General features: G+C 44.6%; 1 protein-coding gene across 4 annotated transcripts; it reads left to right on the forward strand.

The window, feature by feature from the left end:
• The first annotated feature begins 23,059 nt into the window (after positions 1–23,059).
• On the forward strand, positions 23,060–41,083 carry LOC125521758 (uncharacterized). Of its 4 annotated transcripts, none has more exons than XM_048686820.2 (4): positions 23,060–23,243; positions 23,403–23,633; positions 37,499–39,501; positions 40,700–41,083. In XM_048686820.2, the coding sequence occupies exons 2-4, from the start codon at positions 23,599–23,601 to the stop codon at positions 40,738–40,740; spliced, it is 2,079 nt and encodes a 692-aa protein (XP_048542777.1). In that variant the 5' UTR covers positions 23,060–23,243; positions 23,403–23,598; the 3' UTR covers positions 40,741–41,083. The 4 variants fall into 4 exon arrangements, with proteins under 4 accessions (XP_048542777.1, XP_048542776.1, XP_048542778.1 ...); XM_048686819.2 differs by having other exon boundaries at positions 23,068–23,271; XM_048686821.2 differs by having other exon boundaries at positions 23,068–23,243; positions 23,468–23,633.
• The last annotated feature ends 31,006 nt before the right edge of the window (positions 41,084–72,089 follow it).

The following is a 72,089-nucleotide window of genomic DNA, read 5'->3' on the forward strand; positions in this document are numbered from 1 at the left end:
CGTCTAGCCGTCCGAGTGGTGAAGCAGGCGGACGGACAGACGAACGTTTTCTCTTTTCTTCTCTTTGTCCTAGCAGACCTCTCTTTTTTTTCAGTCAGCAGGCTAGACACCCGGCCTGACTTTTCTCCAGCCGACTAGCGGGCAGTCGGCCTCTTCTTCTCTTTTTGTCCGGCTCCATGCAGGGAGTCGGACCCTTCTTTTTTCTTTTGCTTCTTGGGCAGCCGGCTTACCTCTTTTTCTTTCTTCTAGCACCCGGTATCTCTTTTCTTCCAGCCGGACGCGGCGTTCTCTTTTTTCAGTCGGCCGTAGCAGCCGGACTCTTCTTCTTTCCCTCCAGCCGGGTCTTTCTTCTTTCTTTCTTGTTCTCAGCCACTGGCTTAACTTTTCTTCTCTCTATTCTTTTTGTCTTTTTCTGCATGAGCAGCAGGAAGGAGCATGACGCAGTGGAAACCAACGGCCGGGTCGCAGCAGAAGCCGGCGCCGGGTTGCGAGGAAGCCGGAAGGCCGGGTCACGGGGAAGCCGGTGCGAGCGAAGTCGGCGGGCCGGGTCACGGGGAATCCGGGCGCGGGAGTCGGTGACCAGGTCGGAGCAGGCCAGGTGTGGGAGTCGGCCAGCTGGGCGCAGCGACCCGGCGGGAAGGCCGGACGCGGCGCAGGCCGAGCCGGCACGGGGCCGGGTTGCGGGGAAGCCTGCAGGCGCCGAGTTGGCGCGCAGGACGGGGCGAGGCCGGCGCAGGTGATCCAAAGCTGGCACGTGGAGGCCGGCGCGGGAGCCAGCAAGCCGGGTTGTGGGAAGCCGGCGCGGGCAGAGCCGGACGGACAGGCGCGTCCTGGCACGGGCCGAGGAGACTCGGCAAGGGCGGAGCTGGCGGCCGACACTGGAGGCCGGCGCAGCACTGTTGCAGGGTAGACGGCGGAGGCGGCGAGCAGGCAAGAGCCGGCCTGGGCCAGCGGGAGGTGGCGAGATGGCGACCTGGCCAGGCGGCCAGGCGGGTGAGGAGGCGGCCCCGGCGCTGGGGCAGCCGGCAGGGCATGGCGGAGCTGGCCGTGGATGGCCGGCCTGGCGCGGCTGCGGCCGGTTGGACCCGGCAAATGCGCACCACACGGAGCAGGGCAGAGACGGACTCGGCGGGGAGGCCGGCCTGCGGCCGAGGCAAAGGCTGGACGCGCAGGAGTGGCCGTGATGCAGGCGCGAGCCGGCGGATGCCAAGCCAGCGAGCAGGTCGCGGGACGGAGGTGCGAGCCGGCCGCAGAGACGCATGGGCGATGTGGTGTAGGCATGGGCGCACATGCATACGAGCGAGATAGAACGCACGTAGTGCCAGCTGGCTTGAAAAATCCATCGAGCTGCTTGGTTGTGTGCTTGCTTGCTAGCTTTGGTTAGTGTATGGGGATAATCTGGCTTGTATCTGGGAATCGTCTGACCGATATACATGTGTTGTACGACTCGCATCTGAGAAGTGTTTGGGTAGTGCATGGCCGTGGTTTGACCATTGTTGACTTGCATCTAGCTAGCTTGCATAGATGGAATATGGAGGAGCGAACGTGCGTTCCGGCCGGAACAAGGCGCAGCGCCGAGGGGGGCATACGCGAGCGGCGCGTGGATGAACGCGGCCGACCGAAGCAAGGCCCGGCGCGGCACGCGTGCGGACGGACGGCCAGCGTTGCGGTGGTGATGACGAAGGCGGCGAGGCCGACGACGAGGACGCGTCGTCCCGCGCGCCCGCTCCGGTGGCGGGTCGAAGTTGAGCCCCCGAGCGCTACCGGAGAGACGGCGCGACGCCGCGGCGGAGATGATGAAGATGGTCCCGCCCGGACTGCGAAACCAGCAGCAGCGCGGTAGCATAGTATCGCCCCATGGTGGGCGCCAAATGTCGTGGTATTCTCACGGGGGGGTGCAAGACGACATATGCCACAAGGTGACTTCGTGTGAGGGCAAGACTGCTGCCGGAATATCCAGGGACAGGTATGCGAGTATCACGCGCTAGTTTACCCAGGTTCGGGGCTCTCCGGAGAGATAACACCCCTACTCCTGCATGTCTGAGTATATGTGGTATATCTGGTACACAGTGCTCCTGGAGCTGTATCTGAGGTTAGTGCCATAGGCATCTGGCCTCGTATATGCATGTGGCATGGTGGCCGTTGCTCTTGGCTGAATGGGTATGCTTGGGCATGCTTGCCCGTAGGAGTGGATGGATGGATTGCTAGCTAGCTAGCTTGTGTGTGTGCGTGAGTGTGTGAGTCCATCCTATGATGGATGGATGGAGCTAACTATATATAGTGTGTAGTGGGCATGGGACATGGCGTTGGTTGTAAGTTACCTTAGGTAGCTTACAAACCAAGCCATGCATGGGGCATGGTGCATGTCATTCTTGTCCCCTGGGGTACTTTATAAATCAGTACCCAGGGGAGACGATACACTGTAGATGACGTTGCGGTATGGTCGTCCCGTCGGTGTCTCGTCAGGCTGCAGTTGACTTTGGGCAGTCGGCCTGGCGGAGGAGTCGCAGCCAGCAGTCGGCCTGGTGGAGTAGTCGGCGGCCAGCAATCGGCCTGGTGGAGGAGTCGGCAGCCAGCAGTCGGCCTAGTGGAGGAGTCGGCAGCCAGCAGTCGGCCTAGTGGAGGAGTCGGCAGCCAGCAGTCGGCCTGGTTGAGCAGTCGGCAGCTAGCAGTCGGCCTGGTGGAGCAGTCGGCAGCTAGCAGTCGGCCTGGTGGAGCAGTCAGCAGCCAGCAGTCGGCCTGGTGGAGCAGTCAGTAACCAGCAGTCAGCCGCCGGCCAGGTAGTTGGACTGAGGGGCTTTGCTAGCCCCGATATCTTGATTTATTGTCTTGCCGTCTTCGGGGTATCCGTGTCCAATTACTCCGACACGCGTACTCAGCGCAAAGTGCCCTGCCAATCCGGTAAGTTTTTTTATATCTCATAGGATGTTTATTTTCCCCCATTTAATCATGTGCGGGATCTAAGCCTCCACGCCATTTAACAGGACTGGGTAGAGACAACGGAGCAGAGATCGATTGCCCTGCCCCCGTGCCTGAAGATCCAGCAGATGCTCTCCTAACGAAGATGCTGGTTCCGGCGCCTTACGAGGTGCCGGTCAAGAAGGCCAAGAAGAACGCCAGGGGACCCGGAAGGGTCCCCGCGCAAGGTTATATCGGACTCATCGTCCGAAAACTCCGAGGCGCACTACTCCCACGAAAACAAGGAGGACGAAGAGGAAAGTTCTCCCCTCCCAGCCGGGGAAGACAAGAAAAGGAAGGTCGCCCCATCTGGGGAGGCCGAAGGGTCCAAGAAGGGAAGGACCCTCCTCCCGGACTGCTCCACGACGGCGGCCTACAGTGATGACGAGTGGTTTCCCAGGGACAAGCCCCTGGCGAAGTTGTAAGTATCCGGATACCATAGTAATTCATGGTATGTTTTATTGCACTGCTTCTCATCACGCCGAACGTGATTATGCAGTCCGTCCCGAGCCCATATCGATGTATCTTCATCGGATGGTTCTTTGGACCCATCGAATGTGAATAGCGATTCACTTCCGACCGCCTCCACCCCTCGCCCTACAGACAACGTAGAGGTGTTGTCTCAAAGGGCACCAAGCCGAGGGGAGGTAGTCCTCGAGGCGCCTCAAGGCGACATTCCGGACCCTGGGCGCAAGGGGAGCTAGACTCCCATGGGCTCCGAATTCGGCCCCCAACCGAACACTATGCCAGAACCTCTAGTGGTTCCGAACTCTGTCAGGCGATCCCTTGTTAAGAGGGGCAAGCTGCCTGTGCCAGTGGCCTCTGTCCATCCAGAGGCACCGGACAACTTGCTGGAAGCGCTTCACGGCACTTCCATCGACGAATAGAACCGCACTATCATGAGTGCGGTGATCGAGAAGGTTCAGTCCGCCAAAAGCAGACTAACTGAAGCCTGTGCCAGCCTCCTAATAGGCTTTCATGTAAGTAATCAAATTATAAGAAAATATTGCCGCATAGACAGTGGCCCCTGATGCTCTATTTGGCGTTCGTGAAGAAAGGCCGAATAGAGGATCAAATAATGACCGCAGGAGTCTAATCAGAATATGTCTATGTGCATATGCAGGCTTCACTGCTGGCCGCTGCCGCACGCACTGCGGAGGTCACTGCACTGAAGCAGGACCTTGAGCGGTCCAAGGAAGAGCTCGACCTTACCAAGAGGCAGCTCGAAGAGAACAAAGGTAAGCGATACCCCGTCTGTATATTTAAAAAGAAATTTGGTTGTAAAATAATAGGATCATCATGAATTTGCCAGGGGCCATGACCGAAGTGGCGACCCTGAAGAAGGCGCTATCCAAGGCCGAAGACAAAGCGGCCAAGGAGCGCATCGAGCGAGAAAAGCAAGAAGCCCGGGTGGGCGAGGTGCAGCAAGAGCTCCAGGCTCTCCCCAAAAACCACGAGTCCTTGGAGCTTGACTCTAAGACGCGAGAGTCGAAGCTTGCGAAGGCCCTCGAAAGCGCCCAAAATGCCTTGGCCGAAGCCCAGAAGGCCCTATAGGATTGAGGCGGTTAAGAATATAGCAGCGGGTAAGGCATTCATTATGCAAAGCAAGCATGTGAAGGAAACTTTCCTTTTACTTACCTGAGTTCGGAGCTCTCCAGGAGCGTTCGCAGATCTTCCCCGCAGTGTGTTGGATGCCACGGATTTCTACCGGGCTGAGGAGGGGAGCTCGACGGAGAAGTTGTTCTGGTCTCAGTATACTGGGACCGAACACCTAATGCCCTTGAGTGACCAGCTAAAGCAACTGGTCGAGCTTCACAAGGCGGCCGAACAAGCCATGAAGTGTCTTATAGTCCTGATGTGGCCTGGCGAGTCCCTTCTTGATAGCTACTTCGATCTCGTGAGGTGGCTTGTAAACGCCTGCCCACGGCTTGAAGTCATAAAGCGTTCCGTCTGCATCAAGGGTGCGCGCAGGGCTTTTTCCCGTGCGAAGGTGCACTGGGCGAAGCTGGACGCCGTAAAGCTGGTGAAGGAGGGGCCGCCAGAAGGCAAGGAGCATCGCCACCCCGAAATGTATTATGACAGTGTCCTGAAGGGTTCCCGCCTTGTGACGGAGGAATGTGCTAAAGATGTAATATTCAAATGAATGTACTCATGTGATCCTATAATGTGAAACGAGTTCATTTGCGCTATGCAATGCTTGTTAATTTAAAATATTACCTTCTGTGCGGCCGTTTATGAAATTTGAGGGTTGGCAAGTCGTCGGCTTCTGCCCCCATGTAACTAGTACTGGGGTGTTCGGGATAAACCTGAACACTCTTTATCCCAATTTTGGGTCCTTCAAAGGAGGTGTTCAGGACAGCGAACCAGGCAATCGGACTATAAAGCTTTATCACCCTCACTTAGCCATAGAAGTCTACAATTTTAAATTTTGGTGAAGCCCCTACTATTCGGAAGGCCGAATTTGGGGCGCTATATACGCCTAAGTCGAGCAAGTAGTGCAATAAGCAAAAAATAGGACTATTTGACATGTCCTATCCAAGGGCAAGCTGCGTATGGGTATTTAAAATAGGTATTTCGAACGTTATCAGAGACCACCTGGGGATTCCCTTGTACGTCAGAGCTTCTTGCTTCCTTGGTATTTTCTTATCGTAGTGCGTCCAGCAATCAGACTACCGAAAAGAGCTTCCAGAGAGTAAGGTCTTGAAAGAGAAAATGATGAAGGTATACGGCTCCTGGGGCGGTTGAGCCGCATTGTGGGACGTACCGTAGTGGTGCCTCCGCCTATGCCCATGGTATTTTTAGTGCGTAGTTATGTACGCGTGGCATGAATTTCGCCACTTGACTGGGACTAGGACGGAGGCCGAATTGCTAGTCGAGCTCAAGACGTGCCTGTCGATCTGCCTGCGGGGTACTCCAGACTCGCTTGGAGGTGTCCGGGGTCTTTTTCGCCGAATTGGCGGTTTGCCTAATAAGGCAGCTTTGCACTTCTGCTGCGAGGGCCGCAGTGTGCTCCTCCGTGCGGAGCGAGCGCTCTGTGTTTCCATTAACTGTTATTACCCCACGAGGTCCTGACATTTTGAGCTTGAGGTATGCGTAATGCGGTACCGCATTGAATCTTGCAAATGCGGTTCGCCTGAGCAGTGCGTGATAGCCACTGCGGAACGGGACGATATCGAAGATTAACTCCTCGCTTCGGAAGTTGTCCGGAGATCCGAAGACCACTTCCAGTGTGATTGAGCCCGTGCAATGGGCCTCTACACCTGGGATGACGCCTTTAAAGGTGGTTTTAGTGGGTTTGATCCTCGAGGGGTCTATACCCATTTTGCGCACTGTATCCTGATAGAGCAGGTTCAGGCTACTGCCGCCGTCCATAAGGACTCGAGTGAGGTGAAATCCATCAATGATGGGGTTGAGGACCAATGCGGCAGAACCGCCATGACGGATACTAGTGGGGTGGTCCCTGCGATCAGTGATCGACAAGAGGACCATGGGTTGAACTTTGGGGCGACTAGCTCCATCGCATAGACGTCCCTTAGTGCACGCTTCCGCTCCTTCTTGGGAATGTGAGTTGCGTATATCATGTTCACCATTTTCACTTGTGGGGGGAACCTCTTCTGTCCTCCCGTGCTCGGTGGCCGGGGCTTCTCCTCGTCGTTGCTATGCAACCCCTTGTCCTTGTTTTCGGCATTCAACTTGTCGGCCTGCTTGAACACCCAACATTCTCTGTTGGTGTGATTGGCTAGCTTGTTGGGGGTGCCGTGAATTTGACACGAGCGATCGAGTATGCGGTCCAAATTGGACGGGCCCGAAGTACTTCTTTTGAATGGCTTTTTCCGCTGACCGGATTTAGAGCCACTGAATCCGGCATTGACTGCCGTATCTTCAGCGGTATCGCCGTTGTTGCGGTGCTTGTGTCTGTTACGACGTGGTCTACCTTTAGTATCTTTGGTATCTGAAGTGCTAGGATTCCTTGATGTGTTGTTGCTATGAGGCAGCCAGCTATCCTCGCCCGCGCAAAAGCGGGTCATGAGTGTCGTGAGGGCTGCCATAGACTCCGGCTCCTCCTGGCCGAGGTGCCTGGCGAGCCACTCGTCACGGATGTTATGCTTGAATGCCGCTAAGGTCTCTGCATCCGGACAGTCGACAATTTGGTTTTTCTTAGTTAGGAACCTGGTCCAGAATTTCCTGGCCGATTCCCCTGGTTGCTAAATTATATGGCTCAAGTCATCAGCATCTGATGGCCGCACATAAGTGCCCTGAAAGTTGTCAAGGAATGCATCTTCCAAATCCTCCCAACTACCGATGGAGTCTGCTGGCAAGCTATTCAGCCAATGCCGAGCTAGTCCTTTGAGTTTTAATGGGAGGTACTTGATGGCATGTAGATCATCACCGCGAGCCATGTGAATGTGGAGGAGGAAATCCTCGATCCATACCGCGGGGTCTATTGTACCATCATATGATTCAATATTTACGGGTTAAAAACCCTCTGGGAAATCGTGATCCATTACTTCATTAGTGAAGCATAGGGGGTGTGCTGCACCTCTGTGCCGGGCTATATCACGACGCAGTTCATAGGAGTCTTGTCTGCTGTATTCGGCCCGGCCGGATTTGCTTTTGGTATATCCGGCGTGACGGTCATCGTCACACGTTGGGGCGTGACCCCGTGATCCGTAGATTGATCTTGTATGCCCTGCTTTGTTTTCCAATACGTCTCGCAGGTCCCTCATGTTGCCCCGGGCCTTGGTGTTTGTGGTTGAACGGTGGCAGGGTGCGGTCTGGACTTCAGGCTAATATGCCTCTCTGTCTCGGCCATGAGGTGGCCGATCAGCCGCATCATACGCTGGTGATGTGGGTTTTAGTGCTTCCTCCTCGAGCCGGGGTAGCAACATGCGCTTTGGGTAACTCTTGGAGGGGCGTTCGAGTTCGTATTCCTCGGCCGCAAGGACTTCGGTCCATCTATCCGCTAGCCGATCTTGATCAGCTCGAAACTATTGTTGCTTTTTCTTCAGGCTATTTGTTGTGGCTATAAGCCAGCGCTTGAAGCGCTCCTTCTTGGCGGGATCCTCAGGCACGATAAATTCTTCGTCGTCGAGGCTCACCTCATCTTTGGAGAGAGGCATGTAATTGGCATCCTTCGTTTCTCCATCTGCTGCCTATTCTGGAGGGCTAGCTTGTTTATCCTCCCGCTCTAAATCTTGCTGGAGGGGATTGTCGTCGTCTTTGGCACTATCCGGAGTGTTATTGTCTCTTGTGCCGGTATCACTACTTTCGCTATGGCGGGACTTAGAGCGGCGCCGCTGATGTCGGTGCTTGGGTTGCTTCTTGGAGGGGTCATCCTCCGCTGTCTTATCGCCATCGCGTTCTTTGGGGGTATCCACCATGTATATATCATATGATGAGGTGGCAGTCCAGCGCCCTGTGGGTGGTGGATCATGTTCGTCTCCTGCATCGTCGTCCATACCGTCGATCTCTTCGGAGTCGAAGTTGAGCATGTCGGTTAAATCGTCGACAGTGGCTACTAAGTGGGTGGTGGGTGGGGAGCGAATTTCTTCGTCGTCCACATCCCATTCTAGCTAGACATAGTTCGGCCAAGGTTCTCCTGACAAGGAGAGAGACCTTAATGAATTTAGTACATCGCCAAAAGGCGAGTGCTGAAAGATATCCGCGGAGGTAAACTCCATGATCGGTGCCCAATCGGATTCGATAGGCACGGACGCAGGTGGCTCGGAGCCCGTGGCCGGGGACGAATCCAATGGTTCAGCAACATGGCTCTCGTAAGGGGTGAAGTCAGTATTCGGCTCTATCGCCACTGAGAGTGCGGCCTCCGTGGCGGGGTCTATCCACCCATCCTCAGATGGCGCAATTTGTTCCAGATTGCGGGCCGGAGTAGTTGCAGGTGTGATCTCTCGAACATAGTCTGACCGCAGAGTTAAGTCATGCTCGTCGTGATTGTGCGGCGCACCTGACATGGGTTCGAATCCGTCGAAGATCAAGTCTCCGCGGATGTCGGTAGTATAGTTCAAGTTTCCGAACCTGACGTGATGGCCAGGGGCGTAGCTCTTGATCTGCTCTAGATGGCCAAGCGAGTTGGCCCGCAGTACTAAGCCGCCGAATACGAAGATCTGTCCGGGGAGGAAAACCTCACCCTGGATCACATCGTTGTTGCTGATCGAAGGAGCCATCAAGCCTTACGGTGAAGGCACAGTGGAAATCTCAATGAAAGCACCAATGTCGGTGTCAAAACCGGCGGATCTCGGGTAGGGGGTCCCGAACTGTGCATCTAAGGCGGATGGTAACAGGAGGCGGGGGACATGATGTTTACCTAGGTTCGGGCCCTCTCGATGGAGGTAATACCCTACTTCCTGCTTGATTGATCTTGATGATATGAGTATTACAAGAGTTGATCTACCACAAGGTCGTAGAGGCTAAACCCTAGAAGCTAGCCTATGGTATGATTTTTGTTGTCCTACGGACTAAACCCTTCGGTTTATATAGACACCGGAGGAGGCTAGGGATACACAGAGTCGGTTACAATGGAGGAGATCTACATATCCATATTGCCAAGCTTGCCTTCCACACCAAGGAGAGTCCCATCCGGACACGGGACGAAGTCTTCAATCTTGTATCTTCATAGTCCAACAGTCCGGCTAAAGTATATAGTCTAGCCGTCCGAGGACCCCCTAATCCAGGACTCCCTCAGTGTGCACCAAAGACGTTGAAACCTTCGGCTTGGTCGTTCATAATTTTCACTCTTTTCCTTCTTTACCTTTGTCGCACTTCTTGCAATGGAACATTGCACATCACTCTCATTTTGATTATTTCCTTTGGGAACCCATTCCTTTGTAATTTCTTCTTTTGCCAATACGTATGATAAGCCGAATGAGCACCCCGGCTATGATTTTGTTTGAACTAATGACAATTCCTGTTTTACCTTGTGCACTTTCAACTTCTTTTCTTCAGATTTGGCACTTTCATTATCGACAATTGATTGCTTCATCTCATTGCCTTTAGTAGCCAATGTTAACACTTTAATTGGCTCTTTATCCTTTAAGATCAAATCTGAATTGGCACTCTTGCGACCATCTTTTTTAACTCGATAGACTTGTTTGATCACCTCTTTCTTCTTTGTGCTCTGGACCGATTCTTTTTTGTTGAAACGGTCTTGAACATATGACTGCTCATTGAACATTGATCTCCTTGGAGCTGCATAATATTGGTGAGATGGTTTATAATAATATGGAGAATGTGCCCTTGTATCATACTTGTCCCATGATGGATATGGATTTACGTAAGCATAGGGAGGCATCCACGACATTGGCATTGGCAGCCCAAAATAAGGATATGAACAAGTTGCATTCAAATTCTCTTCTTGCCAATATCGATCCTTGGATTTGCGCCTAGGGGGTGATCTTGATGCTTCTGAACTACTTGAGCGATAAGCACTTTTCTCTTTACTCTTCTTTTGATATTTATCTAATAATTCAGCGAAGGTTATTTTTGATCTCTTAGCCTTGCGCTTATTTCGGTCTTTGTTTTCTTTTTGTTTGCTTTCATTGATCATAGGATTTGCTTGCTGCCCCCCAGTCCTTGGCGTCTTCACTGTAACTTCAATAGAACTCATGCCTTCAAGAATATTTTTATTGTGGTCTTGAACAACTTCTTTACCTGAAAGCTTGATTTCATCACCTGCAACTTTTACCTTCTCTTTAAATGGATCGGCTTGAAGCAGCCGATGCAAAAAGTTTTTGCCATCAAGACCAATCAGAAATAGACTGGTCATCTCTTGGTGTTTCAACAAATTTCATTCGTCCTTTATCAATGGATGATTTAACTATTTGACGAAACATGTTGCAATCCTTGAAATTATGCTTGGACGAATCATGCAACTTACAATACATTCGTCCCTGGATGGATGGCTTGACATGGTGATCAAGAATTCTAATGTAATTAGTTTTCAGCAACAAATCAAATATTTGATCACACACGCTTGAGTTGAAGGTATACTTCTTGTTTTCTAGCCGATCTTGGTGTACGAACGGCTTTGGAGGTAAGCAAACGAATGGTACAGATTTGGAATATCCCCATTCGGCTATGCATTGTGTTTTCCACTCTATCTTCGATGTCTTTGGATAGGATATTATATTAGCATCGGATTTCTCAAAAGAATTTAACATTGGCTTTAAATTTCTGAAACGAAAATAGTTAGAACACACGTGTCTCAATTGAGACCAAGTGCAAGCCAAGTATGAAACAAGAAAAGCTACCCACTTAGAGATAAGTTATAAGTAAAGAAATGGGGAAGCCTTTGGCTGCAATAATAAGTCACTATCGGTCTTTATGAATGGCACAATAGGTAGACTGATATACTTCGTAACAATTTTGTTGCTAACAAGTAAATTACCCTTCATCATTGGTCTTTCAAAATTACTTATAAGGATTTTCCTAGTAGATGCATCAACAATAAAGTTGTGACCAAATCTGAAAATAGGTAAATCACTTGGTAGACATACCTCTTCATACACGTTGGGAGAGCATGATGGTTGTATCACTTGAATAATACTATGTTCCACTTTTTAATAACTCTCCAATGCCTTGGCATCCTCTTTTTCTTTGATAGATTCGGTACACATACTATTTGATTCAGCTTTTTCAATAACCGAATTTTCTTTGTTACCTGAATCAATACTTTTATCTTTTTGAATTTGCAAGGCTTCTCGCTCTTGTCTAATTTTAGCCCACATCTCAGCTTGGCGAGCTTTGAACCTTTTCATCTCAATTTCCATCCACTCCTCATGAGATTGCCCCCCAATACTTTGAGGCTCTTTCGGCAATGAGGTGCCGAAACTCTGCAATTGTTTAGGTGGTACACTGGATGGTACAGCACTGGGCGACTGCATCATTTGCACAACTCTAGCTTTTACAACAACAAAATCATGAGGCTTCCCGCCTTCTATTAGTTCCTGGCGAATAGAGTTGCACAAATCCCAAGAGAATGTAAGCTTGTTCTCAATTACCCAGTCTGGATATGGTTGCCCCCTGATGCTTTTAGATTCTTTCGATAATGAGATGTTGCCAAAATTCTGTAATTGTGCAGTGGGGACATGATATGCCACGGTAGTAGGTGAAGGCATTTGTGCTCCTGCAGAAGTTTCACCTATTCGGCCATGACTATGAAGGTGCGGGTCCAAATTATGGATATCAACAGTTGCGTATGGTGCCAAAAAATTAGTAGCATGAGGAAAGAACATGCGGTTCCCCCATGTTTGGTTTTGGTAATTAATGACAATCTCTATGGACTAATGGTTTCCTTGAGTTATATTTGAAGGTTTTGCCCATAGGCTTTTCTTGGAGTGCATGTGTTGATTTCAAGGAGAGTTTGTGTCGACCAAGGTGTTATTCAAGGAATTATCCAAAGATTGGTCTTGTGAGAGGTTGATCAAGACTAAGTCAAAGAGTGAATCAAGTTGACCAACCCACAAAGCGTAGAAGATGTACCGAGAGGGATCAAGTGATCCCATGGTATGGTAAGCATTGTCAATTACGCTTCGTGTACTAACCCATGGTCTTCGTGAGGATTCTTTGTGGGGTTAGGTTGCGGTGTGGAAGTTCAAGTGGAGCATCACGAAGAGATCAAATGCTTGAAGCTTGCCGTCCTTTGTGGTGACAATGGACTTGTGAAGATGTGCGGAAGAGTGTCTCACCCATAGTGGAGTATGGGGGAGCAATCAACTAGTCTTCATCAAGTCAACCCAATCAAGAAAGGTGGTCCAACTTGAGGGAGTCAAGATCGTCTTCATCTAGCTCAAGTGGACCATGTGCAAGGCAAAGGTTTGCCCTTGATAGGTTTTCTATTTTACCGGTCTCATGATGGTAGTTGGGAGACTGGGTTATAGGATCGATTGCCGTACTATCAAGGGGGGCTCTCGATGAGTAGCTTGATCGTATCGTTCGCTGAGAGCTCAAACCATTGCATCCTTGCATCATCTTTCTTGGTTCTTGTTTGGTTCTCTTTGAGAGTCTTAGAGCTTTTGGTCATCTTGATGACAAGCTTGAGTTCATCAAAAACGGAGTTCGCTTGCATACTCTATGATGTTTTCGTTGTTGGAGGTTTTGCCGGTTCTTCTCGGTTGGAGGTTTCACTCCCCTATTTGTTGGCATACCTCCCCTGCCTCTTCTTACTATAACCAGTCGCGGTTTTGATGCTACTCGTCGTCTTGTTTCCAACAAGCTTGAGTTTGCTCAATTCGGAGCTCATATGCAGAAGTTATGGCAGTTCTTGTTCTCTCGAGTGTGGTTTTGTCAGGGTCCGTGTTGGAAAGGTTTGGGTGGATTCATCACGTACACGTCTCCTTTTATCCCCTCCTTCTTCCTTGGAGCTTCCTCCGTTTTCCTGCCTCAGTTGACTGGCTGCTTGTGTGGTTGTGGTAGTACCACTCCAGGAGCAACGGTAGTACCGCGCAGGCGCGCGGTAGTACCGCTGGTGCTCACGGTAGTACCGCTCTCCTGGAGCCGTACTACCGCTGCCCACCAGACTAGTGCCGCCCGGTTGCGGTAGTAGGAGCGGATGTAAAAAAATTACATCCGCACCTGTCGCGGTAGTACCGCTTTCGCTGTGCGGTAGTACCGCGCTAGGCGGCCAGGCAGTAGTACCGCCCCTCGGCAGTACTACTGTGTCGAGTTTTTGCTACTTCCGTTCTTTTGCGGAAGTATGCACGGAAGTTCCCTTTCCCCCTATCGGGACTTTTTTCCTCACGGTAGTACCGCGCTATGGGTGCGGTAGTACCGCGTGTGCGGAAGTTCCGTCCCCAGCTCCTGTGCGTCTGTTTATCGGTTCTGTGCTGGGGTTGCGGCAGTACCGTGGGTCAGTACGGTAGTACCGCACAGCTGTGCGGTAGTACCGCTTGGATGCAAGCAGTAGTACCGCGCGCCCTTGCGGTAGTACCGCTGGCCAGGCGCGGTAGTACCGCTGGCCGCGGGCTGGTTGGTGGGTAACGGTTGGATTTTTTCCCCACCTATAAAAGGGGGTCTTCTTCCCCAATGAACCTTACCCTTTGAGCTCGTGTTCTTACCCCATTGTTGACCTTCTTCGAGCTTGCTAACTCTCAATCCCTCCATGGTTTCTTGCTAGTTTTGAGGGAAAAGAGAGAGGAGATCTAGATCCACATTTCCACCAATCACTTTCTCCTCTATGTGAGGGGAACCCCTTGGATCTAGATCTTGGAGTTCTTGGTGTTCTCCTTCTTGTTCTTCCTCTCATTTTCCTCCCTAGCACTAGTTGCTTCCGTGGGATTTGAGAGAGAAGGACTTGGGCACTCTGTGTGCCCTTGCCATTGCATTTGGTGCATCGGTTTGAGTTCTCCACGGTGATACGTGGAAGTGAAGTTTGAGAAGCTTATTACTCTTGGGTGTTTGGGCACCCTAGAGCTTGTTCATCTTGGGTGCCTTGGCGCCCTAGACGGTTGGTGTTGTTCGGAGCTCAATCATTGTGGTGTAAAGCTCCGGGCAAGCGTCGGGGTCTCCAATTAGGTTGTGGAGATCGCCCCGAGCAATTTGACGGGTACCGGTGACCACCCCCAAGGGTTGCCAAAGTGTACGGGTTCGGTGACCGCCCCAAGGGTTGCCATTTGTACGGGTTCGGTGACCGCCCTCAAGGGTCCCTTAGTGGAATCACGGCATCTTGCATTGTGCGAGGGCGTGAGGAGATTACGGTGGCCCTAGTGGCTTCTTGGGGAGCATTGTCCCTCCACACCGCTCCAAACGGAGATTAGCATCCGCAAGGGTGTGAACTTCGGGATACATCATCGTCTCCGCGTGCCTCGGTTATCTCTTACCCGAGCCCTTTACTTATGCACTTTACTTTGTGGTAGCCATATTGTTTCTTGTCATATATCTTGCTATCACCTAAGTAGTTTATCTTGCTTAGCATAAGTTGTTGGTGCACATACGTGAGCCTAGTTGTTTTAGGTTTTGTGCTTGACAAATTAACCGTTAGGTTTATTCCGCATTTGTTCAAGCCTAAACCGTAATTATTTTAAAGCGCCTATTCACCCCCCCCCCCCTCTAGGCGACATCCATGATCTTTCACATGAGGTGTAGCATATGATGTTTGAGGGTAATTGGCCGAATAACTAGTAGTAGCATGGCCAATTCCCCTATCCACCGGCATGTTTGGATCAACATGTTGCAAATTAGTTGTCGATGAATAAAATGATGAAACACTATGTTGCATGCCATTGAAAGTTCCTACATGGGGTGTTTCAACTTGATTAACCGAACTCATCATGTTGTTCATTGGCATCTAGATTTGTGGGGTTGCCGATGCATGGGAGTTGGGATACATATGTGAAGGAAATATGCCCTAAAGGCAATAATAAAGTTGTTATTTATATTTCCTTATATCATGATAAATGTTTATTATTCATGCTAGAATTGTATTAACTGGAAACTTAGTACATGTGTGAATACATAGACAAACAGAGTGTCACTAGTATGCCTCTACTTGACTAGCTCGTTGATCAAAGATGGTTAAGTTTCCTAGCCATTGACATGAGTTGTCATTTGATTAACGGGATCATATCATTAGAGAATGATGTGAATGACTTGACCCATCCGTTAGCTTAGCACTATGATCATTTAGTTTATTTTTATTGCTTTCTTCATGACTTATACATGTTCCTATGACTATGAGATTATGCAAATCCCGAATACCGGAGGAACACTTTGTGTGCTATCAAACGCCACAACGTAACTAGGTGATTGTAAAGATGCTCTACAGGTGTCTCCGATGGTGTTTGTTGGGTTGGCATAGATCGAGATTAGGATTTGTCACTCCGTGTTTCGGAGAGGTATCTCCGGGCCCTCTCGGTAATGCACATCACTATAAGCCTTGCAAGCAATGTGACTAATGAGTTAGTTTCGGGATGATGCATTACGGAATGAGTAAAGAGACTTTCCGGTAACGAGATTGAACTAGGTATTGAGATACCGACGATCGAATCTCGGGCAAGTAACATACCGATGACAAAGGGAACAACGTATGTTGTTATGCGGTTTGACCGATAAAGATCTTCGTAGAATATGTAGGAACCAATATGAGCATCTAGGTTCCGCTATTGGTTATTTACCGGAAGTAAGTCTAGGTCATGTCTACATAGTTCTCGAACCCGTAGGGTCCGCACGCTTAACGTTCGATGACGATCGGTATTATGAGTTTACGTGTTTTGATGTACCTAAGGTTGTTCGGAATCCCGGATGTGATCACGGACATGACGAGGAGTCTCAAAATGGTCGAGACATAAAGATTGATCTATTGGACGATGTTATTCGGACACCGGATGAGTTTCGGGGGTCATCAGATAAATATCGGAGTGCCGGGGGGTTATCGGAACCCCCGGGGAAACTAATGGGCCTCTATGGGCCTTAGTGGGAAGAGAGGAAGAGCCAGGAGGGGCTGGTCGTGCCCCCCCCCCTTGGGTCCGAATTGAACTAGGGGAAGGGGGCGACGCCCCCCTTTCCTTCCCTTCCCCCTCTTCCTTCCTTCCCCCTCTCTCCCTCTTGGTGGATTCCTACTAGGACTTGGAGTCCTAGTAGGATTCCCCTCTTGGGGGCGGCCCTAGGGGCTGGACGGCCTCCCCCTTGCTCCTTTATATACGGGGGCAGGGGGCACCCTAGAACACACAAGTTGACAGTTGTCTTAGCCGTGTGCGGTGCCCCCCTCCACAGATTTGCATCTCGGTCATATCGTTGCAGTGCTTAGGCGAAGCCCTGCGCCGGTAACTTCATCATCACCATCACCACCCTGTCGTGCTGACAAAACTCTCCCTCGACCTCAGCTAGATCTAGAGTTCGTGGGACGTCACCGAGCTGAACGTGTGCAGATCGCGGAGGTGTCGTACCTTCGGTGCTAGGATCGGTCGGATCATGAAGACATACGACTACATTAACCGCGTTGTCATAACTCTTCCGCTTTAGGTCTACGAGGGTACGTAGATAACACTCTCCCCTCTCGTTGCTATGCATCACCTAGATGGATCTTGCGTGTGCGTAGGAATTTTTTTGAAATTACTGCGTTCCCCATCAATATGTTGGATGTTGCTAAAATTATGAAGTTGAAGCATGAAGGTTATTCTGAATCGGCTGTTGCGCATGCATGATTGATAAAACTAGGGCTAGCCGATACATTATGCTCATTAGACGATCTAGCAACAACATATGCATTATTTGCATCTACATAAGTGAATTGGGTATTCATATTACCTTTGTAGATCGCAAACCCTAGATGACGATCTCTTCATAGAAAGAACGGGATGGAGACCGTTCAAAGCTTCGTCCCCAACGGAGTCACCAAAAAGTACGTTCGCACACGAACACGTCACGGTGTACCCTCGACCGGGGGGGGTGATGCACCGCAGCTCACGTCAAAGGAGACCCGCCGGAAGCGCGGTATGCAAGACAATCCGGCGGGCGCTTTTGTAGACCCAAAACCCAACACGCCTGGGAGGGACCCCGTCAGGGCACGGCAGCAGCTATGGGCTGCCCTAGGTCGGCCTGACCGCCCCTAGGGCCTCGAGGGTCGCCGCCCTGCAACAAGAAGAACGAACGAAGAACGAGGAAGAAGAAGAACAAGGGAGAAGGAAAAGTAAAGGTAAAAGATGTAGATAGATTTGTTCGATTGTGTGTTGTTCAATCAGCCGTCACCCCTTAGGTATATAAGAGGCGGCTGGACTTTCCGTGCAAGGAAAAGGCTTGGATTCACGTCCAAAACCCTAGTCAAATTCGGATTGGTTTTGTCCGAACTTTTCAAAACTGTTCGGTTTAAACTGGCTGGACCTTGCAGGTAATTTTTGAGGTGGTAAACGACCTCGGATGGAAACGATCCCAAAAGTAATCTTGACTATTTCGACGAGGCGAACAACTTTCATGTTGAACGGTTTTTGATCAGAGGTCATCTTGAAGGACAAATCGCTCGCGCAAAACAGACTATTATTCGCGCTACCCATCAGACAGGGTGTGGTTGGGCGCGTCACTTTTGGCTCGTGATAGGCCTGTATTCGGATGGCTGTAACTTTTGCATACAAACTTGGATTGGGACGATTTTTATATCAAAATCGACCGTTTCGACGAGGTGAAGACAATTCGTGTAGAAAGATTTTTTATACAATGCCATCTTGGAGGCTTAATTGGCCGAATAAGACCTTGAATACAAAATTTGAGTACTTTGAGTATAGTTTCAGCCCTTGAGATGAGATCGAATAGCGATGGCCCAAACTTCGAAGATGTTCATGTTGATAATACTTTTATGTAGACCACTTCTTCATTTGAGGTCATCTTAATTAAGTTCTTGACCATGTCAAAATTGGGTGTCAACACAAGTGTTTACTACAATACTGGAGCGTCTCACGTTTTATCTGGATGCCTCCATAGTCCTGTTGAGAGCTGGCTAATTTGTCTTCTTTGGTTAGAACATTTGCCCTACTATGTTATTTTACTAAGGCAGACCCTCTGATTGACTGTATCAGTCCGTCCAGTCTCATTTACCAATCTAGTCTAGTTGTTTGGCATGTTATGCGAAACTTGCCAGACCATTCAAGATACTTCCTCCGGTTCTTTTTAGTTTGCATATAAGGTTTGACTGAAGTCAAGCCTTGTAAAGTTTGACCAACTTTATAGAAAAAAGTGCTAACATTCACAATCTAAAATCAATACTACTAGATGTGTCATGATTTAAAGTTTCATATTATATAATTTTAGCATGACAGATGTTGATATTTTTTCATATAAATATGATCAAACTTTGTGAAGTTTGACTTCAAAGAATTCTAATATGCAGAGTAAAAAGGACCAAAGAGAGTATCAATTTTTTCGTTGCCAAATTTATTGGTGTGCTTAGTCTGCTTGTCTGTCAACAACCGACTAAGTTGGCTAATGATTGCATTGTGTCAGAAATCCCTATGCAGTTCATTACGTTTTCTAAGATTCTTTTAAAACATGCCGCATAATGTTCCAGCTAATTAATATGAGATACACAATGACTAACTGCTTGCTTGAGAAAACTATATACTAACCAGTAACACAAAGCACTAATTGTTGAGTTTGCTGGAGAAAACAACGAACCCGACAGGTAGGCCCCACCTGTCGGGCTGTCATGGCGAAGACCAAAAACTTTGAATGACTGATGTGGCAAATAAGATACGGGACCCACCTGTCAATGAGTAAACATTCATCGTCTTCACATCTCTATTTCTACGGGGTATTTTGTCCAACAGCTTCCAGGCGGCCATTAGGGAGCTTTTTCTTTCAAGCATGGCGATGAGCTTGAGCGGCCGTAGTGCGATGATCAGGGGAGCCGTGCTGACGCGAAGCCAACGGCTCGTCGGGCGGCCGGACATGCCCTCCGTGGTGTGCGCGCTAGCACAGGCGCGTCCAGGGGCTCCCTACGCACCACCGCAGCGTGGCCAGCCGCCATGCGCCGTAGTTCCAGTGTACCACAATGTCGCCAGCTGTCGTGCATAGCCTCCCCGCGTAGCGCCGGCAGTGTGTGCTTCGCCATGGACGTCAGGGTCGTCCTTCATGCACCACACCTAGTCGCGTGGGGAAGAGCATCATGCTTCTCTCGATGATAACCCGAGGAGGAGCGCCGCACCTGGCCACTGTACATGAATGGCGGAGCTGTGGAAGAACGGCACGACGGCCAACTGCTCGGGAACGGGGTCTGTAGAAGAACACCATTGGCGCCGCCCGGGCTTCTATGTGACATCATGCTTCAGGGGCTCCTAGTCCACACCCTGCGCGATGCCGAGGGAGGCGGCCACTTCCACAATGTGGCTTGGGGACACAACCTGGGCTCATGGCGTGACGCCCATGAAGGCGACCACTTCGACTTCCACAACACAGTCTGCGAGGATGGCACCGAACACTGCCGACCGCGTGAATGTGTCGCCCGGCGGCGCACACATGCTCCGCCACGGAGAAGAATCAGCCACGGCGGAGCTCGACCGGAGACATGGAAGAAGTAAGGGGTGCTCACAACCTGTTCGTTGAAATGCTCGTGGAGGGAAAGAGGAAGAAATAACAAGAAAAGGTAAAGAAACACTTGAGTCATTGATAGGTGAGACCTTTCTCCAACTCAGCATATTGTCTACATATGTAAGCCGAACATGCAGGCCCTACTTGTCAGCTTGGCTGTTTTTGTGACTAAATCCAAAGCGTCAATCATGGTTTTGGGTACCGCCCGAGAAAAACAGTTACCGGGCGGTTACCGAGCTTCTCGTTGCCCCACGAAAAACGCGTATCCCGAGCAAAAAATTTCGAAATTTTTGAATTTTTACGTTCAGCGTTTACTACAATAGTATTGCAACTCTAGAATATCACCAAACGCAGCTGTGGCGCGGTGGTACAGTTCTACTACCGTCCTCGCGAGGGCGCTGGTTCGATTCCCACCTTTTGCACAACTTTTTTGGTTTATTTTTCAAAATATGTACATGAAAAAAGAGGACGGGAGAGGAATCGACCTCGCGACTTCTTTACTTAGCGCGCACAAGACATTCCACTGGGGTGCTACCAACTCCGTGCACAATATTGGTTCAACTTTTATCTATATCGAACTTAAAACAATTTGAATTCGAAATTCAATTATAAATTTCGTCCGAAATATGTTCGGTATTTCTCGGTAACCATGGTAACCGAGAATCTCGCCCCCCACGAGAAAATTCGTCCATTCGGAATCCAAAACCTTAGCGTCAATACTCCGTGTTATAGATTATGCGCAGAGTTGGTGGTTTTTTGTGCTCTGACACAAATATGGTACCAAGTTGTTATCCAGGCCCCAATTATGGTGGTTTTAGGTAAATAATTCTAAAGCCTCAGATGGCCTGAGCAAACGAGTACTCCAGTATTTTTTATAGGAGTAATTTGAGAGGTAGAGAGAGAGATGAGGTAATGTATTGGCTGGGTTGTGGTCCGCCCGGGAATGATGAGGCAAAGAAGAGAAGGAACAAGAGATTAGGCCCCGGAAAAAATTGGGGTTGATGTTGATTTATATTTGTATTTTCATTTTAAATATCCTTTTTAGTGGCTATTGCATTCAAAATAGAAAATTGCGCGGTCACGGCACATAGCGGTAGACTGCTAGCCATTCATTCCCGTCTAAAGATTAATGCAACATTGTGCAATATAAAAAAACTAGGCATTTTTCTTTGAGAATACACTGCTATCAAATCTGCCAATACGGTACCCGAGATCCCATCAATATTAGATTTTAGTCGGATACTACAAGGGTTTGCATGCATGTGTTGCTATTCTCTCTCTTCTCTCTCTTCCAAAGTAATTCATTCATTTATTTCACCTTTGCTAAATTAAATCATTTATATCTATTAAATCGAAATTCTGTTTTCAAAACTTTTTATATATTTGAACTCTTGTCGCAAAGACCATTAAAACAAGAACGATTATGGATACATTTTAAGTCGGGTTTAAAATTCATGAAACATATTTCACATAAATCATATGTATTTCAATTTCACATTTTTGAAGGAAAAAACACATTTCACTCTTTCAAATAAACTATTACTCTTACACATTTTGCAATAATCAGTTTGACAATATGACATTTCGGTTTCATATTGTTTTCACTATCAGAACCTACATTTCACTTCTCACTGGCTTGTTTCACAAAAAATCATATTTATTTTAATTCCACATTTTTGGGATAACATATTTCACTCTTTTGAAATAAACTATTACACATTTTCAAATAATCAGTTTCATAACTTGACATTTCAGTTTCATATTATTTTTAATTTTAGAACCCACATTTCACTTATCACTTGCTTGTTTCACAAAAACCACATCTATTTCAATTTCACATTTCTAAAAAAACATATTTCACTCATTTGAAATCGACTGTTACACATTTACAGATAATCAATTTCACAGGTTGACATTCAGTTTCATATTATTGTCATTTCCAAAACCCACATTTCACTTTTCACTGCTAGTTTCACAAAAATCACATATATTTTAGTTCCACAATTTTCAAATAACATATTTCACTCTTTGGAAAAAATCGTTACACATTTCCAAGTAAGCAGTTCCACAAGTTAAAATTTCAATTTTATATTGTTTTCATTTTCAGAAGCCACATTTTACTTTCCATTGGCTTGTTTCACCAAATCAAATCTATTTGAATTGCACATTTTTAAAATAACATATGCAATAGGTTTGTTTCACATATGGAATATATGAAATGTTGAAATTTAAACATGTTTGATAATCTATCCAAGATTGATCTTGTTCTAAAGGTCTCGGCGTCAGGAGTTCATATATATACATATACATATACATATATATATATATATATATATTAGAAACAAAATTCTAGTTTAAAAAATACTCTCTCCGTCCCAAAATAAGTGACTCGAGTTTGTACTAACTTTGTACTAAAGTTAATACAAAGTTGAGTCACTTATTTTGGGACGGAGGGAGTATGAATGAAAGCTTTGACAAGGTAAAATTGGATTTAGGCCTCTTTTGGTTTGTAGGAATCTCATAGGATTTCTATAGGATAGGATTTACATAGGAAAATTTCCTTTGAAGTTCTTTGGTTTGTAGGAATGGATTCCTATTCTTATGTAGGATAGGAATCAATCCTTCATATTTTTGAAGGAAAAAAAAACATTAGGTAAGATTCAATGGAAAAATTCTTATCATATGCATCAAATGCATCAAATGACATCAAATGACATCTTTGGTTTTCCTATTCCTGTAACATTTTTATCCTATGAACCAAAGGAGGCCTTACTGTGTAGGAGAGTGGAACTGATATTTCCTGTAAAGAACGGTGACAGAGGGAGAAAGATGCATGGAGGTGCTCGTGGTAGGACCAGATGATGATTTAAATCATTTGACTATATTAAAATACAAACAACTGAGAAATCAATACAAAGACTATACATGCAGGTGGGCCATAGGTTAGCACAAATCTCAGAACTAGAATGCGGTGCTAGATCTACCGGTATCATGCGTTGACGCGCAAAATGACTTTGCGCTATTACTTTCTGCTTCAAGACAATGTTGCCATAGCTATACAAAACGTGGCACACAACGAAGGGCCAATGTAACGAACCAATGAAGGTGCCACACGAGTGACTCCCATAACCACTCAAAGTTCTGCTCATCCCTCGCCCTCTCCGTCGGGATAACAGTGGCCACCGGCGCCCACCTACCCCTCGCTGGCGCCACCGCACCCGCACTAGAACATCTCCCACGCAGCGGAGAAGGTATCGCAGGTGTGTATTTACGTGGGTCTCAACCCAGGTATGGTCGCTGCAGATAAGATACTATACCCTTGGAATTGAAGCAACCTTTTCATTTTTTTTAATTTTTTTGGGATAATTGGAGCATCTTTCCTACCTTTACGTCATTCCTTCCTTCCAATGAGAGGATAGGATTCTTGCCTGCAATTGGAGCAGTTTTCCTACTTTTCCTTATTCGACACCCCTTTATGCGTGAGGCCTCCCCTGTCGCGAGCAGCGTGATAGTTCTATCACAGCGGCTTCCTCAAGCAGAGAAGTCAAGGAGTACCAAATATCAAGCCTGAGAGGGGAAGATAGACAGAAAAACAGAGCAACGGGCGTGCAAGCCATGAACACTAGCGTTGGATCGCCCGCGGATACGAGGTAACTCAGAAACTGCTTGATTTTCACTTATCAATATCACGGAGCATCGAACCTTACACCAGAGTATCCTGTTTTCTTCCTGCTTGGTCTACTCTAGACTAGATGATGTGTGTGTGTGTGCGCGCAATTTGTTAGGCTAATTGTTATTCGCTAAAACCATGCAGTAAGAATTAGTAGCATGTTCGTCACTTGGAGGCACGTGAGATGTGTCGGTGGCATGCGCCATAGTTGGCTTCTTCGGTGTGGAATGAGGTGTAAAGATACACGTGACCTGAAACATTAATCTGCCACAGATCCAGACTTGGCATCGGAGCACAAAGCGTATACTTCTTTTTTAACCGTAAACACGCACCTCCGATGTTTGTGGAACTGACAATATGTTAGGAAATTAAGCAAATTTTGATTATGTTTAATTCGGATTAGCATCATCAGAAGGATACTGTTGTGGCAAATCGCATAGTGACACACTAGAACTTTTAGCGGATACTCATATGGACCAAAGTCACGTGTCAAGACAGAGAAGATCAGAGCATATATACGAGTTCATCAAAAACTCCGTGCAGCAACTTCGTCGGCCATGGTGTTGAAGATGAGGTGATCATCACACACAAAGTAGTGGAAGCAGACGATCGGTTATCAAGGATGTAGTCAAATTTGAGCGATCAGCTGCATCAGGACGTCCCCAAAAACCTTACTCAGTGCGGGCTCTTAATGAACGAGGATCCGGAGGTCTTCTTTCCCGAACAGCTATGCATGCAGTCGCCGTAGAAGCAACGCAACACAAGGAACTTGGCTGGTGTGTGTGTGTGTGTGTGTGTGTGTGTGTTCTGTCTAATGTTGTGTTTGTAAGAAATCTCTAGAAGTAGAATCTATCCACAAAGAGCTCAAGTATTCACATACACACCTAGAGCCACCTTAATAGTGCACTGCCCAGCAAAACTTTTGTTCTTCCAACATGGCGCATAACATTAGGCTGAACCTGAACTCAATTCATGAAACATGACGCGCATGCTTGGGTGGTGTGGCGTGAAGTGGGTGACTGAGCGCAGACGTTAACGTTATTGCTCTAACAGCTCACCTTCTATATTGTGTAACTCTTTCTCAACCAGCATCATGAGACTAAACTTACACACTTGCAAATATCTCCTTTTAATTGACGATAACCCCCCCCCCCCCCCCCCCCACACACACACACACACACACTGGCGGAGCCAGGATTGGCCGACGCCCCAGGCGAGAAACTAAGGGTCAAAAAATAACCACCCCCCCCCCCCCCCCCTCCTAAAAATACAGTTTCAAAGCATATAAAAGTCAGGCAGGGGCGACGACGGCGACGCGTCTTCGGTTCGCTTCTGTGGTAGTAGTCGTTGCTAGGTAGTATATGAACCGGGATGTAATTTTTATTATATCTGGTGTTCATTTTATAAATTTCCCAAAAAAAGTATAAATTTTGAATTGCAAATCGGTGCATTCAGGCATTTTTTTAACTTAGCTGATTTAATAACAAATGCAAAATGTGAATTACTAAACCGGATTTGACATTTATGTTCTCTGCAGAACTACAAAACTAAGGAATACAATATGAAAAGGGAAAAGCATTAAGAATTAATAATCTTTTCTCAATCAAGCATCAAACAGTGGCAACTAGCAAGAGAAATTTCCCGCAAAAGAAAACTAGCAAGAAAAATTGGGATTTGGAAACAGTGGCTACCAAGAAAAATCTCTTCAGCAACTAGCCTAACACGGGCTACGCACGCTACGTCAAAACATCTTCGGTCATAAAAGACTCTCGTACGCTACGTACCAGCAGCACAGGCCCTTCTGCCTTTCTTGTTTTCGTTCACTTTTTGGTTATTGGGCTGGCTAATTGCCCAGCAACAGGGGTATGAAGTGGGCTGCGCCCCAGGCCAGCTTTTTTCTCTCTAGACATATAGGCTGGGAAATTTGTCACGCCCCAGGCCACTGCCTGGGGCCCAGATCCGCCCATGCCCCCCCCCCCCCCCCCCCCCCGAGACAGCTTACAACTTTGAACGTGTTATTTTTGCTATGTTAGTGTTTTTCATGGTTGCTAAAAACATACTTTTGATTTCCTGGTAGTTCATTGTTTTGGCATAAGTGTGCGGTGTCATTCCAGATATTTAAAGGGAATGAGGTATAAGATATAGTGGAACGAGGCCCATAAAATCTAACGGTCCCTCCATCAAATCTCATAGGCACATTGGATTGCATTTTGTTTCAATTGTATTATTTAATATGTCCGCAGTTTAGTGAAGATCGATTAAGGTTGACCTCCAGCAAGAGAAGCGGCCACCATTATCCACAACTGAACAACGAACAATGCCTTGAATTGTCAGTCTTGAGCTGACAAATTTCACTGAATGTCGTTACCAGTACATGAGTGCCAAGGCTGCCCCGCTGGTGGAACACATATGTCAAACTTCCCACCTTTCATGAGCTTACTAGATATTACCAGATCTTATAGACTTTGACCGGAAATTTAACTAATATAGGCGTGTAGAACACCGTCTTTACTTCCACAAGCAAAAATAAGACATTAAGAATAATTAGTATGACATATAGTATCAGTGAGAGAAGTGCACATTTGCTGAAGTGAGTTTATTAAATGTTCTCTCTAACAGCAGAGGTTTATTTTACCAAGTACTAATTCATTAGGTTTCCAGTCACATGTGTTGGGTTTTCCCTTCCACAAGTGTTGTCTGTCTCAAATCCATCTCCTTTGATGCATTATTTATCATATTCCTTAATAGACCTTTTGTAAAAGGATTTGCTAGATTTTTAGCTGTTGAAACATAATTTAACGCCATTACTCAGAGTTTTTCAATTTCTTGACATATTTTAATATTCTCTTTACGTGTCATGAACTCATCGTATTATCATTTGGACTACTCACTTTAGCAAATATAGTTTGATTTTTCATAGTTCGTGAGGATAGATGGTATGGGTTTTCCAAGCCCAGGCAAGTCCACTAGGAATTCACGAAGCCATTTTACTTCAAAAGTATTCGTATCTAATGTTGTGACGTCTTCTTCCATTATTCAGCTCGTTAGCTTGCAAGACTTCCATGATATAGCACCACAACCAAGAGTGAATATATATACACTTGTTGTCTTTATACCATCAACACCACATATCCAACTTGAGTCACTATACCCTTCAAGTACTCTTGGATACCCTGTGTAGTGGATGCCATAGCTCATGGTGCCTTTTACATAACGCATTACTCTCTCGGCAGCATGCTAATGATCATTCCCGGACTATAAAGAAAACGGTTTAGTTTGCTCATAGAAAACGAGATGTCAGGCCTCGTGACTCTTGCTGAATTGTTCGGCGAACCAATTATTTGAGAAAATCTCAATTGATTTCTAGTGGTTTTGACTCTTTCGAAGCAACATACAAAGATTATAAGCTGTTGCAAAAGTTTTGAATGGGAATACCCAAATCTGCTCAACACCTTTTCCACATAATGTGATTACACAAGGGTAATCACATTGTTTTCAATTCTCAACAACTTGTTGTTCAACATAACATTAGCTTCTCCACTATCTTTCATCTCAAGACATTGAGATAAGAAAGTTTTGATCTCTTCAATGACTTAGAGCGTGACCCCAATAATTAATATGTTATCAACACACAAGCATAAGATCACTCCCTCGCCCCACCATAGCATTAGTAGACAGATTTGTCGAAAACAAAACCTATGAAGTCAAGGTTTCGTCAAACTTCTTATGCAATTGCGTTGGTTCTTGTTTTGGAACAAACAAAAAATTTAACAACTTACAAGACCTCCTTTCCTGACCCGGCACTACAAATTCATCTGGTTGTTCCATATAAATTTTCTCGTCCAACTCCCCAACTAGGAAAGTTCTCTTAATGTCCATTTGGTGAATGAGAATGTCATGTGAGGTAGCCATGGATAATGGTATTTGAATTGTGGCTAGTCTAGCCACAAGTGAGTAAGTATCAAAGAAACCCTCACCTTGGTATGGGTATAAACCTTGAAAACAAGCCTTGCCTTGTGCTTTTTAATTAGTAGTACCATCAGATCTGTAATTTATTTGAATACACATTTACGTCTACTCTAAAGTGCAAGGCCAATTGGTGATCTGTCAAGTTCCATTAGCTAAGATAGCACCAATCTCTCTCTAAAGTGCTTCCGTCGAGTAGTCTACTCTCAAAGATGCTTCACCTTTTGAACTGGTAGTGGGATACATCATTAAGAAAATACTTTGAAGTTGTTTGTCTTTTTCTCCTTGGAGGAGCTTGATTGTTATCCTCATCAGAACATTCATCGCTGGAATGTTCAGAATCTTTCATTGGATTGAATGATTTAGGATCAGATTGTTGACTTGACATGCTAGGCATATCTCTTGTAGGAAAAATATCCTCTAATAAAGTTGCATCTTTAGACTCAAAGATGCTACCAAATTTCAGGTAAAGTACTCTACATTTCACCGCTAAAAATCTATAACCAATACTATGTGCAGTATATCCATTAATGACACAACAAATGGTTTTGGTGCAAGTTTGTGTTTCTTTAGAACCGCCACAATAACTTTTGCCAAGCAACCCTATGTACGCAAGTAGGAGCCTTAACCTTTTTTTACCATCGTTCAAACTAGTAGAGTGGCCCATGCAAATGCACATGCAATGTTATCAATCTTTATCATATATTTTAGTATTAGGCTATTAGAACAAAATCTAATTAATCATAAATTCATCTTAATTGTGTGAAAACTATAATATATGGGTCATTAATAAGTTTAATTTGAAAATAACAATATTTTATATAGTTTTTTGGATGGTTTTAGGAAGATAGCCTATAATTTCCCTTAACTTTTGGAAGTAAAGAACCAATTAGGATAAAGATTTATATTGATCACCAATGAGTAGTTGAACCAATATATTCCACCTTTCATTCATCACCCACTATCCATTTTTATTTCCTATCCCATCTTCATATTGTTGAATCTCTTTCATCACTTGAGCTCTGCTTCTTTAATGCCTCCATGTTACTGCACAACTGGAGAGAAACAATTGACTTAGTATATAATAAAAATACAACATTTATTACATTTTGCAGTAGGAATTGGCGGATATGCATCTTATCACCATGGAAAACTAAGAGCGTTAGTGTCTTCATTTGAAAATTATGTTAAGAATACTAATTGTATCTCATACATAGATGATTCGTTAGGCATGGGCAAGGTCTCCAGTATCCAAATTTGACCTTTTTTTGCACATGTATTAGTGAAATAAAAACATGCGGTATGGTTTTATCTGGCAAACTTATTGCTAACATTTCCACCTCATGAACCTAAATATTACTCCCTTTGAAAATTGAGGACATTTTTAATACTTAAAATATGTATTATTTCATATTCATTAGAAATGAAAAGTGTTATTCCCTATGTATCCATACTAAATGTCAAAATTTTCGCTACAATGCATGTGTGCGTGTCCTAGAATATATAATTGTGGGTAATTTGCTTAGTTTTGTCTGTCAGTGTCTCCAAGACAAATTTGCCAAAGTTTCTTGATCATAGAGAGTTGTTTTATACAATGGCGAAAAGAGTTTCCCCCGTTTTCTAATATAAAACAACCAACACCAATCACAGAACAAGTGCTTTGGCAGAGAACACATCAAGCCCAAAAGAAAAGAGAAAAAGAAAAAGAAACTAATGCCCAAAACGACAGCTCAACGAAGCGTGGATGACCTGCCGCCGATGCGCCCATCAGAATCGTCCACCACACTCCTAGACTCCAAACCGCCGCGTAATAAGCAGCACCGCCAAGAAGGAATGGGACGACGACGCTGCTGCCCGGACAAGTCCTAGGGTTTCCCCCGGCACACGAAGGGGAGTGGGGGATGGGTACCTCCGACACCCTTCAGGAGCCGGATGAACCGGCAGGGATTTCTCCCGCACCCAAAACGCCACTACCCAACCGATCCGAAGCCTTCCAAACAACTTGACACCCACCAACATGCGCCACCACGATCTTGATGCCACCCACATCTTCTCATTGAGTTCACCATCACGAGGCCTAGAGGACGGAGAGAGGGAGCGTCAGGAAGCGGGGGCGACATCACCGAAGCCGCACGGGAGGGAACCACCAACACCGCCAACGCGCCAGAGGCCAGTGCCTCCAGCACCGTCATGAGAGCCGCCCGGGCACGGCAGCAGAGGCATGCCAGGCCTCCCGCGGGCTCGGTCGGGCCCTGAACGGGCCCACAAAGCCTCCACCGCCATGCTGCAGCACATCGGCGCTAGCGCCGCCGCCACCCACCAGCTCGACGCGGCACCTCCGCCTCCAGGGAGCCACGCCACCGACACTTCCTGCCGTCTGCCCGCCCAGACCCAGATGAGGCCCAAAGGGGCTTGAATCTGGGCCGAGCGGGCGCCGCCAGCTCACGCTGTCGCGCTGCAGAGCCCCCGTGCCCACGGCCAGTCACCCCACCGCCTCATCGAACCGCCGCTGCCTGGGAGCACCCCTCGGATCCGTGCAGCCCCATGCTGGAGCATCCTTTTGGGGGAAAGGCCGGGGGACGCCATCGGCGCTGCCCGGGCCTGACCCAGCGACGGCTACTGGAGAGAGGGATTGGGGGAGGGGTCAGGTGTGCGGCCAGTCACCCGTGGGGGGTGACGAGATCGCGAGAGGCTGAGGGGGTTTATTCTATCAGTTTTTTATTCAATAGAGACGGATTGGCATAATGTTATTCCTTGGTAAAGTTGTGGCATTTATGTCAAATTTTAATTAATTGTAATATTTTGCCAAAAATAAGTCTCTTGTAAGCATGCCCTTAATTAGTTGCATATATTCGTTTTGGATTGACTGGTTCAGATTTTATGCTTTTGAATGAAGCATCTGTGAATTTAATGTTGATTGCCAAAAAATGATACAACTTTGTTTCGATAAAAAATAAAACATATATTTAGTTCATTTGACGGCTCATGTTAAAAAAGTACGCCGATAGGGGAGAACTATCTTATGCTTTCCACTTATATGATTATAGAAAGGTCCGGATTACCAAAGATATGGCAAGGCAAAGGATAATTTGAAAAATTCACTGCCTATAGTTGCAATGAATATTTTTATTGTAATTCTACAATATTCCAGATTGTCACATAGTCGATAAATAATGCGGCTAGATAACAAACGAAGGAAGATATCTTTACTACAATTATAGCACTTGATTATCGTTCTTTGTACACATAAACTCTAGGGTGAATCTAGTAATTAGAAAATCATATACACATAGATTTTGGTGACATGTAGTTACTACTATGTCGACTTTAATGTAAGGATTGGATGCAAATTTATTGATGTCTTCCTTTAACTTTTCTCATATTTATCACATTTTCTCATTGTATCCTTAATTTAGAATGAATACTCACAAACTAACCCCTATGTGTTGGATTATAAGGTGTCACATACAAAAATCAAGAATCGTGTGTCGTACTTACAATGGGAATTATTCCTTCCTTTGGCATCTAGACTAATAATTTATGATCTATGTGACACTCTAGAATATTGGAGAATTAGAGTCAGCGTAATTCACTACAAACCATATATGGAATATTTTGTAAATTAACCTCCCCCACCATTTCTTCGATAAACCAACAGTGTCTGACATGGCGTTAAGCAAGTGAGATAGAGTTTCATTTTTCCTTCCAACAATCCAATTGTATTTAAAGGAATTAAGAGATGCCCTCTCATGGATTATGCCATGTTCAATGCAAAAAAAATTAAATTCCTTAGAAAAGTACTATCCACCATAATTAGACCGAATCATTTTGATTTTTCTTTCAAGCTGATTCCCAACTTTTAGAATTTATTGATTTTGAAGTAGTCTAGAGCCTCATTTTTCATTTTCAAAAGACATAACAATATCTAGTGGAATCACTAGTGAAAGTCATGAAGTATTTCTTTCACCTTTTGTCAACACATCATTCATCTCACACATATCTAAATGTACCAACTCTAATGGTGCCCTTGTGAGGCTTTTGAGGTTGCTTAAATTGCACACATGCTTGGCAATTAGATCCTTTGGCTAAGGTGAATTTTGGAACTAAACTCATACTAACTAGCCATGTGATATAAGTATATAACCAAAATTTATGTGACAAAATTATGAATGCGAAACATTAATCTAATCGGCGCTAGTGCATACATGGTTCACAACTTTATTACAAAGGTCCTCTAAAGAGTGATGAAACAAACCTCCACATTCACAGCCCTTTCCAACAAAAGGATCCATACATAGACAATGTCTCAGGGTGCCTGATAAGAGGTAAACAAGGATTGTTTTTAACATACACATGACTATTAGCACTAGTGTCAACCCACCAATCGGTAGATTGACATACTGAAAAAATATTTGGTAAATTACCATATCTAGATGTTATCCTTTCGGTATTGCCAATGATCATCTTGATAGATTTTGAACCTTATCCAACATCATTTTCTGGCCATGGCGGTCCGTACATTGAGGAGCTTAATGACACGTCTCACCGCAAACCTAGCTATGATCTTTCTCCTTGTTCTTGTTGTGCCCCTTTTGGGCCTTCTTCCTCTTGAAGTTGTCAGTGTTGGAGATTTTGTTCTTTCCCGTGAAATTGTGGGCATTTTTTTGCATCCCATTAGCAGTGGAACGTCCATATACTCCTTTAGATTGGGTGACCTTTGCCCTTGCCTTCTCTTCAACATCCAAAGATCCAATGAGACTTCAATATAGGCCTCTTGCATCTGGTGTTTCCAAGAGTGGAAAAGTTCCTCCATGTAGGAGGAAACATAGAAACAATGCTCCCGACAACAAAATTGTTGAATAACATACATTTAGGGAGCTCGAATTCTTTTTTACATCCACTACAGCTCAAGGGCTTGTCCAACCAAGGACTTGTTCTTAACCATTATGTAGTCATTAAACTCCTCTATAGTATTATAGTTCACCACCAAGATCGGTGATGCCGAAACTCGATTCAAGTGCATCCCACGTTTATTTGGCATCCTTCATATGAAATATGCATCAACCAACCTGTTACCCAGCACACTTATGACGACACCAACAAAGGTTACAGTGGCCTTCGAGAATGTATTGTCTTTATTCAAGAGTAAGCAGTCCCCTCGTAGTGCCAGCCGAAACCCAGCACACGTTGATAGCGGTGAGACACATGATGGTTTTGGTCTACCACCTTTTGAAATGAGCACGTGCAAACATGCTCGGTTTCATAGCAGCAGCAAAATCAGCCAACAAAAATTACCTAAAACACATAATGTTTTTGAATTGTTAGGAAATTAAGCAATTTTTGGTTAAGCTTAATCAAGATTCACAACAAGGTTATTGACATAGAAAATTGAATACGGCAGACTAGGAACATCTAGCTGATACTCGTATGGTCAAGAGAGAGAAGATTAGAGCATATGGGTTCACCGAAAACTCTGGTGGAGCAACTTCATCGCCTATGGTGTTGAAGTTAATTGATCATCCGCCACAGAGAAAGTGGTGACAGCAGATGATCACCCCTCGCCCATTGCAGGTTCTCAAGAGAAACAGTTTCAGAGGCCTCCTCTCGCGTGCAGAAGCAGTGCAACACAAGGAACTTGACTGGTGTTTGTGTTCTGTCTACTGTTGTGTCTGCTTTTGTAGCCCCTCTCCTATGTATATATTTACTCCACATAGACAAGATGGGTGGAGAATGAAGAGATGAAGATGACACACGATGGAAGAAATCTCTCCAGGCAAAACTTGCCTTAGTAGTGTGCTGTCAAGCAAAAAAATAGTTATACCAATAAGACGCATAACAATAGCCGAAACCTGATCCGGAGTTGATTCATGACACATGCCCGTTGCGTAGTGGGTGTGGAGTGAATTGGCGCACGTCATTTATCTCTTTACTCATGTTAATAAAAAGTAGTAGAACAATTCATATTATATATTGATGATGCCACTCGTGCTCAACTAACAAGATGGTACTGAACTTACCCACCTACCATGCAAGTTAAATGCGCATTTGAGATTTGAGAGTTATAACTAGGCAGAGACCCATAAAATCTATCACGGTAGTACATCATAAAAGGTATACGCCACATGATTCAACAAATTATCATTTGGATCCTACAGTAAGCTTGTCTGTTGTATATATCTCAATGGATAGTTATCCTTGATGCTTTCGAATCAGAAACTTAGTTAATCGAGGGTAGCTTGGATGGTTTGGTTGAACCAGGTCACCATGGTTCAAGTCTTAGTGGCTTAAAGTTCGCACCAGTGCTTGCATTTTTTGGATTTATTTCAGCCTTCCCAGTGTTGTTCATTCTGTGGGAAAAGACATTTATGTTGATTATAAGGTGACGGGTGACTTTGTCAATCACAAAATTTGTCGGCTTGTTTCTTTAGGTGCTCATAAGGATAGGCTATGTGTGCATTCCCTAACATCTGGTTTGGTTGGGGATAATTAGGGGGAATGGGAATTGAAGGGGTACGAGACTTTAAATCTATTGTTTGGTTGGAGGAATTGGGAATTTATAAGGGAATAGTTATGGGACTTGAGACTCCAACTCTCACCGTTTATTAACAGGGGAGGAGGTGGTAGTTGGGAGGCAATTGTTTTAGTGAGTTAATCTAACCGTTCATCATAACTTGTTTTAACTTCCTTTGTCTAGTCCCTCGTCAATTCCCACGAACCAAACAAGGAATTAAAGTTTGTCCTTAATTCTCACACATAATTCCTATCGTGCATCAAACAGAAGATTGGGAATAAAACGACTCATCCCATGTCTAATCTCAATACAAATCCTTATTCTAAACTCCCATCCCCCTTCCTAAATATTGCCAAACACACTGTAAGAGTGATTGTGCATACATGTATAAGAGTCTTGAGTTAATATATGAAACTCTAGGCATGTCGGCGGTCTCTAAAATCATTTTGGAGATAAAACTATAAGATACCCCGTGCATGATATTTGAGTATTTTGACATTATATTTGGATGAATAATATGAGAACTAAAACTAAGAACATATAAGATTTCTTGTATTTAATTATTGATGAGGCGGATCTTTTTTCATGCATGTTTGCATATTGAGTTTGGTCTTTTGCATGCATATTTACATGATAAGGTGACATGCATGAATGTTAAAATAAATAAATTAATATGGACTAGGGGCCGCCCGGGGGTGCGAAAGGCGGGTCCTTTTCGCTCGTATCTTTGGTTGGGGCAACGAGGGGGCTCAGGTGAGATGGTGTCAAGGTCTTGGATGCCGGGGTGGCGGCCCTGGTGGTGGTTCCACGGTGCTCATGGGCAGAGCCCGTGGCTCGGTGCTACCCAGTTGCCACGGCCGTGTGGGCGTGGTGGCTGGTGTGTGGCATGCAGTTGTGGTGAGTGTGGCCGGGTGAAAACCTGATCTATCTTCGGACGGACTGGCGGCGATGAATTTCGTTCCCTTCTTGAAAGTGTCATCGCGGCTCTCATTGCCTGTCGTGTTGCTCTAGGGGGAACCCTGATTCTCAGATCGGGGGATGATGGCGCTCCGGTGTCGTATCATTCCTGAAGGCGCCGCCTTGGAGCCCACAGTTCATCATATGTGGCTTCACTTAGTATGTAGAGTAGAACTAGGGGCCCTTAGTATGTAGAGTATGACATCCGTGAAGAGTTATCAACCAAGATTAGAGTTTTAAATAACCAGTTATAGCTCTGCTATAGCGGTTTGAGAAGGGTGCTGTCAAATGGTGTTCATGTAATTGTTGTCCGGTGAAGTTATTAAATAGCCGGTTATAGCCTCGCTTTAGCTGATTTGGAGAACCCGACACTATTTGGCATAGTCTGCTATTTAAAACTATGATGGTGATATCAATGGTTTTGAAGTGCTCCTGTTATAAATGGTAATCGGGAGTACTCTAACTGAATGGGCAAACTGTAAAAAAATCATAAATACTTGATAGAGCCTTTCCAAATAATATCTATGAGGTATAGATCTCACAATGCAACCGGATCAACCATGTAGCCTCACCGATGGTATTAGATAACGATAGTAGCCAGTGATAAAAATTCATGTAAAAAAACATGTTGTGCTATCTTACGTGTTTTCTAGTTCGTATATAGTCCCTATTGAAATACCTAAAAAGACTTAATTATATTTAAAACGGAGAGAGTATTTTTTTCCAAACCTACGTGCAATCTGCAGAGAATGCCGAAGACCAAGCAGATAAGCATTGTAAATTTGTATACCTTTTTTTTAAGCTGTAAATTTGTATACCTGGTTGTCACAAAACCCTAGTTTGCTTCGCGGTCGATCACGAATGTCGCTGTTGCTGCTTATGCCACGCATAGAAAGCGGAGCTAGATCGTAGGCTTGGCCTTGCCGCTGCTACCGTTGTCACACGTTCAGAGAGGATTTCGAGGTAGCGGCGACCAGACCGATCACCGATCAGCCAAGGCGCTGCCATGATAGAGGAGCAAAGAAAGATGAAAAGAAGCCTGATCTGATGCATCATGCGTCGCACCTACATTTTCTGAGGGAATGCGTTGCACCTGCCTGGCTGCCTAGAGTCCTATCAAACCAAAAGATCGCTAAATTTTCAGAAACAGAATCATCATTTTTTTCGGAAACAGAATCATCGCTAGTTACTCGGCTTCTTCGTTACGATGATAGTTGCTCGTATTACCACTTGGGCCAATCCCAACAGCATCATCTTTTTTCTAGCGCGCGTGCAGGTTAAGCTTCTACATAGCAGTCCGTATCGGGGGCCCCTTCGTAGTCGGGGGCCCTGGGCGGCCGCCCCTCTCGCCCCCCCTCAGGGCCGGCCCTGGCTAGACGGCTAGGTATATAACTAAGAGAGAGGATGTAGGACCCCCTATGTAAAATTAATGTATATAACTAAGCATAATTTAGACGGCTAGGTATATAGCTCTTTGAGCTGTATGGTGTGCCCGTTAACTATAAGGGATCAAGAACACCAGTGATGTCAAAAATAGGGCCGCACCCTAACGTTCTCAACTTATAAGTTTTTCTTTACTAGTGTATGGTGTTTTTTCTTGAAAAGGAGGATATCCCCGGCCATTGCATCAACACGATATATACAATCATATATTATTAGTAATGCAAAATCCAGCAACCGAACAACATTGCCATAGAAATAAAGCAAAAAAAATATATGAGGCCGCATGCCTCGCGATAGTGATTCCACCAGATAGCCACTAACCCTTTGTTACAAGACACCTTCAAATGAAAAATACACGACTACTCGGTCACGCTTTCAAGAAGGAATCGTCGCACGTGCGTCGATAATGACGAGTCCACCACAAGGTTGAACTCTAGATTCTCATTCCCAAAGCCAAGTTTCAATCCACCACGTTCACCAAAGACATGACACAGGCACGCGTCGACATAACCCAATCAGAGATCTTGTTTTTCCACTGGAGTGCATAAACTCATCGTTCAAGCCGTTTGTACCATCCGCCCTTATCCGGCTACCGACTTCTCGATAGCCAGATATCTCTGAAGAAGACAACGGAAGACAAAGACGTCCCATACCACTTGCCTCCCACTACTAGTGTATGGTGTGCCCGTCAACTACAAGGCATCCGTACCAACTTTGCCAATCTTAAGATCTACAAGCTCAGACTTTCAAAGGTGTTCATAGGGATAAGGTATGCGTGCATCTAGGGATGCATGAGTGTACGTGTGTACATGCTTTGTATTGTGTTTCTTAAGAAATGTAATAAGGCAGGTGTCCTTCATTCTCTTCTAATCAATTATTGATCGGTGTATACATAAATTTATTTCATTCTCAGATACGTGCCAGATTGCAAATTAGTATTGAGTGTGGAATTGATTATCTTTTATCAGGAACAATACGTCGATCATCTCATTGCCCGGTGCCCAGCAGCTATGGAACCAGTGGGAGATCCAATGCCTGGTGCTGGCGAGCTTCTCCTTGCAAGTCTTCCTCCTCTTTTTCCCAGGAGTTCGAAAGCGCCGCAGGTCCAGCGTCCTCAGCTTGCTGCTGTGGGTTGCGTACCTGCTGGCAGACTACGTCGCAACCTTCACCCTCGGCCGCCTGGCGCTCCACCTCAATGACCCACGCCACCAGCTCCTGCTCTTCTGGACTCCCTTCCTGCTCCTCCACCTTGGCGGACAGGAGACGATCACGGCATTCTCCAAGGAGGACAGCTTGCTGTGGAAGCGTCACCTCCTGAGCCTCGGCTCGCAGGTCCTGCTGGCCGTCTACATCGTCACCAAGTCATGGCACGTCGTCAGCACCAAGCAGCTTATGGCACCCATGGTGCTGATGTTCATTGCCGGGACAATCAAATACGCGGAGAGGATATGGGCGCTCATGGTCGCAGGCATCTCCATCACGCCCGGGAGCAGCTCCATGTCGGACTATGTGCTCAACGTAGAGAGTAGTGTCCTTGATGATGCAGAGTCCTATTTCCAGAGGCTCCATGATCTTTTATCAAGTGAAAGCCAGGACAAGATAGATTACGAGGGCCTCGTGGAGGTGGCTGGGAAGGGGATGCGGATATGGTTGAATTTCTTGACGGACATGGCTCCTTTCTTGATGTGGAACAAAGGTGACACAATTGACCGCGCCATCAGGAAGTTGAGAGGCCTGAGGAAGCCAGAGCTCCGGCACCAGATCGCCTACAAGTTGGCCGAGATCCAGCTCTCACTAGTCTATGACTTCATGTACACCAAGTATGGGGTGCTCCAGTACCACCTCAACCTCGTCTACAGTGGGATTGAGCGGCTCGTCACGTTTGGTGCAACCTCCGCGGCGCTGGTGCTGTTCCTGAAGGCTGACCTGGATGGGCAATTCGCCTACGACGTGAGAGCCGATGTCAAGGTATCCTACGTGCTGTTAGCCGGTGCAGTCGCACTGGATTTGACCTCCATTTTCATGGTCATCTCGTCATACTGGCCGTACCTGCCAGGCCGAAGCCCCTTTGTGAAGATTGGATTCCCTGGTAAGAGGGCAATGTTCAATCTGACCAAGCTTGTCCATCCACTGGGGAAGGGGTTGTGGTCAGGGCAGATGGCGCAGTATAACCTGATTAGTGAGTGCATCAACGAGAAGCAAGCTAATCTGTTCGTATGGGTTTTGCGCAAGGTTGGCCTTGTGTCTGACGTCAAGCACATAAAAGTCTCTCCTGATCTCAAGGAGTTCCTCTTTGGGAAGCTGCTGGATATAGGGGCCACTAAACACGTGCACCATTACTGGAAATGGGACTGCAGCACGTTCCGCGGCCAATGGGCACGGTCGACACTGGAGGAGACAGCGGAAGGAAGGTCGATAGATCAGTCCATCCTCAACCTGGAGGGCGGAACTATCGCGAGTGCCGTCCTCATGTGGCATATGATCACCGAGATGTGCTTCTATAATACCACCGACGACCACTGCTCCTCCACCCTTCACAGGGACATGAGTAGGCAGTTGTCAAACTACGTCATGTACCTCGTCGGCAAGTGTGGCGTCAAGAACGGAAGCGATGGACGTTTCGAGTACGGTAAGCTCCGGCGCGACGTGAGCAAAGCTCTCGCTCACAAACGTTTCTCCGGGGGGCGCCTGGAGCAGAAGAAGGTCATCCTGTACGCCTACGAGGGGCGTGGGGTTTTCACCTCCCGTGCCAGTGCTGCCGCCAAGGAGCTGCTCAAGATCACAAGCTCAGCTGAAAGATGGGAGTTCATAGCTACCGTGTGGACTGAGATGCTTTGCTTCCTTGCACAGAACTGCGAGGCGGCATTCCACATCAAGAATCTGAGCACTGGTGGTGAGTTCGTCACGCACGTCAGGATCTTATCGATTATTCTGGGCATTCCTTTTCTCCGAGAGGCATGGCAAGCTCAAGGTAATTAATGAAACTTCCTAATTAAGGGCCTTTACAAATTATTGAAGATATTACTTTTCTTCTTGCGAAAACTTCTAGGCTTTATTATTTGGGGAATTTTGGTTTCTGTCACTTTATAAATGATGTTACTGTGGATTCTCTGGTAAAAAATCTTGTATGCTAGCACATACAAAATGGGTGTATCTAGGTCTCAGTCGATTGAGACTTAACCAAGTCTTAATCAAGTGATATACTCACGCTGTCCCGAAATAAGTGTATCAACTTTGTACTATATAAGAAGAAGAAAAACTGAAAATGTTTTTTTTGTATGAATCTTCATGCAAGATCAAAGGAATATAGCATGAACTGAAACATAAGGAAGTCTTAGTCGACTGAACCTTAGCAAAACTGATACAAAATATAGCAAACGTTATCGTTTCATTCTTTGCACACTGAATTGTACCTGAAATTTTACATGCAGGTCAGTTCGTGCCTAATCAAATTATTTAGATATTCCACAACAGTTCTAAATTTAGGCCTTTTCAGTATCAAAGCATTGGGGTAGTTTGACAGGGATGTAAACCGGGTCCCTAAGTTTGAGATGTACTGGAAATAAAGTGGTCAACCTTGATGACAACAGTACGGAAAATACGTCTAGATACATCCATTTCAGCAACAAGTAATATGAATCGGAGGGAGTACTATTCAAAAAGGTGTACTTTTAGGTGCCTAGCGTAATACAATTTTAAAGTAGCCTAAACTTATGCCTGCTTTCTATGCTGGTATGATAGCTCAATCCCTTTTTGGAACATATAAATTAAAAAAAATGCAACAATTGCGGTGTGAACGACGCAGATTGTTCCAAATGGCTAATTATTTATTTAGAAGTAATAAGTTCAATGCTTTCAGACTTCACAATATGATTGGACAGTTACAAATCAATTAGTGATATATCTATAGATCAAATTAAACTAGAGTTTCAATGAAGTGTTTCGTGAGTGAGATTGAATAAGATTCACATATTTCCATGGTTTAATGATGTGATCATTGGTTGGTATGAATTTTGAGCCCTTTTTTACAAGATATATTGAGTTTAAGAGTTCCGTTTTGGTTCACCTTTTTAACTGTATTTATGCATGCTTACATCTTAAATTATTTAGTTTTAAATTTTTGGTATTATCTTTGGAAATACTCACCCCTCCTAAATGTCATAAATCAGCTAGGGATGACACGGAGTATTCTGATTTCGTAATGTTTTAAATCAAATAACTTGGAGGATCCCAACTTCAACCCTTTGGAAGATGTTGATTATGTTGAGACCGATTTTGCTGACAAAGAAGAAGTACAATTCATGTGCTGGTTATGGAGCTTGTCGGACATTTTAACAAAAAAATGAATTCTTTATTCCTACCTATTCTGTTATGAAACTAAGATGATAGCCTTATGCTATGCGAAACTTGTATTTCATAAGCTACTGATGTGTAAACATGTGCATTTCATGACTGCGGATGATGTTGTAAGAGTAAGAGACCTTGTAATTTTTTTTGCTGTTAAAGTGTGTATGTGAACTTACTACCTAACTAGCATGCTGGCCTTCGCAATTGTCCGTACTGCGCCAAAACTGTTAAATATTTATGTTTATGCTATGAAACGAAATATCCTCTAATTTACCACCATTTCAACCACACAATGGTTTAGACATGGACGAATTTCTAAAGTTGTAACTTTAGCTACATTTTATATAGGATTATGTTGGCAAACTAATAAAAATAATTATGAATTTCACAAAAAAATAAGGGCGCAAATATCCAGCTGACGTTCACCCTGGTGGAGGCTTGCTGATTGGTTTCCTCTTGGAGGCTCGATCGACCGAACGATCTTGTTCGTTGGAAGAAAAATCCCATGCTGAAAACATTAGTAGAAAAAGGGTCAAATGTTCAGCTCATTAGTCCCGGTTTGTATTTGAGCCGGCACTAATGTGACCATTAGTGTCGGTTCCAACGGCTAGGCGGGCCGCTCTCATTAGTACCGGTTTGTGCCGAACTTTTAGCACCGGTTCGTGCCACGAGCCGGTACTAAAGAGAGTGGTGGCAGAATGTTGTCAGTCTGGGCCCCTTCAGCACCTTCAGTACGGGTTCGTGCCTCGAACCGATACTAAAGGTCGTCCTATATAAACCTTTCGTCCACCCGCGCTATGTTCTTCCCCCTTTCCCCCCTCCTCTCTGTTCTTCCCTTCTTCCTTGAGCTCATCACACATTTTTCCCAAACTTTGTAAAGATTTGAAGGCCCCCATTCATTCAAATGATCACAAAGGTTAGCAACTTTGTCCTTTCATCTCTCATTGCTGGATTACCTCTTGCAATGGTTTATATAGTGATTAATTTGTGGGTTTTAGTAATTTGGGAGGAATTATATGTGGTAGTATTTGATTTATATGCAATTTAAGTCAAAATAACACTTAGTTTGCATATATAGGTGTGGTTTACTTAGTGCCTTCTAAATCTCCGTCGTAACCACCGTCGGTCGCCCGCACCGTCCCGTCACCAGCACCACCTTGTGGTGAGCCTCTTGTTCTTATCTTTTTTATATAAAAAATTCATGTTTGTGTGATTTGGATATATAGTTACTCGTATAATTATCTTACCCGTATGTTGTTTGTTATACATAGTGCCATGGTTTTGATATCCCTCCCCGTCGGCCCTCGTCCGTGTTATGATTCAGATGTGGTATATTCTCTTTTAAAACTATTTGTTGCATTTCGTGTTTATGAGAAATTATGCCCATCAAGTTGACATAGATATTTTTATCTAGGAGGTATGTGAACCGGAAATTCCAACTGACCCTCACTACAAGAAATATGTCAACTAGTGACCTTCTGTCAGTGACCCTAGAAGAATTGGTCATAGATCTATGACCATTTGAGACCAATTGGTCAAAAGCTGTTTGGGGGGCTCCAAACTCTAAATTATAACGACCATTTTGGTAAAAAAGCTCGTAATTTCCTTACACGAAATGGTCATAAAGCAGATAGCACTGGTCCGCTGTCTTATTTCTAGCCGATCATGACCAATATAGATGGTCATAACCTTGTAAATTGTGGTGGGTTGCTATAACTAGGCACCACCTCATCAGTTTTGCTTATGTGTCATGTCCATGTGGCAATTTTTGCCCTAGGTTGTGAAGCAACCTATATTTCTGTCATTCCCAAAAAAATGTCATAAATTCTGTGGGTCATATGTTTGTCAAATATGTAAAAAAACCTTCCTTGCCTAGTTCAAAAATAATTCAACAATATTCATTTTCCTATTCTGTTCAAAACAACACTTTGTGAAGGAAGTACCACTTTGGCATGTCCAAATAGTATCCATTTTCTACAGTGCTTTCCTATGCCCAAATAACTATCCTCCACCAAATGCCAGCTCAATCCATTCATTATTTTGAGCCCAGCTTCAACATTCGTATTTATATCCAGTGTGGTACTTTGCAAAGCAACTACCATCTAGGCTCCTCCTCTTGAGCTGAAAATTTGTGAATACGATCTTCTTAGTCACTGATCATCCTCCGCCAAAACTCACGCCCATTAGTCATGTACATTTCCCGTACCGCTAATCAAACACTTGGCTACTAATTCATGTTTCCGCATCGATTGGTCTCCTCGTGAGAATCTTATGTTGTAATTTTCTTCCTAGCACATACCTGGGGAGTGACCAACCCACTAGACATGCTTAGTCCGCCTAGAAAACAGGTCAACGCCACGGTCACGCAGTGACCACGCGGCGGGCATGCGAGTTTACGCGCTCTAGAGTTGGGGCCCTCGGCCACCGCCAAAACCTCGACGTATCGCCACCAAACCATGTATTTATGATTAAATAGGTACTTATGTAACTAGAAATGATTTTTGGAAAAAATAAATAGCAAATATGAGGCAGCCGCAGTTCAAATTTGACCCGCTTCCAACTGAATCGGCGGAAACTTGTCTTTTTCACGAGAGGTGGATCAAAACTTTTTACACCCAACCATTTTGTCAATTGTGCATTAAATATGTCCTAGTATTTTAGAAAATTGATTTGGTCCAATTTTGCAACAATTATTTGGGAGGTCCTTCACAAAAAACCCTCCTTTTAGGCACTTGAAAAATGGAAAATGGTTTTTTCATCCAAAGAAAATGAAAATTTCCTTAGGCAACATTTTTTGCCATTCCAATATGCACCCTTGTGCACAATATGAGATCATTTGAACAAACTACACCATGAATGTGGCCATAAGATTGATCATTTGGCTTGAAAGCCATTGATCTCTACACGTGATAGCTCGTTTCTGAGAACACTTTTTTTTAAAATAATTGTCGTATTACAAGTTTGTTATTTTCCCTGGGAACATGGCCACATATAATGACACAATGCGAAGGTTTCCCAATTTTTTGATTTTTTTTGATTTTTTTATGCCCGTTTCAAAATGTGGTCAAAACGGCGGGAATGACCGTTCCTAGCTAGTGGTTGAATCTTGGATTTTTTTGGTTTTTCTCTGATTAAATAGATACTTATGTACCTAGAAATGATTTTTGGAAAAAATTAAGAGCAAACTACATGGCAGCTACAGTTCAAATTTGACCCGCTTCCAACTAAATCGGCGGAAATTTGTCTTTTTCACGAGAGGTGCATCAAAACTTTTTACACCCAACCATTTGGTCAATTGTGCATTAAATATGGCCTAGTATTTTAGAAAAATTATTTGGTCCAATTTTGCAACAATTATTTGAGAGGTCTTTCACAAAAAAACTCCTTTTGGGCACTCGAAAAATGGAAAATGGTTTTTTCGTCCAAAGAAAATGAAAAATTCCTTAGGCAAGATTGTTTTTCATTCCAATATGCACCCTTTTGCACAATATGAGATCATTTGAACAAACTATGCCATGAATGTGGCCATAAGATTGATCATTTGGCTTGAAAGCCATTGATCTCCACACGTGATAGCTCGTTTCTGAGAACAATTTTTAAAAATAATTTCCGTATTACAAGTTTATTATTTTTTCTGGGAACTTGGCCACATATAATGACACAATGCGAAGGTTTCCCAATTTTTGAATTTTTTTTTGAAATTTTTATGCCCGTTTCAAAATGCGGTCAAAACGGCGAGAATGACCGTTCCTAGCTAGTTGTTGAATCTTGGATTTTTTTGGTATTTCTCTGATTAAATAGATACTTATGTACCTAGAAATGATTTTTGAAAAAAATAAAGAGAAAACTACAAGGCAGCTACAGTACAAATTTGACCCGCTTCCAACTGAATCGGCGGAAATTTGTCTTTTTCATGAGAGGTGGATCAAAACTTTTTACACCCAACCATTTGGTCAATTGTCCATTAAATATGTCCTAGTATTTTAGAAAATTGATTTGGTCCAATTTTGCAACAATTATTTGGTAGGTCGTTCACAAAAAAACCTCATTTGGGGCACTCGAAAAATGGAAAATAATTTTTTTGTCCAAAGAAATTGAAAATTTCCTTAGGCAACATTGTTTGCAATTCCAATATGCACCCTTGTGCACAATATGAGATCATTTGAACAAACTATGCCATGAATGTGGCCATAAGATTGATCATTTGGCTTGAAAGCTATAGATCTCCACACGTGATAGCTCGTTTCTGAGAACACTTTTTTTTAAATAATTGTCGTATTACAAGTTTTGTTATTTTTGCTGGGAACTTGGCCACATATAATGACACAATGCGAAGGTTTTCCAATTTTTTGATTTTTTTGAAATTTTTATGCCCGTTTCAAAATGCGGTGAAAACGGCGAGAATGACCGTTCCTAGCTAGTTGTTGAATCTTGGAATTTATTTGGTGTTTCTCTGATTAAATAGATGCTTATGTACCTAGAAATGATTTTTTGAAAAAAATAGAGAGCAAACTACAAGGCAGCTACAGTTCAAATTTGACCCGCTTCCAGCTGAATCGGCGGAAATTTGTCTTTTTCACGAGATGTGGATAAATTTTTTTTACACCCAACCATTTGGTCAATTGTGCATTAAATATGTCCTGTATTTTAGAAAATTGATTTGGTCCAATTTTGCAACAATTATTTGGTAGGTCGTTCACAAAAAAACCTCATTTGGGGCACTCGAAAAATGGAAAATAATTTTTTTATCCAAAGAAATTGAAAATTTCCTTAGGCAACATTGTTTGCAATTCCAATATGCACCCTTTTGCACAATATGAGATCATTTGAACAAACTATGCCATGAATGTGGCCATAAGATTGATCATTTGGCTTGAAAGCCATAGATCTCCACACGTGATAGCTCGTTTCTGAGAACACTTTTTTTTAAATAATTGTCGTATTACAAGTTTTGTTATTTTCCCTGGGAACTTGGCCACATATAATGACACAATGCGAAGGTTTCCCAATTTTTTGATTTTTTTGATTTTTTTATGCCCGTTTCAAAATGCGATCAAAACGGCGGGAATGACCGTTCCTAGCTAGTGGTTGAATATTGGATTTTTTTGGTGTTTCTCTGATTAAATAGATACTTATGTACCTAGAAATGATTTTTGGAAAAAATAAAGAGCAAACTACATGGCAGCTATAGTTCAAATTTGACCCGCTTCCAACTGAATCGGCGGAAATTTGTCTTTTTCACGAGAGGTGGATAAAAACTTTTTACACCCAACCATTTGGTCAATTGTGCATTAAATATGGCCTAGTATTTTAGAAAAATTATTTGGTCCAATTTTCAACAATTATTTGGGAGGTCTTCCACAAAAAAACTCGTTTTGGGCACACGAAAAATGGAAAATGATATTTCCGTCCAAAGAAAATGAAAACTTCCTTAGGCACGATTGTTTGCCATTCCAATATGCACCCTTTTGCACAATATGAGATCATTTGAACAAACTATACCATGAATGTGGCCATAAGATAGATCATTTGGCTTGAAAGCCATTGATCTCCACACGTGATAGCTCGTTTCTAAGAACACTTTTTAAAAATAATTTCTGTATTACAAGTTTATTATTTTTTCTAGGAACTTGGCCACATATAATGACACAATGCGAAGGTTTCCCAATTTTTTGAATTTTTTTCAAATTTTTATGCCCGTTTCAAAATGCGTTCAAAACGGCGAGAATGACCGTTCCTAGCTAGTTGTTGAATCTTGGGATTTTTTTGGTATTTCTCTGATTAAATAGATACTTATGTACCTAGAAATGATTTTTGAAAAAAAATAAAGAGCAAACTACAAGGCAACTACAGTTCAAATTTGACCCGCTTCCAGCTGAATTGGCGGAAATTTGTCTTTTTCATGAGAGGTGGATCAAAACTTTTACACCCAACCATTTGGTCAATTGTCCATTAAATATGTCCTAGTATTTTAGAAAATTGATTTGGTCCAATTTTGCAACAATTATTTGGTAGGTCGTTCACAAAAAAACCTCATTTCGGGCACTCAAAAAATGGAAAATAATTTTTTCGTCCAAAGAAATTGAAAATTTCCTTAGGCAACATTGGTTGCCATTCCAATATGCACCCTTATGCACAATATGAGATCATTTCAACAAACTATGCCATGAATGTGGCCATAAGATTAATCATTTGACTTGAAAAGCCATGAATCTTCACACATGATAGCTCATTTCTGGGAACACTTTTTTAAAAGAATTGCCATATTACAAGTTTATTATTTTTGCTGGTAACTTGGTCACATATAATGACACAATGCGAAGGTTTTCCAATTGTTTGATTTTTTTGAAATTTTTATGCCCGTTTCAAAATGCGGTCAAAACGGCGCGAATGACCGTTCCTAGCTAGTTGTTGAATCTTGGAATTTTTTTGGTGTTTCTCTGATTAGATAGATACTTATGTACCTAGAAATGATTTTTGAAAAAAAAATAAAGAGTAAACTACAAGGCAGCTACAGTTCAAATTTGACCTGCTTCCAGCTGAATCGACGGAAATTTGTCTTTTTCACGAGAGGTGGATCAAAATTTTTTACACCCAACCATTTGGTCAATTGTGCATTAAATATGTCCTAGTATTTTAGAAAATTGATTTGGTCCAATTTTGCAACAATTATTTGGTAGGTCGTTCACAAAAAAACCTCATTTGGGGCACTCGAAAAATGGAAAATAATTTTTTCGTCCAAAGAAATTGAAAATTTCCATAGGCAACATTGTTTGCAATTCCAATATGCACCCTTGTGCACAATATGATATCATTTGAACAAACTATGCCATGAATGTGGACATAAGATTGATCATTTGACTTGAAAGCCATTGATCTCCACACGTGATAGCTCGTTTCTGAGAACACTTTGTTTTAAAATAATTGTCGTATTACAAGTTTATTATTTTTCCTGGTAACTTGGTCACATATAATGACACAGTGCGAAGGTTTTCCAATTTTTTATTTTTTTGAATTTTTTATGCCCGTTTCAAATTGCGGTCAAAACGGCGGGAATGACCGTTCCTAGCTAGTGGTTGAATCTTCGAATTTTTTTATGTTTCTCTGATTAAATAGATACTTATGTACCAAAAACCGATTTTTGGAAAAAATTAAATAACAAACTATAAGGTAGATGCAGTTCAAATTTGACCCGTTTCCAGCTGGATCGGCGAAATTTTTTATTTTTCATGAGAGGTGAATCAAAACTTTTGACACCCAAGTATTTGGTCAATTATACTTTAAGTATGTTCTAATATTTTAGAAAATTGATTTAGTCTTATTTTGCAACAAATATATTGTAGGTCCTTCACAAAAAAACTCATTTTCGGCACTTGAAAAATGGAAAATGAATTTTTAATCAACCATGACCAATTTTTTAGTCAACTACGACCAATTTAAATGGTCAAGACATCGTACTCGTGTGCTGCATTTTGATTGGTCTGTGGGCGTTTCATGCGGATCGTGGATCGAACACCGTCGGATGCTCGCGGATCCAACGGTAGTCCTCACCCCAAGCCCACCTAAGCCAAAACCTTAGTCCTCGTGGACATTTTCCATCCACCCCCGCCTCCTTTCTTTCTCCCTCCCTCCCGCGACCTCCTCTCCCCCGATCCCATCGGCCGGTGCGACCTCTGCTCCACCAGCCCCGCCAGCGACCTCAGACCCCAACGCCGGCGCGCGGCAGATCCAACCCAGCAGCCACCCATTCTCCCCCGTCTCCTCCTCCCATCAGATCCATCGCCGCCGCCACCTCCTCATATCCTCCTCCCTTCAGATCCATCCACTCGCTGCCGCCCCTTCTCCCCCGTCTCCTCCTCCCATCAGATCCATCACCGCCGCCACCTCCTCTTCTCCTCCTCCCTTCAGATACATCCACCCACTACCGCCCCTTCTCCCCCAGACCAAGCAGCCTCCTCTCCTCACGCAACGGAGACAACAACGCCGGCGCCCAGCGACAACAGCGTCGCGGCTGGCTTGCTCGCCAGCGTGCGCGTGCGTGCTTCGATGCACGGTGCTCCGTCGAGCTGGCCGGACCATGGCGTGCGCGTTGCTTGCCTAGGGTTTCCGGTGGCAGCGCTGCACGCCGTGTCTCCGGCCACCAGGACGGCGACGGCACGAATCTCGAAGACCTCTCGGCCTCTCCCGGCCTCAAACGCTCACCCGTAGCCCTCCCCGTGGCTAGGGCGGCGGCACCTCCATCGTCAGCACGGCTCCGGGGACATTGGCGGCTCCTCCCCGACATCTGTCGCGCCCCCACACGCGGCTCAACCCCTGGATGGTACTATTCTGCCCGGTGGCCATGGGGTACTCGAGCTCCATCCCCTCCTATCTCTCTCTCTCTCTAATTTCTGCTCTGTTCTTTCACTGTAGGTATGTAGGAGGAAGTTGTAGATAGACAGGACGACAAGGATGGATGGCGCCTGAGGAGGGGGGGCTCGACCATGGCTGCTGCTCGGGATGCATCAGCCATGGATCTTATTCTCTGGCCGTAGGCGAGCTCGTCCCCTCCTCCTCTCCGCTTGATTGATTTGCTAGTACTAGGATTGGCCATTGCTTCTCTGGTGTTAGAATTTGGCACTGAATTTGAAAGTGCCCTAACTTGTTTGTTCTAACTAAATTCAGTTAGAACAAGTTAAGCTTCAGACTGCATATAAGAAAAGAATAAAAACAAACTCCTAAATTCAGTTAGAACAAGTTGAGTACTTGGAGTATATTCAGCGCCCTTGCTTGTTTGTTCTGACTAAATTCCATTGCCTCGCATGACCATGGGCGGAGGATGGAGCAGATCTTGAGGGCGTTCCAGGGTCTCGAGGGCTCCCACGTCTGGCCCTTCCAGGTCAAGCCTCGCTTTGCTGTTTGTTTCTCCTGTAGTGTACATTATATTACTTGGTTTGCTGTTTGCAACGTTGCCTGCGTGCTACTGTCTAGTTTGCTGCTGCTTTTCGTGCTTCACTGAATTTCAAGATTGGGTTGTGTTTTCTGAATTTTCGTGCTTGTTATGATGCAGTATGTTTCAACGGGAGCATCGGCGGAGAGGGTCAGGGAGTGGGTCTCAGAGCTGGCTCATCCACTTGGAGGTATCCACGTTGCTAAATCTTGGTGCAACTTATCATCAGATTTTCTTTGAAACTTGGCGTTGATTGGTCTGAAGATGAAACTATAGTACTATCCACATGACATGCAACAGCCACTTATATCAAACAGTGGAACAGTGCTGCTGTCCTGAATGGAACGACATGATATTCAGCATCGTTGAGAAATCGTTTGTGTACTGTCGTGTGTATAGCAGGGTTCAATTAGATACTTGGAATTAATGTCTGTGTACATATATAACCGATTGCATTCTGTATATACGCTTAGATGATTGTTTGGCTCTATATAATTGTTGACATGAATATCTTCACTTTCCAAACAAGTATAGGATTGTGCTTATGCATACAGATTATCCTAACAAAACTTAAAGTAAAAATTGAAGCATGAAATAAGCAATAAGTGGCTGATTTTTATCTGCATGTTAAGCGGAAAGTTGCAGCCAAGGCTTATATATTACGAAATATTGTCTCACATTTGAGATTCTACCATTGTTAGGGACATTGTAGTGTGATCATTAGTGTACTGATTAAAGATGTCCCTTGTAGTGTTATCTGCATGATTTTTTGCTTGAAGATGTACTGATTCATTAGTCAAGCAGAGACAAAAGTCATCTTTTGTGTCTATTAAGTCACGTAAAAATCACATAACTTTTTCAGTGCCTAACATTATATTTAAGCTATACTTTGTTGTAAGTTCTTGCTTATATTAGTGTCATTCATTTCTGTTCTAATTACTGTGGAGCCGAGAATGAACATTTTTCTCTCTTTTTAGACTGCTAGATTGTACAAGTTGAATAATCTGCTCTAGTTTAAACAAGTTGGGATCCATCAATACAATAGTACTTAGTTTGCGTTTCATCTTGCTTGTAATAAATATCCTCACTTCTAATTTACCTCAAGTTTACCGTCTGCCGGAAGTTTCAAATTAGAAGAAGTTTCAAATTCTTATGTTGGTTTATGTTCTGTTTGTAGGTTATGAGATATGCTGCTGGAGAGATGCCGTTAGCAAACTAGAAGGGATGCAACCAAATCCAATCGGAAGCATGGCCTTCTTGTAGGTTTGCACATAAGTGGAAGTTGTAATGTATAAGTAGTCGCTAGAGCTGTGATGGTGATCTTTCTTTTGACTGGCTGTCGTTTGTTATAGATGACAATCTTTTAGTTGCTGCTTCAAATGATGTAACTGCAACAAATGATGTATGATTGTACAGTGAAACAAATGTTGCTTTGATAGCAAAATTGAAAAAAAAACAGAATTGTTTCTCTATTGTCTAGTCCTTTGAATTAGTGGGCTGGAAATATTGATGGGCTGGAAGAGGCCTTAACCCAAACAATATTGGACAAAAAATGAAAGGGAAAGCGTCTTAAAAATTTAAAAAATTAAATGAACCGCAAAAAGACCGAGGCCCAGAAAAATGGAAGAAGCTCAGAAAAGAAAAGGGGCCAAATTGTTGGGCCAGGGCCATGTACCTAGCGAAATTAACAAAAAATATATATATTAAAAAGGCTGAATTAATGGGCTCGGCCCATCTAAAGCACCGAAATGGACCGGGCTGATTCTAAGTAATGACCTTTTCAATTGGTCGCAATTTTGCCATGTCAGATTGCCACGTCGGATCCGACGTGGCCTGGGCAGACAGCCAGTGACCAAAACAAAATGTCATGGGTTCAAAGATCTTCTGTTTTGGTCGTAAACGTCTACGACCTTCTCACACAGAAGGTCGTTAATTTTAGTTTACGACCGCCAGCTTTTGACCTTCTGTTTTTGGTCATAAAAAGGTCGTAAATGAAAAATAATGACCCTTCAGTGACCAATAGTCAAGGTCACAAGTTGACACATTTCTTGTAGTGCCTATTGTCGAGAGGTTAAATTTAGTTGAAAGAGAAAACGAGTATTTGAAAGAAAAATTGAAAAGAATTGACGGGGAAGATGGAATTGGAGTTTCATGTTGTCGATGTTGTCGATTATCACAAGATCGAGATCGAGAAAATGCGCTTGAAGATTAGAAAGATTACAAAATATCCCATTGATAGTGAAGCTTGGTATCATTATGTTGTTGGATCAATTGTTACCTTAGTTGCGATCTTGATCGCATTTGTTGTTGCATTTAAATGCTTTAGCTAGAGATTTATTTGTTTGTTGCATTTAAGTGTTGTATGAACTTGTATTAATTTGGTCTTTTCGGTGTTGTGTAATGAAGATTCGCCAACAATGGATGTACGATGACCGATGCTCTCCCGTGTTCATTAATAGCGTGCATACTTTTCTTCTTGCGGCTGAGGCAAACAAGCGGGAGGATGATTTTATGCCTTGTCCATGTGCTGCCTGTAAGAATGATCACAATTACTCTAACTCAAGAACCATTCACATCCACCTGTTTGAGTCCTGTTTCATGCCCCACTATAATGTTTGGACCAAGCACGGAGAAAGAGGGGTTATGATGGAAGATAATGAAGTGTTGGAAATATGCCCTAGAGGCAATAATAAAATGGTTATTATTGTATTTCCTTGTTCATGATAATTGTCTATTGTTCACGCTATAATTGTATTAACTGGAAACCGTAATACATGTGTGAATACATAGACCACAACATGTCCCTAGTAAGCCTCTAGTTGACTAGCTCGTTGATCAATAGATGGTTATGGTTTCCTGACCATGGACATTGGATGTCATTGTTAACGGGATCACTCCTATGTCCCCCAGCGCCCCCTTTTGCCTCTTTTCGTGTGCGGGTGTTAAACTGTCTCGGAATGGACCGAGGTTTGCCAAGCGGCCTTGGTATACCACCGGTAGACCGCCTGTCAAGTTTCGTGCCATTTGGAGGTCGTTTGATGCTCCAACGGTTAACCGGGTAACCGCAAAGGCCTCTGTGGTGTTGCAGCCCAACACCCCTCCAAGACAGCCGAATAACCCATCTAAGTCACCTCCATGCTCTTGGTCGTTCGATCACGATCGTGTGGGCGAAAACTACACTCCATTTGGAGTCTCCTAGCTCCCTCTACCTATAAAAATACCCCCACCCCTCCGAAATCCCACATCAAACCCTAGCCTTCTTCCACCCCGCGCCGCCGGACACGTCTGGTCCGGCCGGACAAATATCCCGCCACCGCCTTCGTCCAATCGAGGCGCGCCACGTCGCCACCCGGGCCGCTCCTCCATCACGCCTCCACCGCGGGCCCGCCTGGCCCGTGGCTGGCCTTCCCGCGCCGCCGAACGGGCCCATGCCCCGCCGCCCACCCGCCGCGCCGGCCGCCGCGTGGCGCCCCTCGCCGTCCCGCCGCCCCCGCGGCCGAATTCGGCGCCCCTCGCCGCCCTCACCTTCTCCGGTCGCCGTCCGCTCGGATCCGGCGAGATCCGCCGCCGCTTTGAAATCCGTGCAAACCCTAGGTTGACCCAAAATATCTCCAAGTCTTTTAATGTTTGCATTTTATTTCCATATTCATCGCATCATAACTCTTCATCTGTAGCTCCGTTTCGTGCGTGTAATACATCGAGATGTTCGTATTGATGTGCTCTTCATTTCTTTCCATTGTGCCATGTTCATTAGTGTCCATCTTGATGCCCGAATCATCGTTGCAAGAGTGCTATATAATGTTGTCTGTAGTAGTTTATCAGAACATGCTCATTTGTCATTTTTGCATCTTTTTGTGTGATTTTCTTTTGAGCATCAAGTCTACGTGTGTTATGAACTAAAACATGCCATCTTTGCTGTGGTGCAATCCACTCTTCATGATATGCCACGTGTTTATTGTTACAAGCTTGCAAAGTAGCCTCCGTGATATTGCTGATTTCAGGGACTTAAAATTTCTCTAAGTCATTGCTCTGCTGTTATTTTCATGCCATGTATTCATGTTGCTACAGTGAGATCCGTGCCTCTTTTGTGTATGTTCAGTAAGGATGTTTTGGACATAGGTTGTTCTCTGTCCATCAATGCCTCTGTTTGCATTTATAGAGTGCTCTAGCATGTCTTAATCTTGCTCTACTTTGGCTATAAAATGTTCCTGGCAGATTGTTTACATGTTATTCAATTTTTCCAAGGTTGTTGTTAGTAATCCAAGCATGCTATGAACTTGCTCTTGCCATTCTTAGCTTCATGAACATGCCTTCTTGCTGATGCTATGCTTATCTTCTCATTCTATGCCTTGTGTTGAGTGCATCGAGGTCGCAAAGTTGCCTTCATGTTGCTGTTTATTCCATGCTCTGTTTTTCTGCTAAGTCTGAACCTGGTAATAAAACTTGCTATGTTTATATGGGTGCCATCATATCTTTTGTGCCTTTTTGACTCATGGTCATTAAGGGACTTTTGTTCTATGCATTGATTATATTTATGCCATGCCTTTGGTTGCCATGATAAGTTCATGTAGCATGCTGTTTGATAGCTCTTAACATTGCAACCTGATGTTATTTCTGCCATGTCCTGTGAATTCTGCCAAGTCTGTGAACCTGTTATTATTTGCAATCTTGCCATGTCCTTTTGAGCATGTTCTAGTGATTTCTGGAGATAGCTCACTGTTCATGTTTTGTAATGCCTTACCTGTACATCATGTCCATGCCTTTTGTTTTCATGTTGAGATCCTGTAGCATCTTATTTTGATGCTTGCTAGATGCCTAGTTGCTGTTTTGGACAGCTCGTCCTTTAAACTTGTATGGACTATATGTGTTGAACCGTTGCTCCGTTTTGAGTGTGCTCTATATGAAACTTGCTTAGTTTTGCATGTAGCTTCATATTACCTTGTTGCATCCATGTTTCAAATGTGTTTGCTTGATGTTTGAATGCATTTTGCATCAATGCCATGTTTGATTTGTTTTGCTCATATCTTCTAGGCCGTAGCTCCGAATCAAATGAACTTTATATGTAAATTGACTAGAATTTCGTGTAGATCATCGTGGTGCATATTAAATTGCTATTTAACAACTTGAACATAAGGTTTATTCAGTTCTGGACCAATTTCGAAAATTGCATATGGGGACTTACCGGAATTGTTCTATGTTGTTTCTGGCCTCATTTAAACTTGCTTTGATGTGTTGTTCTTGTATGCATCATCTCTTGCCATGAGTAGCTTCATGTAGCCTTGTCATGCATCATACTTGGTTGAGCATCATGCCTTGTTCATGTGTGGTGTGTTTACCGTGTTGTGTGCTTCTTCTTGATAGTTCCCGTTTCGTTGCGATCGTGAGGATTCGTTCGTCTACGCCTGGTTCATATTCGTGGCTTCATTTTCTTCATGGGCTCGTTCTTCTTCCTTGCGGGATTTTAGGCAAGATGACTGTCACCTTGGATCTCATTACTATCATTGCTATGCTAGTTGCTTCGTTCTATCGCTATGCTGCGTTACCTACCACTTGCTGCTCAAGCCTCCCAAATTGCCATGAACCTCTAACCTTTGTCACCCTTCCTAGCAAACCGTTGTTTGGCTATGTTACCACTTTTGCTCAGCCCCTCTTATAGCGTTGCTAGTTGCAGGTGAAGATGAAGTTTCCTCCATGTTGGATTATGTTTATGTTGGGATATCACAATATCTCTTATATTATTAATGCATCTATATACTAGGTAAAGGGTGGAAGGCTCGGCCTTATGCCTCGTGTTTTGTTCCACTCTTGCCGCCCTAGTTTCTGTCATATCGGTGTTATGTTCGTCGATTTTGCGTCCCTAACGCGGTTGGGTGACTTATGGGACCCCCTTGACAGTTCGCTTTGAATAAAACTCCTCCAGCAAGGCCCAACATTGGTTTTACCATTTGCCTACCACCTATACATTTCCCTTGGGAGTAGCTAACCCGAGGGTCATCTTTATTCAGCCCCCCCGGGCCGATGCTTGTCTAAGTGTTGGTCCGAACTAGAGTCCTTTGCAGCGCCACCTCGGGGAAACTTGAGGGCTGGTTTTAGTTGTACGGTGTGCTCATCCGGTGTTTCCCTGAGAACGAGATATGTGCAGCTCCTATCGGGATTGTCGGCGCATCGGGCGGTCTTGCTAGACTTGTTTTACCATTGTCGAAATGTCTTGTAAACCGGGATTCCGAGGCTCATCGGGTCTTCCCGGGAGAAGGAATATCCTTCGTTGATCGCAAGAGCTTATCATGGGCTAAGTTGGGACACCCCTGCAGGGTTTGAACTTTCGAAAGCCGTGCCCACGGTTATGTGGCAGATGGGAATTTGTTAATGTCCGGTTGTAGTAAACTTGAAGTAAACTCTTCTAAAATACACCAACCGTGTGCATAACCATGAGTGTCTCTTTTCGGGGTTGATCGAGTGGAGAACACGGTTTCTGGGTTATGTTTCACGTAAGTAGGTGTTCATGATCACTTCTTGATCATTACTAGTTGACGTCCGTTTGCTTTGCTTCTCTTCTCGCTCTTATTTGCGTAAGCTAGCCACCGTACATGCTTAGTCGCTGCTGCAACCTCACCACCTTACCCTTCCTTGCCCATTAAGCTTTGCTAGTCTTGATACCCATGGTAATGGGATTGCTGAGTCCTCGTGGCTCACAGATTACTGCACCAACAGTTGCAGGTACATGTTGTGTGATGATCATGACGCGAGAGCGATGTTACTTGTTTTGGAGTTCTTCTTCTTCTTCTTCGTCGATCTTGGGTTTAGGTTCCTGGTCGGCAGCCTGGGCTAGCAGGGTGGATGTTGTTGGACTTTCTGTTTATGTTTCATCCGTAGTCGGATGTTGATCTTGTATATGATGTATTGTTGTATTCATCTGACATTGTATGTCTTGGTTGTATCCCCACTATTATGTAATGTTGATGTAATGATATCCACCTTGCAAAAGCGTCTTCAAGATGCGCTTCTATCCTTGGTGGGACCTTCGAGTTCCTTTAGGATAGGGTCGCATCTTGGGCGTGACAAGTCGGTATCAGAGCCTCGACCGACCTTAGGAGCCCCCTTGATTGATCGTGTAGTTTGGCCGATGTCGAGTCTAGAACAAAACTTTTTCGGAGTCTAGTTATATCGGAGAGTAGGATTTCTTTTTACTCCTCTGCCCCTTCGTCGCTTTGGTGAGAAATCTTGACGTAGGTGTTTTGAACTACTCCTCTTCCCCTTCAAATTTTTCTTTAGGATCACGCGTTTAGTTTTCGTTCGTTGTCCTTCCTCTTTTGTCAGGTGCATTTTTTTGTCAAGTTGATTCGACCCTCTTTGTCTTTTGGAAGATCAATCCTGAGCTCTTTTCAATCGACGTTGTTTTTCCCCATCCGAAGTTGTCTTTCTTTTTCCCACCCGCCCACCCTTATTTCTTCTCTGAACCAGAGTCCGAAATCGAGTATCCATCCTATTCGTGCGAAGCCTTTGGATTCTCTCCTCAATTATTTCAACCGGTGCTTTCTCTTCAAGTTGTTCGTTTGTTCCTCGTTCCAAGTTGCCTTTGTTTTTTTTCCCGCCCTCCCACCCCTTTTATTCCAGAGTCTGAGCCTCTATTTGAGCATCAATTTCATTTGTGCGGAGTATCTTCAGTCTTTCCTCAATCATTTCAACCGCTGAATTCTCGCCTAGTTAATCATTGGTCGTCTCATTTTCTTTCCGGTGGATCCAATTCAAGTTTTTTGGTGTTGATCGTATTCTTTTCCTCGACTGAAGTGTTTTCCCCTTGCTCGTTCCTCCTCTCGCCATTCTTTTATCCCGGAGTGTTGAAGGCATCTCAGAAGATTCGTGTTCGCATTCAATTATTTCGAGGTTGTCACCTCATTCAAGTCTTTCAGTTGTTCCGGTGCATCATTTCTCATTCGACAATCCTTTCCAACGGTGCTTCTTTTTAGTGGGCCCATAACCCACAGGTCTTTTCCCAGGATCTTACCTGACTCTTCTGATTTTCCAGAGTTATTCTAAAATTCTTGTTGAAGTTTGACGTAAGTATGAATTTCATCAGTCAGATGCCTTCTCCAAGATCGCTTCCAAATGCTTTTATGTTCGGGTCAATCTTTTCTCTTTTCATTCTCCTGGAGTATCTCAACAATTTTACTGGTGTTCCTCGTCGTCATTCTCAACATGTGAAGACCGAAGAAGAGTTTCCCTTAAATTTTGTCCGTTCTCTCGGAGATTCGCGGTGCTAGCTCGATGTTACCCTATCAAATTGTTTCAAGTCATGCAAATTCTTTTCATCTATCTGGAGTATTTCAGGAGTTGCGTTCTTTATCGATCATCCGGAGGTCATCCTTTCGGCATATTTCTTCGTTCTAAGCTTTTGAATTCGTTCTCCAATTATTCTATGTTCATGCCTTCGTTCGTCTCAATATTCTTCCGGTGCTTCGTTCAAGTATAATCCAAGCAGTTCGCGATCTCTTCGTTCACTTGTCTCTGGATTCCCTCAAGCATCTTCGTGCTTGTTCTAATTCTTCCCAATGATTCATTCCTTTTTCGTTATTCAATTTTGAATTCTTATGGTGGTTCGTTGAAGATTCCTTTTCTGTTCTCATCATATCAATTCATTTGTTCTTTTCAATCCGACCGGTGGCTCAAGAAGACTTTCTCAAATTTTCACGATACATCCCCCCGTAATCTTTTCTAACGCGGATAAGTGGTATGCAATCCATTGCTTCTCATCAATTTAATTGGTGGAGGATAAGCATAACATAATTCTTATTCTTCTTTCATCAAGTTGATTAATTCCTTCCTTCGGAGATTGTTCATGTTGAATAATTTCTCGGTTCTAAGTTGTTCCTCTTTTCTTTCCTGGAGTTCAAAGCTTCCTCGGCCATCTTGTTAGAATCCCCATCAGAATCATCGCAAGGCTTTAATCTTATTTCTTTTCATCCTTCAATTCTATCTCAAAATACTTTTGTTACCGGAGTTCTTCACGGTGGTTCGTAATGATTTAATTCATTCTTCAAGTGTTCATCAAGATTCTTTTGGAGGAGCTCAAGTATCTTTCCTTCTTGCATCTCTAAGTGCAAATAATTCTCCGTATTATTTTGAAGTGGAGTTTTGCATTTCTTCCTTCCCTCTCATCTATTCAATCTTGTCCGCTTGTGGTCGGTTATCACCTAATAATATTGAGATGTTATCCATAAGTCCACAACAAGCAATTCTTTGTTGTTGATTTTCTCAACAACTTTGTTCAATCTTTTCTCGCAAGGATGCTTTTCAAATTCATTTGTCGAAGAAGTTGTCATCTTCTTCCCCGTTCTTCTCATTCCAATTTGTCAAGTCTTCCAGAGGCATTGTGTTATTCCTCTCGTCAAGTATCATTCCATCTTCTCAAGTTCACAGTCTATTATTTCCTTGTTCAGCCGAAGTGCTGCATAAATTCCTTTGTTTTTATTCCTTTTCTATCTTGTCCTAACCGGAATGGTTTCAAATTCAGTCTTATTCTTTGAGCGTTTACTTCTTGTCATATTCATTGTTCCTCTCTTCTACCAGAGTGCTCTCGACTTTGTTCATTTTCCCTCTTGCGTTCTTATTTCACCTCATCCCTCTTTCCCCCGTCTCGTTCCTAAGATCTTGGGACGAGATCTCTTGTTAGTAGAGGAGAGTTGTAACGCCCCAGATCTGATGCGCCAAGTGTCCGCCAGTTATTCGCCGCCGTTGCCATGTTAGCTTCTTGCGTGTTGCATCTTTGCCATGTCATCATGTGCATCTCATTTTGCATACGTGTTCGTCTCATGCATCCGAGCATTTTCCCCGTTGCCGTTTTGCAATCTGGCACTCCTATGTCCCCTGGCGCCCCCTTTTGCCTCATTTCGTGTGCGGGTGTTAAACTGTCTCGGAATGGACCGAAGTTTGACAAGCGGCCTTGGTATACCACCGGTAGACCGTCTGTCAAGTTTCGTGCCATTCAGAGGTCGTTTGATGCTCCAACGGTTAACCGGGTAACCGCAAAGGCCTCTGTGGTGTTGCAGCCCAACACCCCTCCAAGACAGCCCAATGACCCATCTAAGTCACCTCCATGCTCTCGGTCGTTCGATCACGATCGTGCGGGCGAAAACTACACTCCATTTGGAGTCTCCTAGCTCCCTCTACCTATAAAAATACCTCCCCCTCCGAAATCCCGGATCAAACCCTAGCCTTCTTCCACCCCGCGCCGCCGGACACGTCCGATCCAGCCGGACAAATATCTCACCGCCACCTTTGTCCAATCGAGGCGCGCCACGTCGCCACTCGGGCCGCTCCTCCACCACGCCTCCACCGCGGGCCCGCCTGGCCCGTGGCCGGCCCTCCCGTGCCGCTGAACGAGCCCGTGCCCTGCGGCCCTGCCGCCCGCTCGCCGCCCGCCGCGCCACCGCGCCGGCCACGGCCGTGAGCTCCGCACCTCTACCCCGCCGGCCGGCGCCTCCCCGCACCCACGCGCGCCTCACCGACTTGGGCCGCGGCGCCCCTCGCCGTCCCGCCGCCCCCGCGGCCGGATCCGGCGCCCCTCGCCGCCCCTCACCTTCTCCGGCCGCCGTCCTCGCGGATCCGGCGAGATCCGCCGCGGCATTGAAATCCGTGCAAACCCTAGGTTGACCCGAAATATCTCCAAGTCTTTTAATGTTTGCATTTTATTGCCATATTCATCGCATCATAACTCTTCATCTGTAGCTCCGTTTCGTGCGTGTAATATATCGAAATGTTTGTCTTGATGTGCTCTTCATTTAGTTCCATTGTGCCATGTTCATTAGTGTCCATCTTGATTCCCTAATCATCGTTGCAACAGTGCTATATAATGTTGTCTGCTGTAGTTTATCAGAACATGCTCATTTGTCATTTTTGCATCTTTTTGTGTGATTTTCTTTTGAGCATGAAGTCTACATGTGTTATGAACTACAACATGCCATCTTTGCTGTGGTGCAATCCACTCTTCATGATATGCCAGGTGTTGATTGTTACAAGCTTGCAAAGTAGCCTCCGTGATGTTGCTGATTTCAGGGACTTAGAATTTCTCTAAGTCATTGCTCTGCTGTTATTTTCATGCGATGTATTCATGTTGCTACAGTGAGATCCATGCCTCTTTTGTGTATGTTCAGTAAGGATGTTTTGGACATATGGTTGTGCTCTATCCATCAATGCCTCTGTTTGCATTTATAGAGTGCTCTAGCATGTCTTAATCTTGCTCTACTTTTGCTATAAATGTTCCTGGCAGATTGTTTACATGTTATTCAATTTTGCCAAGGTTGTTGTTAGTAATCCAAGCATGCTATGAACTTGCTCTTGCCATTCTTAGCTTCATGAACATGCCTTCTTGCTGATGCTATGCCTATCTTGTCATTCAATGCCTTGTGTTGAGTGCATCAAGCTCACAAAGTTGCCTTCATGTTGCTGTTTATGCCATGCTCTGTTTTTTTGCTAAGTCTGAACCTGGTAATAAAACTTGCTATGTTTACATGGGTGCCATCATATCTTCTCTGCCTTTTTGACTCATGGTCATTAAGGGACTTTTGTTCTATGCATTGATTAGATATATGCCATGCCTTTGGTTGCCATGATAAGTTCATGTAGCATGCTGTTTGATAGCTCTTAACATTGCAACCTGATGTTATTTCTGCCATGTCCTGTGAATTTTGCCAAGTCTGTGAACCTGTTATTATTTGCAATCTTGCCATGTCCTTTTGAGCATGTTCTAGTGATTTCTGGAGATAGCTCAGTGTTCATGTTTTGTAATGCTTTACCTGTACATCATGTCCATGCCTTTTGTTTTCATGTTGAGATCCTATAGCATGTTGTTTTGATGCTTGCTAGATGCCTAGTTGCTGTTTTGGACAGCTTGTCCTTTAAACTTGTATGGTGTGTATGTGTTGAACCGTTGCTCCGTGTTGAGTGTGCTCTATATGAAAGTTGCTTAGTTTTGCATGTAGCTTCATATTACCTTGTTGCATCCATGTTTCGAATGTGTTTGCTTGATGTTTGAATGCATTTTGCATCAATGCCATGTTTGACTAGTTTTGCTCATATCTTCTAGGCCATAGCTCTGAATCAAATGAACTTTATATGTAACTTGACTAGAATTTCGTGTAGATCATCGTGGTGCATATTCATAAGGTTTATTCAGTTCTGGACCAATTTCGAAAATTGCATATGGGGACTTACCAGAATTGTTCTATGTTGTTTCCGGCCTCAACTTGCTTTGATGTGTTGTTCTTGTATGCATCATCTCTTGCCATGAGTAGCTTCATGTAGCCTTGTCATGCATCATACTTGGTTGAGCATCATGCCTTGTTCATGTGTGGTGTGTTTACCGTGTTGTGTGCTTCCCGTTTTGTTGCGATCATGAGGATTCGTTCGTCTACGCTTGGTTCATCTTCGTGGCTTCATCTTCTTCATGGACTCGTTCTTCTTCCTTGCGGGATTTCAGGCAAGATGACCGTCACCTTGGATCTCATTACTATCATTGCTATGCTAGTTGCTTCGTTTTATCGCTATGCTGCGTTACCTACCACTTGCTGCTCAAGCCTCCCAAATTGTCATGAACCTCTAACCTTTGTCACCCTTCCTAGCAAACCGTTGTTTGGCTATGTTACCGCTTTTGCTCAGCCCCTCTTATAGCGTTGCTAGTTGCAGGTGAAGATGAAGTTTCCTCCATGTTGGATTATGTTTATATTGGGATATCACAATATCTCTTATATTATTAATGCATCTATATACTTGGTAAAGGGTGGAAGGCTTGGCCTTATGCCTGCTGTTTTGTTCCACTCTTGCCGCCTTAGTTTCTGTCATATTGGTGTTATGTTCCCGGATTTTGCGTCCCTAACGCAGTTGGGTAATTTATGGGACCGCCTTGATAGTTCGCTTTGAATAAAACTCCTCCAGCAAGGCCCAACATTGGTTTTACCATTTGCCTACCACCTATACCTTTCCCTTGGGAGTAGCTAACCCGAGGGTCATCTTTATTCAGCCCCCCCGGGCCGATGCTTGTCTAAGTGTTGGTCCGAACTAGAGTCCTTTGCAGCGCCACCTCGGGGAAACTTGAGGGCTGGTTTTAGTTGTACGGTGTGCTCATCCGGTGTTTCCCTGAGAACGAGATATGTGCAGCTCCTATCGGGATTGTCGGCGCATCGGGCGGTCTTGCTAGACTTGTTTTACCATTGTCGAAATGTCTTGTAAACCGGGATTCCGAGGCTCATCGGGTCTTCCCGGGAGAAGGAATATCCTTCGTTGATCGCAAGAGCTTATCATGGGCTAAGTTGGGACACCCCTGCAGGGTTTGAACTTTCGAAAGCCGTGCCCACGGTTATGTGGCAGATGGGAATTTGTTAATGTCCGGTTGTAGTAAACTTGAAGTAAACTCTTCTAAAATACACCAACCGTGTGCATAACCATGAGTGTCTCTTTTCGGGGTTGATCGAGTGGAGAACACGGTTTCTGGGTTATGTTTCACGTAAGTAGGTGTTCATGATCACTTCTTGATCATTACTAGTTGACGTCCGTTTGCTTTGCTTCTCTTCTCGCTCTTATTTGCGTAAGCTAGCCACCGTACATGCTTAGTCGCTGCTGCAACCTCACCACCTTACCCTTCCTTGCCCATTAAGCTTTGCTAGTCTTGATACCCATGGTAATGGGATTGCTGAGTCCTCGTGGCTCACAGATTACTGCACCAACAGTTGCAGGTACATGTTGTGTGATGATCATGACGCGAGAGCGATGTTACTTGTTTTGGAGTTCTTCTTCTTCTTCTTCTTCGTCGATCTTGGGTTTAGGTTCCTGGTCGGCAGCCTGGGCTAGCAGGGTGGATGTTGTTGGACTTTCTGTTTATGTTTCATCCGTAGTCGGATGTTGATCTTGTATATGATGTATTGTTGTATTCATCTGACATTGTATGTCTTGGTTGTATCCCCACTATTATGTAATGTTGATGTAATGATATCCACCTTGCAAAAGCGTCTTCAAGATGCGCTTCTATCCTTGGTGGGACCTTCGAGTTCCTTTAGGATAGGGTCGCATCTTGGGCGTGACATTAGCGAAGCCCTGCAGGAATACCACAAGCTCCACCACCACGCTGTCGTGCTGCCGGAGTTCTCCCTCAACTTCTCCTCTCCCCTTGCTGGATCAAGAAGGAGGAGACGTCCCCGGGCTGTATGTGTGTTGAACGCGGAGGCGCCGTTCGTTCGGCGCTAGATCGGATCTTCCACAATTTGAATCACCGCGAGTACGACTCCATCCACCACGTTCTTGTAACGCCTCCGCTTAGCGATCTTCAAGGGTATGAAGATGCACGCCCTCTCTCTCGTTGCTAGCATCTCCTAGATTGATCTATGTGACACGTAGGAAATTTTTGAATTATTACTACGTTCCCCAACATGAAGAAGAAGAGGACGACGATTGCTATCCTGGCCATGTGTTCCTTGAATATGATGATACAACAATGGGGGAAGAAGCTGAGCCGGCAATGTGGGAAGAAGTTGAAGAAGAGGCATCAAATGAGCCCGCTGATGATCTAGGTTGGGCCATTGCCGCTGATGAGAAGAAAAAGTTGCAGCGCATGTTAGAGGATCACAAGAAATTGTTTCACCCGAATTACGAAGCTGACAAGAAAAAGTTGGGCACCATACTTGAATTACTGCAATGGAAGGCAGAGAATGGTGTATCTGACAAGGGATTTGGAAAGTTGTTGGTAATGATAAAGAATATACTTCCAAAGGACAATGAATTGCTCGAGAGTACGTACGAAGCAAAGAAGGTTGTCTGCCCTCTAGGGTTAGAGGTGCAGAAGATACATGCATGCCTTAATGACTGCATCCTCTACCACGGCGAGTACGAGGATTTGAATGCATGCCCAGTATGTGGTGCATTGCGCTATAAGATCAGTCGCGATGACCCTGGTGATGTCGAGGGCGAGTGCCCTAGGAAAAAGATTCCTCCCAAGGTGATGTGGAATGCTCCTATAATACCATGGTTGAAACGTTTGTTCCAAAAGAAAGAGCATGCCAAGGAGATGCAATGGCACAGAGAAGACCGTAAGAAAGACGGAAAGTTGAGAGTACCCGCTGACGGTTCGCAATGGAGAAAAATCGAAAGAAAGTACAAGGAGGAGTTTGCAAGTGACGCAAGGAATGTATGGTTTGGTCTAAGCGCAGATGGCATTAATCCTTTTGGGGAGCAGAGCAGCAACCATAGCACATGGCCTGTGACTCTATGTATTTATAACCTTCCTCCTTGGTTGTGCATGAAGCGGAAGTTCATTATGATGCCAGTGCTCATCCAAGGCCCTAAGCAACCCGGCAACAACATTGATGTGTACCTAAGGCCATTAGTTGAAGAACTCTTACATTTGTGGAATCGAACAGGTGTACGTGCATGGGATGGGCACAAACAGGAAGAATTTGACCTAAAGGCGTTGCTATTCGTGGCCTGCTCTCAGTAACCTTTCAGGATAGACGAACAAGGCATACCGCGCACGCACTTTTTGGATGATACCGACAGTATATATTTGGATAATTGTAGGAAGAATGTGTACCTGGGACATCGTCGATTTCTTCCGAGCAGGCATCCCGTAAGAAAGAAAGGCAAGCATTTCAAAGTGAGGCGGATCACCGGACGAAGCCTCGCCACCGTACTGGTGCTGATGTACATGATATGGTCTAGGATTTGAAGGTAGTCTTTGGAAAGGGTCCTAGCGGACAACCTGTTCCGAATGATGCTGACGGACGCGCACCCATGTGGAAGAAGAAATCTATTTTTTGGGACCTGCCCTATTGGAAAGACCTAGAGGTCCGCTCTGCAATCGACGTGATGCACGTGACGAAGAATCTTTGCGTGACCCTGCTTGGCTTCTTGGGCGTGTATGGGAAGACAAAAGATACACCGGAGGCACGGGAGGACCAGCAATGTATGCACGGAAAAGACAGCATACATCAGGTTCATGCCAGCTACGCTCTTACCAAAGAAAAGAAGGAAATCTTCTTTGAATACCTGCTCAGTATGAAGGTACCATCTGGCTTCTCGTCGAATATAAAGGGAATAATAAATATGGCAGAGAAAAGTTCTAGAACCTAAAGTCTCATGACAGCCACGTGATTATGACGCAACTGCTTCCGGTTGCGTTGAGGGGGCTTCTACCGGAAAACGTTCGATTAGCCATTGTGAAGCTATGCGCATTCCTCAATGCAATCTCTCAAAAGGTAATCGATCCAGAAATCATACTGAGATTAGATAATGATTTGGTGCAACGTCTTGTCAGTTTTGAGTTGGTGTTCCCACCATCCTTCTTCAACATCATGACGCACATCCTAGTTCACCTGTGCGAAGAGATTAAACGTTTTGGGTCCTGTATTTCTACACAATATGTTCCCCTTTGAGAGGTTCATGGGAGTCTTAAAGAAATATGTTCATAACCGTGCTAGGCCAGAAGGAAGCATCTCCAAGGGCCATGAAAATGAGGAGGTCATTGAGTTTTGTATTGACTTTATTCCTGACCTAAGCCGATTAGTGTTCCTGAATCGCGGCATAAGGGCAGACTGGATGGAAAAGGCACGCTAGGAGGGGATCAAATAATATGTATGGGCGGGCATTCTCTCACTCAAGCACACTACACATTTCTACAGAATTCCGCCTTGGTGGCTCCGTATATGGACGAACACAAGAATTTTCTACGCTCCAAACACCCGGAGCAGTCTGACGACTAGATTATGCGTGAACAAATGGGGACTTTCGCCGGCTGGTTGCAGACACGTGCCATGCATGACGCCACTATGGAAGATGACCTGTACTTGTTGTCCCTGTTACCATCTTCGAATATAATGACTTTCAAAGGGTACGAGATAAATGAGAATACATTTTACACAATCGCCCAAGAAAAGAAAAGCACCAACCAAAATAGTGGTGTCCGCTTTGATGCAGCAACCAAGACGGGAAAGGAAACATATTATGGTTACATAGAGGACATATGAGAACTAGACTATGGACGTGGTCTGAAGGTCCCTCTGTTTTGGTGCAAATGGGTTAATATGACACTAGGCGGGGTAACGGAAGACCCGCAGTATGGAATGACAACAGTGGATCTCAACAATCTTGTCCTAGCCAATGATGTGGCGCAGGTTTTCTATGTGAAGCACATGTCTACCAAGCTAAGAAAAAGAAAACATAAGGAAGCGAATGCATCATACGATGAGCCAAAGCGTCACATAGTTCTTTGTGGGAAAAGAAACATCGTGAGATTCGATGACAAGACAGACATGTCAGAAGATTATGAAAAGTTTGATGAAATTGCTCCATTCACAGTGAATATTGACCCGAGCATCTAGTTAAATGATGAAGATTGTCCATGGTTACGGCGCAAAGGGACACACACGAAGAAAAAGTTTCACACCCAAAGATCCCACTCTGGAATGTGATCGGCTTCACTATCAACACTTTCTTCTCTAGTGAGTTTTTGAACTTATATATCTGGAAAGTCCCGCTTCGAATAAACTGGAGGGAATCTTTGTAATATATAGTTAGGGTACTTATGTGTTTTGGCATTTGAAACGCGAAGAAATTTTATGTGCAAACAAATTCTTTCATGCATTTACTGATTTTTTCAGCTAAATGACCCTGAAATTGAAAAACACTTCAAATGAACTCTGAAAAGGTTGAAAGTTGGCATGGTATCATCATTTCACCCACATAGCATGTCCAAAACAGTTGAGACGGTTACAACAAAAAAATGGATAAACTTCGTGTACAAAATGGACAATCTCTTTTGAAGTATCAGGGTTTCAGACGAAAACTCATCTGTTAGAAAGGCATTTCATTTTTTTTACTTATTACAACTCCAGACATTTTGTCTGTTCAGTATGCACCATTCAAAGCCGCGTCATCAAGTTTCAACCTTTTCTGACTTCGTTTGCTATTTTTCATGCATTTACTGGTTTTTTCACCTAAATGACCCTAAAATTGAAAAACACTTCAAATGAACTCTGAAAAGGTTGAAAGCTGGCATGGTATCATAATTTCACCCACATAGCATGTGCAAAAAAGTAGAGAGGGTTACGGCAAAAACTGTATGCACTTCGTGTACAAAATGGACAATCTATTTTTAAAGTTAAGTTATTCACAAACTAGTGATTCACACAAATTTCAAATAATTCAAATTTAAACTATTCAAATTTGAAAACTACCAGCACTGACAGGAAGTTTGTAATTTTTTGTACCTAAAGCAAAAATATTCACAAAGAAACTCTATATATAGGAAAAAACAACTCAGAAATAAATAAAAGAAAATAAATACAACAGAAAAGAAAAAAGGAAAAAAACTAAATGAAAAAAGCGAACCTACTGGGCCACAGCAGCCTGCATACGACTAGAAACCCAACCTCTAGTTGGGCTAGGATGTAGGCCCGCTAGCCCAGTAGGCCCAACAGGGCATCGCAACAGAGGTTGGCCCAGAAGGCCTGCTTTAGAGAGGAGCTCGAGATAGCAGCGGCGACAGGGCTTATAAGCAGGTGGGAGCGCCCCTCGCCTGGCAGTGCACCACCTTTAGTACCGGGTCATGGCTCCAACCGGTACTAAAGGGGGAGGGGGTCTTTAGTACCCGTTGGAGCCACCACCCAGTTCTAAAGGGTTGCCCGTCCCGCCGCTCCGCCTGACCAAAACAGGCCTTTAGTACCGGTTGGTGGCTCCAACCGGTACTAAAGGTGCCTTCTATATATACAACGCTTCAAAAAAAAAATCAGTTTCTCATCTCCCACTTCTCCTCTCTGCTTCGACATCGCCACTGCCCCGTCCCGCGCCGTCGCCCCGTCACACGCCATCGCCACCCCTGCCGCGCGTCATCGCCGTCGCCGTCCCCGTCGCCGCCCCCGTCCCCGTCGGCGCCCGGCCCTTCGTCGCGCGCCATCCCCGTCATCGCTGTCATGCCGCCACCCCGTCACCGTCGCCGCCCCCATTGCCTCGCCGCGCCCGGGCCCGTCGCCCTGCTATAAGAACCCCAGCCGCCATGCATATGGCCGGCCACCCCCAAGCCCGGCCACGCGCGCGCGCGCACACACACACACATGCACGCACACACTTAGATGTGTTTATTCTGTTTTTAGTTTTTTCTATTTTTTATATACAAAGGTTTTAGATGAATTAATTAATTATATTAGATTAATGTCAAAGGTTTTAGATGAATGAATTAATTATATTAATGTCAAATGTTTGATGGAATTAGCTAGATATATTAATGTTAGATGAATTATTTTTTTATACTTTTAGTTCGATGAATTAGATATATTAATTAATGTTAGATGAATTAGTTTTTTATACTTTTGTCAAAATGTTAGATGAATTAGCTAGCTAAATATATATAAGAAATCACAATCCAATCATTTAAAAAATGTTACATTTGCATATAGTATTTGTTCTCGATGATGCTCGGCCCGCATCCTCGCCGTCGGCCCGTTTGCGATGACGTCCTACTTCAGAGGACCCATGTCCGGGACTAGGATCCACCGGGCTGGCACTGGGAGGTGCTACCTTCAGGGGCTCGCCGCTTGGTGAGGAACCCGGCCCCGGGTCCCGTCGTCGACCCTGAGCTCCTTTGGTGGCGTTCGCGTGGGCCCCGTTCGGTGCAAAGGGAGCCGGCCCCGCCAGAGGTGGTGCGTCGCCGTGTCAGGGAGGAGGACGAGCACGTCCGTCGCTACATGGCTGCTATGGACGCCAGGTTCTTCAATACCTAGCAGGTTCTTTGGGGAGATGACCGGAGCTATGATCTTGTGATGCTTCCTTCTCTTTGGGTGTCCAAAGCCCGCGTCTCAGGAACTGCGAGTGTCCTAGATTCTTCTGTAATATTCGATCTTTATTAGCTATCTAGCTAGTGATGTATTCTATATATAATATTCAAGATGATGTATTCGAGATTATATATATTATTTCAGACAATGTATTCGAAATTATATATTATTCGAGAGGATGCATATTATGTACTATGATTCAATTTTTCCTTATTGATTGCATGCATGCATTGTAATTTGAATACTAAATTGTTTTATATTTCTTCTGGATTAATTTGAATACTAAATTGATTGCATGCATGCATCTTGAAATAACAAAAACTGGCGAGGTATATTTATATAAGCAGGCATCTGGTGATCACCACATGTTTTTAATGATTTGAAGATATGTTAACAAATCGATCTTTCTTCTTTCAGCCCGCTGGATCGAGCAAATCTTCTACAGGCAGCAGGACAGTGCGAGGCCCGGGAAAAAAGTTGAAGGAGAGCGTAAAGTACAACATCAATGCCATCAAAACTAATGGCGAACCAAGCGCGCCTAAGAACATTGCGAACAAGTTCATTCATCAGTGCGGAGTTCTTATGAGGGACCAACTCCCGATCTCCATTCAAGAATGGAAAGAGCCAGCAAAGAAACGTCCAGATCTTACTTGGGTTGACGATAGAGAAAAATCAACGCTTTGGGAATCTCTCATGGAACATTTGACCCTACCAGATCATTTCACCGATGCAGATGTGCAGAAAGTCAAGGACGCTGCTCTTAGGAAGATGGCAATTGCATTCAACACCCACAAGAAAACTATATGGACCAAGTACGTCGAAGGAGGAAAGAAGACTCCAGAATTCAAGGGAACACTAGAGAAGCAAAGAGATCACTGGCACACTTTCGTGAAATTCAAGGAATCAAAATTATCTAAAGAACGGTCGAGAAAAAACAAGGCCAATGCAGCAAAAAAGGAGCAGTTCCATAGGACGGGGCCAGGTGGCTACGCGGTGGCAATGCCTAAGTGGGATAAGTCTGAGCAAGAGATGCTGGATGCAGAGGTCACTCCAGTTACTAAGAGCTGGCCCCCAGGCGCAGAACTTGGTTCTATGTGCATGGGGGTGTTGGACCCGAAGACAGGCCAGGTTTCGAAGAAGGCATGTCTTAAAGGAGCCAAAGATAAGTTACTTGATGCAATAGAAGATGCTCGAAAGGGGGTGGTCACGCCCAACAGAGAGAATGACGAGCTTACGCGCACCGTGGGAAATCCTGAACACCCGAGAAGAACACGTGGCAAGGGCGTTGTTCTGTGGTATGAGGGCTTTTCGGACTGGAATGGGGGTCTCTGCAGCGGCAACAGCTAGCGGATGATCCAGCATTGGATAGCATCGTCCTATCCATGCCGAGAAGCAGCGTGGGTTCCGCCCGGGCGATGCACTGCTGGATAGATACACTGTGGATGACTTCATGGAGAACACTAACTGTGAGCTACACTTCAAAATGAAGAACATATCCATGAAGGTGGCGGACGCCATTGCTTATACAAATCTGAAGGAAACATGCCCTAGAGGCAATAATAAAGTTGTTATTTATATTTCCTTATATCATGATAAATGTTTATTATTCATGCTAGAATTGTATTAACCGGAAACTTAGTACATGTGTGAATACATAGACAAACAGAGTGTCACTAGTATGCCTCTACTTGACTAGCTCGTTGAATCAAAGATGGTTAAGTTTCCTAGCCATAGACATGAGTTGTTCTTTGATTAACGAGGACACATCATTAGAGAATGATGTGATTGACTTGACCCATTCCTTTAGCTTAGCACTTGATCGTTTAGTATGTTGCTATTGCTTTCTTCATGACTTATACATGTTCCTATGACTAAGAGATTATGCAACTGCCGAATACCGGAGGAACACTTTGTGTGCTACCAAACATCACAACATAACTGGGTGATTATAAAGGTGCTCTACAGGTGTCTCCGATGGTGTTTGTTGAGTTGGCATAGATCGAGATTAGGATTTGTCACTCCGATTGTCGGAGAGGTATCTCTAGGCCCTACCGCTAATGCACATCACTATAAGCCTTGCAAGCAATGCAACTAATGAGTTAGTTGTGAGATGATGCATTACATATAGAGTAAAGAGACTTGCCGGTAACGAGATTGAGCTAGGTATTGAGATACCGACGCTCGAATCTCGGGCAAGTAACATACCGATGATAAAGGGAACAACGTATGTTGTTATGCGGTTTGACCGATAAAGATCTTCGTAGAATATGTAGGAACCAATATGAGCATCCAGGTTCCGCTATTGGTTATTGACCGGAGACGTGTCTCGGTCATGTCTACATAGTTCTCGAACCCATAGGGTCCGCACGCTTAACGTTCGGTGATGATCGGTATTATGAGTTTACGTGTTTTGATGTACCGAAGGTAGTTCGGAGTCCCGGATATGATCACATACATGACGAGGAGTCTCGA

The sequence above is a fragment of the Triticum urartu genome, chromosome 7A (assembly GCF_056163025.1).
Source record: "Triticum urartu cultivar PI428250 chromosome 7A, HENAU_Tu73, whole genome shotgun sequence".
Taxonomy (NCBI): domain Eukaryota; kingdom Viridiplantae; phylum Streptophyta; class Magnoliopsida; order Poales; family Poaceae; genus Triticum; species Triticum urartu.

Bases quoted from the DNA above. Each gene is read 5' to 3' on its own strand.
- LOC125521758 (XM_048686820.2), top strand. From the start codon at position 23,599: ATGAACACTAGCGTTGGATCGCCCGCGGATACGAG. The intron at 23,634-37,498 runs GTAACTCAGAAA...ATCTTTTATCAG, and splicing joins GGATCGCCCGCGGATACGAG to GAACAATACGTCGATCATCT. The intron at 39,502-40,699 runs GTAATTAATGAA...GTCATAAATCAG, and splicing joins AGAGGCATGGCAAGCTCAAG to CTAGGGATGACACGGAGTAT.